The sequence below is a fragment of the Prunus mume genome, linkage group LG3 (genome assembly GCF_029339155.1).
Source record: "Prunus mume cultivar Tortuosa linkage group LG3, ASM2933915v1, whole genome shotgun sequence".
NCBI lineage: Eukaryota > Viridiplantae > Streptophyta > Magnoliopsida > Rosales > Rosaceae > Prunus > Prunus mume.
The window spans coordinates 23,825,653-23,888,984 of record NC_142700.1 but is presented as its reverse complement, the minus strand read 5'-3'; the positions used below and the strand labels follow the sequence as shown (position 1 = coordinate 23,888,984).

Below are 63,332 nucleotides of genomic sequence, written 5' to 3'. Positions count from 1 at the left end.
ATGAGTTCAAGGATCAGGCCCCAAGAGTGTTTCAAAAGGGTAGCTGAGCCTTAGGAAACACTTTGGTATTCTTCACCAATGAAACCAACAGTCGCTTACAGATCAATTCTTGGCTTGGCATGAGAAGCTTGTGGCATGGGAGCTGAGCATTCGTGAGTTTAGCATGAGAGAGAGAAGGCTTGGGTTTCCTATGAGGAACAGAGGCTTGAAGCAAAGATTTCGTGAGGATTTGCTGAGGAGAGAGAGAGAGAGGGACAAATTATGGTGGATGAACAGGTGCTTTGGGTAATTTTCCAGCAGCTTGATGAAAGCTTCGTCAAGCTCTGGAATGGCTTGTGAGGGGAGAAAATAGGAAGCAATGGAAGAACAAGGCTTGAAATCGAAGGGTTCCAGAGATGAGAGGTGATGCTTGCTCTCTCTGGATATGGTTGCTTGCCTTCGATTGGAAAGAGAGGAAGAAGATAGAAGCCTGGGTGGCTTTAGCAAATTTGCACGACAAAATGGGAAGAGATGGAAGAGTAAGGCTCGAAATTGCAGGGCTTTCAAGGATGAGAGATAATGCTTGCTCTCTGGATGTGTGTTCTGGGAGAGAGAGGAAGAAGATAGAAGAACAAAGCATGAAATTGAAGGATTCTAGAGGGGAAGCTTGCCTTCCATCGGTTTGTTCATGGTTTACTTTGCTGGGTAGAAAGTGGCTTCTTTTATAGGCGCTTGGAAGACTCAATTTTATCAAGCTACCCTCTCCCCTTTTCCTTCACTTTATTCCATTTCATCTTATTTGGTGAAACTTCCTTAGCCTGAGCATGTAGGCATGAAGCTTTTTGGAGTTTCAAGACCTTCACATAGCTGGACTTCTCCACGTGGGTGAGGAGCCACCCACTTTTGCTTCTTGTTTTCCCACCAAAGCTTGAAGATGAAAGAATGGGTAAGGGCGCTTGGTCAAAAAAGTGATCAGCACATGGTTTTGCTTGGTTTTGGTGGTTTGGCTGTGATCTGATTTTAATAGAGATGACATTGGATATTTTATAAGATGCTGGGTTGGGCTGTTTTGTTTCCAGCGGCTTGTGAGTTCCTTTGATTTCACTGATCACTGGAAGCTTTGGCTGATGTGGGATTTTTTATGGGCTATGGCTATTGGATATTTTCCTAAGATGTTTGGGCCTTTTCTTAAGGTGATGGGCTATTGGGTTTTCTTTCATGCTTACCCATATGATTGGGCTCAAGGAATGGGCTTGAGTTTTGGTGCTCCCAAGTAGCCCAAAACTTGCACTCCTTGGACCATCAATGGGCCTTGTGAATGCTCGTAACCATCCATACCACAACCCGCTCAGAAGCCCCAGGCATTCGCGTGGCTTGAGCCCACTTAAGCTTGTAGCGTGGCATGTTGCTTGAATAAGGATTTTCTGATTGCTGTTATATTGGGCCAAAAATATATTTGGGCCCAGCCTTCGATTTTTTAGGCCTTAACAATGTGCAATTTAGGGTAGGTAAATTGTGTGATGTTGGCTTCCTGTGCTGTTTGGTATCATTTTTAGGGTAGGTAAATTACGTGCATATTTAGGAGTTTGATTTCTTGCATAGGTAAATTACATGTTTTGTTTATGTGGTGTTGAGTTGGAGCCTAGCTAGGCTCCCATTTCTAGTCATATTGAATGGTCATCATTTACGGGAAGTGATTATAGTGGTCACTCCAATTACAATATAGAAAGATTTAGGCACTCTTCTTCTTTTCCACTATTCTACTTTTTGTCATGTTATTGTCAAGGGCAAGCTTTATCATTTTTTAATCTGGAAATAATATATTGAACCTTTTGTTTTGTCCCAGCTTCTTCTGATACTATGAACTTGTACATAATGCTTACAAACTGCCACATATGTCAATTTCAAAAAAGAAAAGAAAAAAATCTTGGGAGATTAGAGTAAGAAAATGAAGGCTAGTATGGAGGAGACTGTTTGTTGCAGCCGTTGTGTTGCCTCTGCACAACATCAGAAGGTCTTTGTTGTTGAACTGCGTTTGCCTATTCTCCATCTCCCAACCTATAACCTATGTACTAGACTCTATAATAATATTATTAATTGGGCTTGTTTAATATAGGTCCCTAAAAATTCTATTTCCTAGACATATACTCATCACTTTATAAATCTATTAGTAAAACCCAATTTTTAGGGTAGTTAAATTACTTGCGTATTTAGGAGTTGGATTTCTTGAGTAAGTAAATTACGCGCTTTGTTTATGTGCTGTTGGGTATTATTCTTTTCTAAGTGTTCTTACTCCTAATGGAGTTACTCCTGTTGTTTCTTTTTTTCATGCATAGTAATTTGATTGTTATGGATATTAAAGACATTTTTTTACTTGCTGTGCATATTTAGAAGTTTGTTTGTTTGTTTTTTTTTTGTACACTAAATTAGGAAGAGCAGACTACAAACCCATCAACAATTAAGAATTTGAGATTAGGTAAAAATATTTTAGAAAACCATTCATTTTTAGTTTTTGCTATAATTTTTTGGATTGTTCACCAGTGTTATTGAATTGTAGAGAATTCTGATATGAACTATGTTTTTGACACATATGGGTATGACAATAGGTGTTTTGTTTTGTAGGCAAAATGGATTTGAACATAAGAGAGTTTGGGAAAATGCAATACAGATATGGTTTTGGGCCCATTTATTTATTTATTTTTATGTTTTAAATGGTTTGAGATTAAGTATTCAAAAAGAACACCGTGAGATTATGAGGGAGACACCCTTTTGGGGTTTTTTTAGAGCTTTTGATGAAAGCTTGGTCAACGAAAACACATGCAAGAAATCATATATAGATATAATCAGAATCATTCAGTGTTTCGACGCTACGATTAGAGACTTCACACTTTGTGGTAGGCGTGAAAAATTCATTAGTTTTGATGTTGAGGAACTACTTGGTTTACCTAATGTTGGTTGTGAGATAAATATTAATAAATGAAGTTTGAAAGATAATGCAGATTTTGTTCAAAGGAACTTTGAAATCACTGAACGAGTTAGTAGGCAAAATATTGAATTTGCAATGTGCAAGTTAGTTACATGCAATGCCCAACAAAAACGTGAAGATTTTGTATGCCTTGTGTGCTTGCATTTCTGTATTACATTGTTGTTCTACAGTACTGGCAACATTTTTTCTTGGATCATAGTTTCACGTTGCCAAGATATACACACAATGCCAAAATATAATTGGGTCAATGCGACCTCGGACTTTTTGGAAAGACAATTGGTGAAGGACTGCAAAAACCCAGCATCTGTCTCTGGATGTGTTGTTGCTTTACTGGTACATATATTTAATTGATTTGGTTGTTTATAATTTTGTTATTTGTTTACATCAACCCACAATTTGCAATGATTGAATAAACATAGTTGGTTTTGCGAGAAAATGCATTTGATTGAGCCATTAAGGGATAGAGTGGATGTACCTACCAAGTTTGTTAAGTGGGATACACAACACTTGCATACAGTAATGACCAACTCAGATGTTTTTTGTGTGACACTAGTGTATGCAAATATATTAATTTGTAAAGATGAGGTATTTTCCTATTGTTTTTTGTTTTCAATAATAAGGAATTTTTGCACATATATTTGATTAATGAATTTTTATTAGGTGCTCGAAAATTTGCGTAAGACACCGGATGTTGGAAATATGAGGTACAAATTTGGTAGTGCTGCACTTAAGCATGGAACTGAGACTAATGCTTCAGATTTAAGGTCGTCATCTGTGATCACTAGTGTTGCCTCTGGAAAGGTAGCGAATGTATGTGTGCTGATATGATTGAGTCAATTGCCTTTTGAATTCTCATATGTTCTATATGTCAAGATTTACGTTTATATTTTTTGTTTTAAATTTTAGAATATTGTTGTTGAATTGGACCCTCCTAACATGTTCCAACTCATCCCCACACAAGACACTGGTTTTCATGGAGTTGTAAATGACTATGGTCATGATGATTCCCCCAAAAGACCTACAAAATCTAATTTTAATCTAGAGGGAAGGCTAAAGGAGTGTTTATTACTTTTAGAGAATAAGCGTTCAAATAATAGGTTGGTGAACAATGATATATTGACTTGGAAAACTTGGGTAGTGAAAATAAGGTAATGAAGGAAGAAATATCAAAATTGAAGGTGAAACTCGAGGAAGCACAGGTGCAAGCTGTTATGTACAATGAATTGTGTTGTAATGCTAAATTCATTGTGGCAGATGAGCACAAGCAGTATGATGGGTTGTCAAACGACCTCCAACAACTCCTTGAATTTATTAAAAAAGAGAAGAGGGTAAAGAGTAAGGAATCTACAACTGATTTGAAAACATGGGTTATAAGGCTTAAACCAAAACATAGAAAACCGAAATGCATGCCTAGGTATGTGTACGATGAGATCAAATATTAAGGGAACCAAGGAAAGCAAAGGTAGATGGCCATGGACATGTTGTTGTAAGTACTGACAGGAACATCCCTTGCAAGGAAGCAGCGAAAGTATCTATATCGATCGTGCGTATTGATGAAACAAAGGGAAACAACAATTAGGTACAACAGTTGTTGGTCATAATGATGTTGGAGGGAAAAGACAGATATTTGCTACTATTGACCCTTCTTGCATGTCTGTGTGGATTTATCTATCAAACGAAGAACAAAACATACTACATCATTTTCTTATTTACACTGATTCCGGGTGAGTAAGAGCATTGTGTTTAAATTATGCATATATATCAGGATTTTAAGTCACATATATGAGTATATTAATGCGAATGTGTAATTGTAAAGTAGGGTTCCATTGTGGCAAGGATTGTACTTGGTTGTGTATAAGGATGATTTGAAGGACCTACTTACAAAAGATGCAGTAACATGTAACGTAAGTTGTCAATTATGGGTTTAAGTTTTTTTAAAGAGAAGGTCATAATGGTTACTCATTGTAGGTTACTGATTCATTTGCGGAGATTTTACAAACTGAGAGAAGCAATGACCCAGCAGTGGGGACTAAATCGCACATGATGACAACGTTTTGGTGGGTATGTTTACAAAGATGAATCCCATGTTATCAAATCAGTTTCCCAAATGTGTTAAGGATAACTATGAATGAAGTATATACTATTATTAGTTGTAGGTAAACCACTGTTTAATACATTAATAGTAGGTAATTACACCATGTAGGTAAATTACTGCATTTGATATCATCTAGTTGAAATCAGTTTTAGTTGTATGTAACTTAATTACTTGTAGGTAAATTATAGAGTGATAGGTATTGTCACATATACCTATATATTAATATTACCTACCTGTACATATATATTAATATTAATCAACCTTAGCCACATGTATTACATATCAGAAATGAAGTATATATATAATTGTTTCATGGGCCTGAAGATTATGAGATGGTAGTTAAAAATTTCATATAGATGGAAAGCCTCATTTGAGTTTTAAATGTGGCCAATGATATGTTGGATCATTGTGGAATGTAGATGCTAATAATGATTACAATTTTTTCATGATTAATGTACAGGGCGATGAAGTTAATTATGTACCTCCTAATGCATTTTGGGTTTGTGCTTATTAGTACATTCTTCACAATTTTGTTTGATACATTAGGAGTTTATGCAAAAAGGTGATGATAAAAACATCAAACTATTCTTGCTTGACCCGTTGTTAGAAGCATTAGCTGGGTGGACTACATTTTTTTCCCAATGAGACACGCAAGTCAGTACCATTTCACATTGTTAGTGTTACACAAGGAATAAGAACAATGGTTTCACTACAACCCAAGACATTTAGTTACTAAATCATCAATTGACCCTTGTTTTGCTAATGCACAAACGTTGGTTTGTAACATTCCATGACCAAGAATCTTCAATATTTGTTACTTTAGATTTTGGTTTTAGTTGAACTAATTACTTGGTATGACTTTTTGTAGCGTGATGCTGTTACAACATTTCTTCAATTTAATAGTTGCATTGCATCAAATGTATTAAACAATAGTCATTGAATGAGACTGTCTGCAAAGGATGGAGGGAAGGCAATCCAATCGACATTAACGCATGGTGAGAAAAAAACACTACAATGGCTAAAGTCTACCGATTCTAATTATCCTTTATGGCCATCAACTACATGCCCACGACAATTGGATGAATCTTAAGTATTTATTAAATAAAATTAAGGCATGCCATTTTTCGAGTTTGCTACTATCTTTTTTATGTAGTAGGTGGAAACAAATTAGGTTTACATCATGCATGCGATTATTTACTTAGGTGCTTAACAAATTGCGATCAGTATGAAGAACCAAATCATGCGATATTTTTCCGCAAATGGATTTGATATTACCTTGTTTTCTTTTTTGGCGTTTCAGTGTTGATTGTGGGGTCATTGTGATGTACTTTATGTTGGAAAATCTGAAAAGGTCAAAACATGGTGCCTCAGTTTACAGAGAACACAATGAAGGAATGTCGTGCGAAAATCATTAGCAAATTTATTAATGACGGGAAAAGTTGGAGAGATGATTAACATATGTTGTTAGTCAAATCTGCCAATTATGTAATATTTTTTTTAAAAAAATGTGAACCAATGTCATTTTATTGTTGCAATGTGACACTAAGCTTTTATCATTTTCTTTATGAGTTTATGAGCCAAAAGCTCTCTGGCCGATTATGAAATGAAATAAATATTTTAATACTGTTTTGATTTATTGTGTATCTATTTATCATGTTTAATGCCATATCTATATGCATTTTGTGTCCTGAGAATTATCTGGTAATGTCATTTTTTTTGTACCTATTGCTGCTGTTAAAATATAATCAATATCTTATTTGATGATAACCAAAAAGATCATTGATATGTCTCATTTAGACAAAAAAAGACAAGTCTCACTCCTATATAAAAAACTCTGAAAAGACAAGTCTCACTCATATTTATTAAGTGTACCTCTTCTTTGAAGACAACTAACAATGTCCTTAAAATTGTACCTACACCTATATCCCTATTTCACTAGGTAATTTCTCTGTAATTTACCTATAATTTCGACACAATTTCACTAGGTAATTTCTTTGTAATTTACCTACAATTTAGACATGATTTCACTAGGTAATTTTTGATCTACAACATACTAGTTGTTTACCAACAACTTTTAAGATAATATATATCCCGTAGACCCTTTTCCTAGTTAATACCTAATTTACCTACAACTAGTAGGTGTGTCTGACTCTACACCAATTTCCTAGATATATAGTCATAACTATACAACTTAACTACGCTAATTTACCTACAATGAGATAATATATATACCTCATTTATAGTTATCCGTAATACATTAGGTAAATTATTCAATCTGAATGTATCTAAATATATAGGTATATGGATATGCAAGGCAAATTATTGCCATGAGTGTTAGATTGATACTAAGATAAATTCTGTTATGTTATTAGACAACACATAAACAAGTGCACCAGTAGGTGTAAAACTTAACCTGAGCGATTCATTTAAAAAAAAAAAATTGAAAACATTGACAAACTTCAAGATTATACCTCAATAAAAATGATAATCCTGATTAAAAGACAATACCATAGCAGGTGTGTAAAAAAAAGGAAACATCCTACATGTCTGTAGTAGGTGTACTGTTTGCTGGTAATTTTATTAGGCTTAAATTAATAACAAGAAAAAAGAGTTGAATGGAAGAATCATGAGCAGGACCAAGATGAAGATAGTATCAAATATAGATAGTGCATGTTGTTTTGTCGTGACGTCCTAGTTGTCCGCACCTGCTACATGTTAGTGGCATTTTCTGTTCCCCTAAAGATTTGATCCGCTTCACCCTGGGTCTTCTTGGAGGTTTCTTTGACACTGGTGGGTTCACCAAAAACTCTTCACTTGCCTCTTGTGCATGCCTATCAATATCTGGAATTGGGAAAATAGGTATGTTGTAGCATTTCTTAAAATGTTCAATCATGAAGTACTCTTCAACGTACTAAAAAGGGTTCTCGTCATTTTTAAGAATAGCAACAAGTGCATGCACATGGGAACTCTTTGATTTGCCACATCCAGCATCTACAAGTGCGGCTTTGAAGATCAACCATTATAGAGTCTTCGCCGAACCTCGAACAAAAAATAACTTGAACGACTTACATCCCAATGACGCCCTATTTCCAATGATTTCTTTAACTTTGTCTCCATTTCTGGGCAAAGGTAGTGTTCCATCCCTTAGCCACACGTCGCCTATGAGCATTCATCTCCATGATCTTGACCTTTATACTATCAAGCAACTGGTATATAGGCAAATGACAGTGATCTACAATCCAGGCATTGAAAGATTCTGCCACATTCAAACACATTTCACCATACTTCTTGCCTGGTAAATCAAAATTACATCAGAATGTGAAAAAAAGACCTACAGCGGATGGTGTATGCATCAATGTATAAGAAAAAATTATACATCAATCATTAGTCACATGCTTATGGATGGAGGTTTAGTAGTAAACATAATGCCTAAGTCCACAATGACAAAGTTAGGCATCACCATAGACGAATTGTCTCGAAGTCGTCTCATGATTCAAGGCTTCAATCAAGGGGGCAAAGAGCCATAGGCATGATCAGAATTGAGCTCATGATAGGTGATTTAAGGTCCAACACCTTATTTCATGTAATTGATGCCAAGACTTCCTACAATCTTCTCTTAGGAAGGCCGTGGGTGCATGAAAATGGGATAGTGCCTTTGACTTTACATCAATGTTTCAAATTTTACAAAGGTGGAGTGAAGAAAATCCTGGGTGATGTCAAACCATTTACCGAAGCCAAGTTTTACATGGATGAAGACATGGTATATGAAGTCATTCCCACTGAGGTCCACTCGATAGGCAAGGCCATACCAAGAAAATATGAGCAGTCAAAGTGCCTTTTCGCTGAAGAGAATGGCGATAATAAGTCAAAAAGCACCGCCTTTGAACAAATGGGATCACCACCGATAGATTCACAAAAGGTATCTATTCCTGTTCTTCGTTATGTCTCATCATCCTGAAGGAAGGAAGGCCAATCCCCATGTGGAGAAGAAGTGAAATTGAGAAAGTTAGGGGAAAGTGACATGAAGTTGTTGAAGGAGTCTACAACCATGCCTTTACCCAAGTTGGGCAATTCAGATGTGTCGAAATCTTCAGTGGATTCGTCAGACCATCACAAGATGCAACAAGACGTGAATATCTTCCAGTCAAAAGAACTAAAGAAGGTTTAGATCCTAATGCTTATAAGCTCATGTCAAAGGTAGGTTATGAGTTTGGCTTATCTTCCTCGCTGGGGAAGCTTAATCCAGATGTCACAGGAGAAAGGACACATGGCCTTAGCGAAACCCAAAAGAAGTTGAAGGAGCAAGGTTACACAATCGACGCAGCTAGAGCAGGCCTAGGTTTTACTCCTATCGCACTTGTCAAAATCTCTGCTAGGAGAAAAGAAAAAAAGGCAGAAGCTCAACACATTAGTGTCATAGCGGTTGAGGAGGAAGAAGAACCAAAGGCTATTAAGAGAGCCTCAGTGTTCGACCGTTTAGCTAAGCCTAACCAGGGGACCTCAATTTTTAGCCGCATCAAAGAATCGACATCACAACCTTCTGTGTTCGAAAGGATATTTGGACATAAGAATCAAAGGAGAATTCAATTAGCCTCACACAGATCGACACTAGAAAGACTCGGAGTCTTAAGCAAGCCGTCTGAAGAGGAAAGCCAGCGAGAGTTGGAAAATGGAGTTTATGTTGATTCGACAGAAGATAATGAAATCTGGAGCCTAATCCCGTCACGTATGAAACGTCACTCAACATTAGACGTAACTTTGGGTGACCAACTCAAAGTGAAACGACGAACAATCATATAAACTCAGAAAACTTTGAGTCAACAAAATGAAAGTGACGATGAAGAAGCAGAGATTCTAGATGTTCATCAAGAGCTTGATGAAGAGGAACCTTTCGAGGATGAGGTTCATGATGCTCCTACTGCATTAGAAGATGGGGGCCAAGCGACTGTTGATGAATTAAAAGAGCTCAACTTGGGCACAAATGAAGACCCAAGACCTATCTTCATTAGTGCACTTTTGAATCCTAGCTTAGAGGAATCATACCATCAGTTGTTACTTGAGTATAAAGATGTCTTTGCTTGGACGTATAAGGAGATGCTAGGCCTCGATCCAAAAGTTGCGGTCCATCACCCTACAGTCAAACCTAGAACATGTTCGGAGCTCCTAAGTCAAATCAAAGCCGAAGTCGACAAGTTGATCGCCATCGAATTTATTAGGGAGGTGAAATACCCGACGTGGATAGCGAACATTGTTCTGGTGAAGAAGAAAATCACTGGACAAATTTGTATTTGTGTTGGCTTTTGAGACTTAAATGATGTTTGCGCGAAGGATGACTTTCCATTGCCCATAATTGAGCTCATGGTCGATGCAACCACAGGTCACGAAGAATATGGATGGTTTACCTGGACACAATCAAATAAGAATGTTGCCAGAGAACGAAGAACTCACTGCCTTCCGCACTCCAAAAAGAATTTACTGTTACAAGGTGATTCCATTTGGCCTCAAGAATGCAGGTGTGACCTATCAATGTGCAATGCAAAAGATCTTTGGTGACATGTTTCACAAGAATGTCGAGTGCTATATTGATGACTTGATCTTCACGTCAGGTAAATTTCTTGGTTTCATCATTAAATATCAAGGCATCGAAGTAGATCAGACCAAGATTAAAGCCTTCCGAGATATGCTCGAGCCAAAAAATTTACGTGAGTTGAAAAGTTTACAAGGATGCCTCGCGTTTATTCGGCGATTCATCTCAAACTTAATAGGGAGGTGTCAACCATTTAGTCGCCTTATGAAAAAGGATGTTCAATTTGTTTGGGATAAAGCTTGTCACAATGCCTTTAAAAGCATAAAGAAGTACCTATCGAGTTCACCACTGTTAGAAGCTCCTATTCCAGGCAAATCACTCATATTGTACATTGCGGCCCAAGAAAGATCAATTGGAGCCTTTTTAGTGCAAGAGAATGAGTCACACAAAGAGCAAGCACTCTATTATCTAAGACGAACGCTAGTCCCGAATTAAACTACACACCTATAGAAAAGACGTGTCTTGCACTTGTTTTTGCTATTCAAAAGTTAAGGCACTACATGCAAGCGTTCACAGTTCATCTAATTGCATGAGTTGACCCGGTGAGGTACGTTATGTCAAAACTAGTCTTAACGGGGTGTTTGGCCAAGTGGGCATTACTTCTCAATCAATATGAAATCATCTACACTCCAGCAAAGACGGTTAAGGGGCAAGCTGTTGCAGATTTCCTAGCTGATCATCCAATTCTAGTAGACTGGGAAATTTCAGATGACTTACCTGATGAACAAGTCTTCTTTGTTGACGTTTCTCCTGCTGGGATGATGTTCTTTGACGGATCGGCTCGTAAAGATGGTGCAGGGGCTGGTGTAGTCTTCGTATGACCCGAGAGACACGTATTGCCTTATTCATTCTCTTTAAGTGAACTTAGCTCGAACAACGTTGTAGAATACCATGCTTTGATCATGGGCTTACAAATGGCTGTGGAGATGAAGATATCGAGCTTAGAAGTATATGGTGACTCCATGTTAGTGATCAACCATCTGTTGACCCACTACGAAGTTAGGAAGGATGATCCAATTCCATACCACCAAATGGCCACGAAATTACTGGAAAGGTTTGACTTCGTGACGCTAGAGCATGTGCCAAGAAAAGACAACCAAATGGCAGATGCCTTAGCCAACCTTGCCGCTATGTAGACATTGACAAAAGATGAAGCGATGAATCTTTCATTTTGCCAATGTTGGGTCGTTCCATTAACACTTGGGGCATCGAAAGAAGGAGTCAATGTTATCTCAGTATTGTCCATTGACGTTGATGACTGGAGGCAGCCTTTAATTGATTATCTTGAGCATGGAAAATTGTTAGATGATTCGAGACATCGATTAGAGGTACGGCGTCGGGCACCTCGATTCATTTATTACAAAGGGATTCTATACTGTCGTTCAGTTGAAGGCCTGTTTCTAAGATTCTTGGGCGAAGAAGATGCATCCAAAGCAATGGAGGAGTCTCACTCAGGTATTTGCGGAGCTCATCAATCAAGGCCAAAGCTACATTTCCAAATAAAAAGGATGGGCTACTATTGGCCGACTATGGTCAAGGATTGCATGGATTATGTGAAGAAATGCCAAGCATGTCAATTCCATGCCAACTTTATACATTAGCCGCCTGAGCTGCTACATCCTACAATCACTTTATGACCATTTGATGCGTGGGGTCTTGATGTGGTGGGACCAATAGCACCAAAATCTTCTGATGGTCATTCTTACATCCTGGCAGCCACCAACTACTTTTCAAAATGGGCAGAGGCCCTAAAAGAAGTAAAGAAAGAAAATGTAGTGAGCTTTATCAAAGTAAACATCATTCATCGGTATGGTGTGCCGCGTTACATCATCACAGACAATGGAAAGCCATTTTCAAACTAGTTAATGGATAAATTGTGTGAAGAGTTCAGTTTCAAGCAACGCAACTCTTCAATGTACAATGCCCCGGCCAATAGTCTCGCAGAAGCGTTCAAAAAATTTCTTTGCAACATGTTGAAGAAAGTCGTTGGAAGAACCAAGAAAGATTGGCTTGAAAGGATAAATGAAGCATTGTGGGCTTATCGGACGACGTACCGGACGCCTACTCAGGCTACACCATATTCACTCGTGTATGGCGTGGAAGCAGTCTTGCCTCTAGAAGAGGGATTGACTGATGAAGAGAATGCAAAGCTACGTCTCCAAAAGTTAGAAGTACTAAACGAAAAGAGACTCGAAGTGCAACAACGCTTAGAGTGTTATCAAGCTCGGCTTTCGAATGCTTTTAACAAGAAGTTTCGCCCTAGGTCTTTTCAAGTAGGAGATCTTGTCCTCACATTACGTAGACCTATCATCACAACACACAAAACCAAAATCAAGTTTACTTCGAAATGGGATGGGCCCTACGTAGTACAAGAAGTGTACACAAGTGGTGCTTACAAGATCGTAGCAGAGGACGGTTTAAGAGTCGGCCCTATCAATGGAAAGTTCTTGAAACGATACTACGCGTAAAATGACACCAAGCTCCTAGCCCGCATGAGCCTAAACTGCGTACGACATAAAAAAATAAAATAAAAGGCTCGTTGGATTGAAAACATGAAAGGGCAGTCCAAGCAAAAGTTAGAGCATAAGAAAGTCCGTTGAACTAAAAACTCGAAAGGGCGGTTCAAGCAAAAGTTAGGAAACGGAAAAAAATAAATCCCTTGAACTACGTGATGACTTGATCCCTTTTCACCGAGGGTACGTAGGCAGCTTGGACAAATAATTCCAAGTTCAGTCACTTCAAAATAAAAACAAAGGGTTTCCCCCATCAATTCGAGCCATTTGAAATAAATAATGAAATAAGAAAATGCTTTTATTTCATTATGAAAGATAACTAACAAATGTCAACACTTTGACAAGTTCAAGGAGAAATATAAAGAAAGCAAAGAAAGTTTACAACAACAAAATTTGCTATTCCCAAGACAAGTCCTTACAGCCCTTATTTTCTCAAAAGAAACTCATAATGTATCTAAAGTCTCGGCATCTGCAGCAGATAGCACAGGAGCTCCTTCAACAACAATCTTATCCTCTCTCAAGTGGGTAACCTCACGACAATGGTAAGAAAGCTGTACATCACTCTCTGAAAGTGATTCGTTTAGTTGATGCAGTCTCAACTCCATTGTTCTTGTTCTCTCTTCAACTCTTCCATACGCAAGTTGGCAGATTGAATAGACTTAAGTACATAAAATTGATGAGTCTCTTTAGCTTGTTGCAAAGCCAAGGCAATAGAAAGTGAAGGGTCAACTGCAGCTAAACGATCGCTCTTGGCCTCGGGAGATAGCTTTTGGGAGTAAGTAGAGTGCGCAGAATGATAGTCAACTGCGGTTACCATAAGTGCATCGGTCATAGTTCATAAAGATCATAGTAGAGTGCGCAAAATAGTGGGTACATTTCAAAAGAAAGTGTCATCAAGTGGGTATGCCGTGTCCAGATCGCAATAAAAAAGTTCGACGCTTGTCTTCTTATGCCTAAAGTTGACTTCACTGTCTTCATTGCTGCTTATATGCCCTCTCTTCAAACGGAAAGTTTGTCGACCAAAGGGAATGAAATCTTCCTGGGAATCTGCTACACTTTCTGTTTCTCCTTTATCATTAGGGACTCGAGTTGAAGGAACATCAACTGGAAGTGGTGTTGAACTCAAGGCATAGGAGTAGTAGAACTACCTTCAACTTCTGGATGAACTTGGAGCGCTCTACCACAGGTGAGTTTATCATGAGCTAAAGTTTCGTTGCCTTGAGACTTAAAAGATTTTGACTAAGAAAGCGATGACGACTTGCCTATAGTTGAAATTGTCTTTGATTTCTTCGAGTCAAAGCGATGAACCTTTGACCACCAAATAACATAATCGGATGTGACCTTAAACTCCCAGATATTGTCCTTAGTGGGTATGGTTATTGTAGATGCACTGCCAATCTTCAAGCATGATTTCCAATGTGAGTACACTGATAGCACAGTCCCATTTCGGACGTCATCTTTAAGTTCTCCTGGCACATGTTGTACATAACAAAATTGTCTACGAACTGTACGGGCTATAAGGTTGGATGGCTCGGTAGTTTTCCTGCCGTAGATAAACGAATCTCGAACGAAGGCATATAAAATACTTAAAGTCTTCTTTAGAAATATGATCTTCATCAGTCAGTTGTTTGCATTATGAAAATACTCTTGCCAGATGACTCATTTCCATTTTACCACAAGTCCGAACACACTCGAGCTGTTGAGTCTTCAAAAAATTTCGCCGAAAGTCTTCTTGAGAACCTTGCCATGATAGGAATGGACTTCTCGGAAGATGATGTAAAGTGTGTGTCGAAGTATTTGCCCAACCACCCATACACATAATGGAAAGGTAGAACAGTTGTGCAATTTCCTGGATCATCTGCACTAGAAATATTGTATAGCCCCTTGTAAATGTTGGCCAATACTGGAACTCCTAGGCCAAATGATACATCGTGTGCCATTCGACTGGCAACTTTGAAAACCCCTGGTCTGATCAAAGTGACGTCATCTTTGGGAAATACAAATTTGCAAAACTAGCAAGCAAGGAATGCAGCCAAGTATGATTTTTCCATGTCTTCATCAGTTATACCCAAATCTTCAAAAACCCTTTCCTCTTCCTCAGTGCGTTTCAGTGCCATCGAATGATACCAGATGGATCAGAGTCCTCCTTTGGCTCTTGTGACTTGTTTCGTATGATTTTCCTTAAGGGTTTTTTATACTTGAATGGCCCTCGATACCCGTACTTTATCCAAGTGGTTATTCTCACTCCAGATTTTCCTTTAGAATCTTGTAAAATATTGTGATACGCTAAGAATAAGTAGCGACAAATGTGCGGGATATAAGACACGCCTTTATGATCCTTCCTGTTGAGACTCTCAGTGGTTAGAATAACTTCATCATAAAATCAACTTGTAATAGGGAGACCGCCAATTTCATGAAGATTCCAAAGGGAAATAGACATCTCTCCTTGCTACGCATGAAGAGTATTTGTTGCAGGACACCAGTACTCACAAAAAGGCTCGAATGACTGAAGCATGTCGATCATAGCTAAATAATGAGGCAAACACTGCATTATATAGACCGGTGCTCTTAAGAACTTGAGCATTTCTACTTAGTACATCTTTAAGCCATTCCCAGTAATATTCAGTAAATGTAGATTCACCAGCCGTCGAGAGAGCAGAACTCCAATTCACTGCTCCATTATGGATTCGATCGCTAAGAAGTTCAACGCCTTTGATGAATCGGTATTCAGTATGGTGCGAGGACTTTAATGTAAAACAAAGTGGAGTGAAGGTCCCTATCTGTAGACTTGGATTTTTTGAAGCTGCTTAGTTGACAAAACACCTCTTGAGACCAAGACGGAATATGAAGAGAATTGTCCACCTCAGATACTTCCGAAGCTAGGAGGGGCGCACCTACATGCAATGTAGTACCTTCGTCCCGGTTATCACTTTCATCCTCAAGAATAGTGACGGTGCCTTTCTTGAAACACTTGAAGAAGGCCATCTTTATAAGACGAATGACATGAAACAATATTCAGTATCAGGTTGTTGACTTCATACTTTTATAAATAAAAAAAAAAAAAAAAAAAGCTTACTTATACAAGTTTGAAGAGCCGGATAAAGGTGGAATGTCTCAAGAAACAATCTTCACTTGTCTTCCACCAACGTAAAGCCTAAGCGCTTGAGGGGGTTATCACCAAAACGGAGAGATGGATCAAACCCAAGCGGTATAGGACGTCTACGTTCTTCACTCGTCCTCCACTTACGTAAAGCCTAAGCGCTTGAGCGAGTTATCACCAAGTCAGAGAGATGGATCGAACCCAAGCGATATAGGACGTCTACGGTCTTCACTCGTCCTTCCCTACGTAAAGTCTAAGCGCTTGAGCAGATTATCACCAAGTCGGAGAGATGGATCAAACCCAAGCGGTATAGGACGTCTACGTTCTTCACTCATCCTCCACTTACGTAAAGCCTAAGCGCTTGAGCAGCTTATCACCAAGTCAGAGAGATGGATCAAACCTAAGTGGTATAGGATGTCTACGTTCTTCACTTGTCCTCCACTTACGTAAAGCCTAAGCACTTGAGCGGTTATTACCAAGTCGGAGAGATGGATCTAACCCAAGCGCTATAGGACGACTATGTTCTTCACTCGTCCTCTACTTACGTAAAGCCTAAGCGCTTGAGCGGGTTATAACCAAGTTGGAGAGATGGATCAAACCCAAGCGGTATAGGACGTCCATGTTCTTCACTTTCTTTCAAAGTACCTATTGTAAATAAATAAATAAAAATATATATATATATGTATAAATATCATCATATAAAAAAAGTAAAAAAAATAAAAAAAGATTGAAAGAGTAATAGGTGTGCAGCAATAAGAAAAAGAGAGGGGTTATTTGAGTCGCTTGGACCAAATTGTGAATGGGGCAGCCCAATTTGCCCACTTCTCCAGCCAGCGCTAGTCCTAGTTTCAGCATGGTGGCCCACGCCACGCTTGGCCTGTTAGCTTCAGCATGGAGGCCCATGTCACACCAAGACCTAGCCCTTCTTCTCCTGCGCAGCTCGCGACTCACCCAAGGTCCATCGTTGCCTTGCCCCCACTCCACTTGTGGTCCGTGATCTCACCCCGCCCGCTTGCTCTAGCTCCAGACAAGGCCCAGCGCCTTCTCTTAGCGCTAGCCCACATCGCACACCAAGGTCAGCGCCTCCATGCTTCCACTTCGAGCCCAATGCATGTAGGCTCAAGCCTGTGAACCTTCCAGACCTCCAACAATGCACGCAGCTTGAACCTGCCAGCTTTTCCACCTTATTAAAAAAAAAAAAAAAAAGAAGAAGAAGAGAGAAAAATAGACAAAAACTGACGCAAGCATAGTCAATTCGTGTGCCAAGGGAATTTGCTGTTCATACCGATAGAGAATGTGCTATTCAACTAGCAAGTTTTTTGACATGCCCAAAACAGTGGATTCTTGTGGCTGCGGAAAAAAAAAATTTCAACGTTAGTTTTCTTTGTTCCGCTGGCTGCAAGCAAGCATATGCATATATACATATATATATATATATATACACACACAAGAGAATCAGACAATGAAGGAAAAGAAGCAACTCTCACCACTTTGGTTGCTGAGAATTCAGATGATGCAAACTTCAAAGTCGTAGACCTTTTTGCCGACAAGAGGATTTTTTTTGCTGTTCTATTTAGTTAATCTCAATATCCATGCATGGTGCAATTTAAAGAAGCTAAAGGCCATTAAATCTCCTGGTGGTGCTAGGGTTTCTTATTCCTAGTTTAGGAAAATATTGGATTTTGTATCTTGCTTCCCAAGATCTTACCAATTTTGATATTATTAACCTTAATAATGTCAACCAAAAAAAAAAAAAAAAAGTGTCTCGCCATCAGCTTTAACTACAATGCCATGATTGGAGTCTTGCCAACCACGTCTACAGTGCCATGAAGGGGGCATGGACATAACCAAAGGACGAATGTTGTAGGGATCTTTTTGTTCCAGCAGCCTGACGAATGGGCTTGGGCTGCCGAAAAGAGAAACATGTGAAGCTGCCCCTTGAGTCTGAGTTCAAAGATCAGACCCCAAGAATACTTCAAAAGGGTAGCGAAACCTTAGGAAACACCTTGGTTACCTTCACCAACAAAAATAACAACTTATAGGTAGATTCTTAGCTTGGCATGAGAAGCTTGTGGCTGTTGAAGAGGGAGAGAGATGGGGGTATGATGGGTGTGTTGAGTAGTTTCCGGCAGCTTGACGAAAAATCTGTCAAGCTCTAGAGTGTTTTAACATAAGAGAAAAAGGGAGGAGTTGGATGAATAGAGCTCAAAATTGCAGAGGCTTTAGGGAGGACAGATAAAGCTTGCTCCCCAAATGTGTGTTGCTTAGGATAAAGAAGAAGGAGATAGAAGGTGAGGCACTCGGGCTTGATGTTCGCAGTTAGAGAATAAGCTTGCTTGACTGCTCTGGTTGAGTTTAATGGGTAGGAGGTACCTCCTTTTATAGTCATAGGAAGCTCCTCCTTCCCAAGAAATCCTAATGGGTTCTCTCCAATTTTGCCAAGTCCCCCCTTTCATTTCTCTCCTCTCCCTTCGATCCATCCCATTTTGTGAAATTCTCCTCTGCCCAATACATAGAGACCATATTTTGGGGAATTCAGAAATCTTCTCGCAGGCATTCCAGTGGTGATTTCTTATTTTTGGCTATCATCTCTCCTCCTTTCCTCCCCTATTTTTATGGCAAGATCTAGTAAAGAAAGGAGATAGGTAACTTTGGCTGGTTTGAAGGCTGCCTTTTCTCCTGCGTGTGCCAATATCCTTTGGTTTTTCTAATGGCTTGCGTTGGGTTTGTCTTTGGCTATGTGCTGGAGTCTCCCAGTAGCCTGAGCGTAAAAACATCTCATGGTTTTCTATCGTGGTTTCATTTCAAACCACGTGCTGGAGATTTTTGGATATTTTCTAAGCTATTTGGGCCTTGCTAAAGTGATGAGTTAGCCCATTAAGAACATGGGCTAATTTCCTTAAGTGATGGGCTAATTTTCTAGGGTATTCAAGCTAATTTTCTAGGGTATTTGGGTTTTTTCCTCTCTTTTATGCTTACCTACATATTTGGGCTCAAGAAATGAGCTTGAGTTTTGGAGCTCCCAGCAGCCCAAAACTTCCATTTCTCGGCTCATCAATGGGCTTCATGAAAGCTCGTTACCATCCATACCACAACCGACTCAAGTAAGCCCCGGGCATTTGCGTGGCTTGAGCCAACTTAAGCTTGTAGCGTGGCTAAGTGTAATAATAATGATTTTTCGCTTGGCATTGCATGTCGCTTGGCGTGCTTGAATTTTGTCGCTTTGAAGAGAGACATAGTGCTTGACGGAATAATTAGCATGGGCTTGTAGAGTCAATGCCTTATATAGGCTCATTTTAATTCTTAGCGTGATAAATTGCATATTTATTTGGTATGACACGTGGTTGTGGCTCGTGAAAGCATGCATGAAGAATTTTGCGTGCTCTAAATTGGGTCTTTTCTTAATAAGGTGTCGCACTGGGCCAAGAATTTTTTTGGGCCCAACCCTAGATTTTTGGGCCTCAACAAATGTCATCTCATAAACGATTCCAACATACCCAAAAAAAAAAAGAAAAAAAAAGGGTAACTTTAAAAACTCCGCATTGGAAGCAATCCAAATTATTGGAAAGAAATGAAGAAGTAACACTTCAAGCTGCACCTCCTACATGTGACAAAGCACATATCTACAGTGCATCATGAAGTGGGGCAATTTGTAGACAAAAAAAAAATTTGGCGAATTAAATTCCACTAAATAAGAAAATAATTAGGGTTTGGTGGATTAAATTGTGGGCCCCATAATTCGTCCATGTGGCATATGAATCATCAAAATCAGATTAGTTGTCAAAAGTGACACGTGTCGACATCCGACGGAGTGCATCAAGCGGATCAAAGTGAAGACAAAATTAAGGGAAAGAATCTTCTGTGATTGACTTTGATTTAAATCAAATATTAATCAAGTCAATCAATCAAGGATAATTTGGTTAAATTGCCAAATTATTGGAATTGATTTTAAAATCAAATTAGAATTCCACAAAGGAAGGTTTTAAAGAGGGAAAGTTATTTAGGTCAAGCATCTTGCAGGAGCCTATAAATAGAAGGCCTTAAGATGAGAAAAGGGGCTTAGACAGACCAAGCATTCAGAAGAAACATAAAACTCTCTGCATTCTTCACCTCACTTTGGAAGAGCCACCAAGCACAACAAATACGTGCCGGTTCCTCCACCCTAGAAAAATCCAAACACCAAATAAACCTTGTGCTACCCGTTTGATCAAGATCAAGTCTCTACGACCCTTGTATCAAACACAAATTTTCTTTAAACACTTTGGAGATCGAATCAGAGGATTCAATATAGATATTGTAACCATAAATTTCATTAATACAATATTATTTTGTACACGTGTTCTTGTCTCTTTTGTCGCAAGATTTTCGTGTTTACAGTAATGTAATTAAACTCGTAAGTATCACCCATAATTAATCTGTGATTATTAAAATTTTCTTGTCAACAAGATTATTCCGGTGTTCAATTGTTCAACGAATTGATATGTCCTCCATGTCCATGCAGATTCACAGTCAGTAGTCAGAAGAAAAGTCAACATCGTTAATTAACCTAATGCACGGGTTTCAGGTTTTTTGGTTGTTGCCGAAGCTATAAAGGGGAGGGATGAAACTCAAACGTACAGGTACGTTGGAGGTTTGAACTCAGAATCACTTAGAAGTACATTAAAGATTTGAGCCAATCCTCCAACTTGAGTTTAACCCCAAACAATTAGCGTGTCATGACACCTTTACAAAGGCATTTTGTTCCTGTCCATTTGTCCCGAAAACCCAACTAACCAATCCACTCACACCCATAATATTTAAATTAGAAATATCAGAATACAACATCTTCTTCTTAATAATCAAATCCAACATGAACTATATTTTAGGGTTACATAACGATGCCAACCTCGAACGACCGAGCTTACTTTATTAGTTTTTCTTAACTTTGAGAAATCTTTCGGAGTACAAGTTGAATACCAAAACAACAAAAATAACATTAAATCCCAGAAAAAGAACATACAAGAAGAAAAGGGTTCATGTCCACCTTGTGCCAACCCAATATTAAAACGTGGTTGGTATCCAGTTAAATATTATAACGAACAAAAGCTTCAAAATTGTAATTAATGTTTGCGTGGAGAAGAAGAAAAAGGTTAGTAGCAAATAACATGATACAATCTGTCTCTAGTCATTCTTTATTGAGGGTCGAGTCTCACGTTCACACCCGCAGAACAAAACAGAAACTGGTACAAAACTTCACCGTTTCGTCATTGTGTAAGTTTGTGTTGCTGTGATGTCTATATATTTATCTATAGCTCTCACCTGCATGCCACTGTGAAACATGAAGCCGCATCAAATCAAACCCATCTGCATTTCTTCTTTACTCTTCTTTTTACTTCTATTCTCACATTACAGTACATCAGTCGAAGCTCAGGAAGTTGGCAAGTACAATGAGATTAATTACATACATACATATTCTTACTTTCTTCTTTTCTTTTTTGTGGAAAAGGAAAAAAAAAATAATCAATCATATGCATGTATATGTTGTGCATATTGCAGAGGATGAAAGAGAGTTTGATTATCTTCAGGGAAGCGGAAAGGGGCCGAAGCGGTGGGGAGAGATGAAGAAGGAATGGGCTGCGTGTAAAAATGGAGTCATGCAATCTCCTATTGATTTATCAAGTCAGAGAGTCAAGCTAATCCCAAACTTGGGCAAACTCAACACCACTTACAAGCCTTGTAATGCCACTGTCAAGAATAGAGGCCATGATATTTCGGTAATTTTACAATAATTTTTTTATTTCATCACGTAATATTAATGTATCTTAATTATTATTTTTGATGTGTAAGTGTGTGGGCGCACGCACAGATGGAGTGGATGGGCAACGCTGGATCAATTCAGATAAATGGGACTGAGTATTTGCTGAAACAATGTCACTGGCACTCACCTTCAGAGCATTCCATAAACGGCAGGAGGAATGCCATGGAGCTCCACATGGTTCATCTCAGTCTCGATCCCAACGTCACAAACAAGATCGCTGTAGTTGGTGTGCTCTACAAGATCGGTCGTGCCAATTCTTTCCTCTCTAAGGTACTCAAGCGGGGTCAAATTATTAACTCCACAATGTTTTGTTGCCATACTTATACTGTCAGATAAAAATCGACCTAATCAATAGTTCAGATTCATAGACCAATAGCAAAATATTTGACCTAACTCATAACTACGTATAAGATACGTGTCTTATGAAAAATACTCTATAACATTATTGATCGAATAGACTAACATATTGCAAGATTGTGAATTAATCTCTCAGTTGACGAGGGATGTAAAATCCATGACAGATCAAAAGGAAAAGAGAAACATGGGGATGATTGATCCTAGAAAGATTAAAATTGGTGGGAAAAACTATTACAGATACATGGGCTCACTCACCGTTCCTCCTTGCACTGAAGGCGTTATTTGGACCATCGATAGAATGGTAATTAATTGCTCCTCCTTAAGGGTCTCGAGTTTGGACCATATGTACATATCTTTTCATTTTAATTTGGACCATCAATAAAAATATGTGACCCTTTGCCAAACTTTAAATTGCCCATATGCAGATAAGAACAGTCTCAAGGGATCAAGTAAAGCTATTTCGATTCGCTGTGCATGATGTAAGTGATTCAACTACATCTCTACTCTTTTCTTCGTCTCCCACCACAAGAAAAAAAGAAGAAGTATATTCATACATATTGTCTCTAATCTTTGGTTATTAAATTGATTGCAGTATGCAGAGATGAATGCAAGGCCAGTACAACCACTTAACCTTCGAGAGATCCAGGTCTATGACCGAAACGCAAGGAGCACAAATAACTAGCAGAGAGTTTAACCTCAGTACTACATTTGTTATTTTTTTGAAGCAACATTCTTTGGAATTACTATTGCTTTCCCACTTGCCTAAAATGATGACGAAGAGGTGCATGTTGAGCTAGCAGAGTTAATTAATCAGCATGCAGCTTGCTTTATACTAAACTTTGCTGGGAGGCGCCCTCATTTGTATGACATATTAATTGTCATGGTTTTTCTTTCTCTTTAAGGGAATTTACCCTATTTTTTTGGGCTCTCTTTGATTTATATATAGTGTTTACCCTAAAATCGTCTTAGCCCTAGCAATAGGCTAAGAAAGTGTTGTATGAGCGTGCCACTATTAGTACTGCAACGAACCTAATTAAAATATAAATAAAAGGAAATTTGCGTCTCAAACAAACCACTACTCTGAGTGTTTACAATCCCAAAGTTTTTTTAAAAAATAATATATATATATATATATATATATAATTTTGTTGAACTTTCATATTTTTTCATAGCTGGCTCAAATTGATTCTTTTCTATGACCTGTTTTTCCGCTCACAGACCCAACGTGGCCTCTAGACCACTAAACGACATAGGTGGTTGGTTGGTTCACTGTCACAAAATAATCTACTTTGAACTTCTTTCAACGTATTGAAGCTGATCGAGCATGCTTCTCTTGACTTTTTCATATGATTCTTCAGTGCAGTGTTGGGTTCTTACTTTCTTTTTTTCTACGATGTATTACAGACTAACAAATATATTCTATCAACAAATTCCTAGTTCGGCTACCTGCCTGTCAATTAAATATCTTATTCTGCATCGGATATTTCTAATTCCGTAATTAGACCTTGTTCGGCTACCTGCTAGGCTAAACTATTAGTTAAATATGAACCAAGGGATGCGGACCTCGGATATTCTATGAATAAAATTTTGCGTGGTTCATGCTGCACTAGTAAAAAATATCAATGGGCATGGACATTGGTGTCTACAAAAGTGATTTGTATTGATAATTTTGGTTTAGGAGAAAAACTTATCTGACACGGAGGGGTAGCTCTGGGGTGGTGTAAGTGGTGCTACCGCACAGGGCCCTTGAAAAAAAAAAATTCTTTATATTATATATTTTAAAATTATAGGAATAGCGTGCTGCATATTATCACAAAAGTGTGTGTGGCAGAGCTGCCTTTGTAGCGCACATTTGTTAATAGAAGGGCCCGTGTTTGAGTCTCATTGAAGTCATTTTACCCGTTTTAATTATTATTTTTGCATTATAAAAACAATTTTTAAATAATTATAAATAAAAAACGAAAACACGTTAATTTTTTTTTTTTAAATAATTATAAATGAAATACAAAAACACCTTTAAAAAGGAAAACATCAAACTAAGCTAACCAACATTATATATATCTTCCCTATTCTTCTTCAGAAAGAATAAAAAAATGCTTTCTCCTCCAAAAAAGTACTTTCTTCCATTGTAAAAAAAAAAAAAAAACACACAAACTTCAAGGCTTTTTCTTTCTTTTAAATTCTGATTTTCTGGTAAGTAATCATTATCATTCATCAATCTCTCTTTGGTTCATTTTTTCAATCCTTTGACAATTTTTGTCACAAGAAAGATAAAACAGACTAGCTCTGATTTCAATTGGAAGTGAACTTTTAGAAAAACTTGATTATGTACATTTGATTGATGATTTCTCTTCTAAAAAGTCAAGATCAATTTTCAAACATCAAGTATTGTACTATTTGTTTTTTTTTTTCCTTTTGGGGAAAAAACTCTTGTAATAGTTTTAATTCTTCAAATAAAGATTACAAATACACAGTGAATGATTTTTGGATAGTAAGGTATGTTTTTGTCATTACATGTTTATTGATGATGACTTTTAGGGCTCGTGTGGTACGTCAGACTATACTGACTAATTTCTGTCGGATAATATTAATATGTTTTGGAGAGTACTGACTGTTTATGCATAATATTATAAGGCGTTTGGTGTTGTTTTAGATAAATAGCCTGACTAAGTTATACTGTGTTTGGTGTTGTTCTGGATAACATCATATCAAACTTTTAAATTTTATTTTTTTAAATTCTTTGATAATTTAATGAAAATTTAAATTCATACAGAAAGGGAGTAATTTAGTGGGAAGTTAAAAGGGCTTTTAATTTAATCTCTCTTTGGTTTATTTTTTAAATCATTTGACAATTTTTGTCACAAGAAAGATTAAACAAACTAGCTCTGATTTCAATTGGAAGTGAATTTCTAGAAAAACTTGATTATGAACATTTGATTGATGATTTCTCTTCTAAAAAGTCAAAATCAATTTTCAAACATTAAGTATTGTACTAGTTTTTTTTTTTTGGGTGCTTTAGTTTTAAAACACAATATAGTTTACTAATTTGGAATATAGAATTTCATCTAATTAGCATAAGGCCAAAGGCCAAATGTAGTACCTAATTTTACAAAAGTATCATTAAAAAATATCAAAATTACACACAATGCCACTCCTTCTAAGGCAAGCATACTATGCCACATGTCCATATCTAGCCACCACCCCGGCCAGCCACCACCGCCCACCACTGTTGGCAAGCCACCACCGCTGGCCACCACCATCGCCAATCGCCTCGCCAACACCGCCGCCAATCACCGCCACCGCCTCCACTGCCTGTAGGGGACCAACTCCGTTGCCCTTTATTCACCTTTAAAAGGTAAAAATAAAAGATTTTGTCTCATTAAAGGAACTCGAACCTTGACCCTCAAAGGAGGAAGGCTCACTCACAAACCACTACACCAAACTTGATTGTGTAATATTTATTCAGTTATACAATATTTATATAAATAACCAATGGGTTTTTATTAAAAAAAAAAAAAATCATTTTGTTGAGGCCCAAAAATCCAGGGTTGGGCATAGATAAATTCTCGGCCCAACGCAATGTTTTATTAAGAAAAAGACCCGATTCGGAGCATGCGGAATTCGTCATGCACGCTTTTACGAGCCACGACCACGTGCCATGCCAAATAAATATACAATTCATCACTCTAAAAATTAAAATGAGCCTATAAAAGGCATTGGCTCTACAAGCGCATGCTAATTATTTCGTCAAACACTACGTCTTTTTTCAAAGACTATAAAATTCAAGCTGTCATTTCGGGTATTCGATTGGTATTTCTTTCTTTGGCTGCTCTGTCATTCTACAATTGCGCTGAGCAGCCTTAGATAGTCCTTCATGCGCTCTGTCCTTAGATGGGGCCGAGCCGGGCTCATGGTGTGATGTTCCACTCACAAAAACGCTTAGTCGGGTTGATTCTGGCTGCTCGAGTTACTTCCACCACTTTCACATTTGCACTTGCAACACAAAGACTACCCCAAATGAGATGATTGCCTTTGGCCTTTGATTAGCTTCTCTTGTGACTCTTCCGCCTCACTGGAGCTAGCTTTGTTAGTTTGCCTCTCTTCTCTCGCCTAATTTAAGTTGACCATGTTGACTTGAGGTGGGGAAAAGGATCTGTTGTAACTAAGGGAGGTTTTTCAGCAAGTTTTAAGCTTGCTGTTGTTATTCCTTCCTATATGACGTCTCTAAAAATAACACAACTATTAGTGGAGTTGTTCCGAGAGTTGTGCCACCTGCAATACTGTCTACCCTAGAGTTCTTCTGGCTTGGGCAACCTATGGGGTGTCTCTATTACCTTCTGTAGTAGCATCTCGTCGAACAAAGCAGCAACCTTGGTTAGATCGAAGGAATAGACCTTGTTATGGGTTGGTTTGTTTGGAACAAACCTTCCTGTGAATGGTGGCGGCTTCTGGTCCTTTGATGGCTTTGTAAGTGCCTTGCAGCTGATAGGATGTGTCAATTTTGCCATTTCTGCCACTGTAATTTCTCTTTCCTCCGAGCCTTCCGTGTCTTCTTCTGATTCTACCTCAACCAAATAGACCGAAGAAGAATGGGATTTGTAGTATGTGCCTTCAGAAGAGTTCATCTTATGTTGCTCTTCTCTGAGCAGCTTCTCATATTTAGATGCCTTGTCTACCAGGTATGCCAGGTCTCCAAACAGCATCTCGTCAAACCTTGTTCTCATAGAGATTTTAAGGGTGGTTTGAGCCATCTGGATGAAGTGTCTTTCTTCCATAGGGATCCGGCATTTCATCTTGAACTTTCTGAATCTAGTTATGAAGTCTTGAGCAAGCTCATCTTCATTCTGTTTGAGGGCAGCAAGATCACTAATGGTAACTTCTGGCTGGATCCTGAAATAGTAGTCATGGAAAACATTTTCTATTTGCTCCTGTGTTTAAATGTAATTAGGTAGACTGGTGTACTGTGAAGGCTTGTCCAGAGAAAGAATTCCCAAAAAGCCTTAGCTTTAACAGAGGGTTATTTTACAGAGAATCTGCCTATATGCTCAACTGATGAAGCGTGGGGATCTTGTCAGTTGAACAAGGTGAAGTTTGGCACCTTGAAACCCAGGGATAAAGGTATTTGATCAATGTAAGCCGGATATGGCTTTCTATAGATGGGCCTTTCCTCTTCTCGCTTCAGCTCCATCATCTCCTGTGTTTAAATGTAATTAGTGGTAGACTGTGTACTGTGAAGGCTTGTCTAGAGAGAGAATTCCTAAAAAGCCTTAGCTTTAACAGTTGGTTATTTTCTATGGCTATGCACTGGACAGAGAACCTGCCTATATGTTCAACTCGATGAAGCGTGGGGATCTTCTCAGTTGAACAAGGTGAAGTTTGGCACCTTGAAACCCGGGGATAGAGGTATTTGATCAATGTAAACCGGATATGGCTTTCTGTAGATGGGCCTTTCCCCTCTTCTGGCTTCAAGCTCCATCATCTCCCTGATCATTCTCTGTAGTGCCCCTATGTCATTCAAGGCATTGACAGGGTGCGGATTTCACCCATGTTCTTGCTGGATGTGGTCAATTCTGTGCTTCATTCTGAATGGTCCTGGGCAGAACTTCCTCCATGTGTTCTTCTTCTTCTTCAAAATCTGGATGATTCCTCCAGTTTGCCCCCAATCCTGGTGGAGGACCGTAAGGGAGGTCTAGTTGTTGGACTACAACATCTGGGTTTGGAATCTTGGCCATAACAGCCCCACGGTCCTTCCCTGAATCTGCTTGTTGACTTGCCATTGCGTCATGGCTGTTAGGTTGTTCAGAGTATCCTAGCTTCTCTGTGTTGTGGCCTCCTATCGAACACAGCCTCAGATCGATTCAACCTCCCTGGAGCCACCCCGAATGTCTACTCTGCATCGCCATGGGCGCATCGTTCGCATCACTTTCTTCCGACTCAGTCATTCCTTGAGAACTGCTTAGAGTTGCTTGATCTCTTTCCATTGCGTAGCGTGGGTTCTGGCTAGAACTTCTAATATTCATATACTTTAGAAAATTTCTTTAGGATTATGTATACTGAGAAGTGCCACCGGGCGTGCCAAATTGTTCACCCGTTTTATGTTTGCTCCTGTAATGGAAGGGTAAAGTTCCCTATTGCCTTGAAAACCATTGACTGGTCAACAAGTCAACTTTCTTTAATGTGCGAGTGTGCCACTGCCAGTAATAAAAATTCTAGCAGATTTCTTAAAAATAGATAACTTGCGCCCCAAGTTACTGATTTCTAAACAAGCGATTGTAAATTTGGGTGAGGAATATCTCTCAAGTAAGTTCTTTTCTTGCCTCAGACTAGTGAGGACTTCACAATTTTTCAGAGTACAAAACTGGCAGTTCTTGCCGAATAAATGATAAGATAGTAAACTGTTTCTAAGCATGTGCTGGACCGAACTATTAACAACTTCAACTGCTAAGCTTCAGCTGTAAATCGATACCAACATTCGAGTTTGGCATAGCCCTAATCTATTTCAAGCCTGTAAGGCTTTTTGAACGGGCACTGCGGCCTCTTCATCTGAAAGGGCGTATGGTGGACTTGAGGATTACCGAGCCGAATCGCACTGTGGTACCTATTCGCTGATCGGGACTCTCCATAAATTTGTTGAGGTTTTTATATTTGTAAAAACCTGCAGACTCGCTTGTTTTGGCTTTTGTTGAACCAAATTTGTAACGAGAGAAAACTCGTTTTGAGTGACTTATTTCTCTTAAGTCTGAACTGGAAGTTCTAATTTATATCTGGCTTCTTCTGTGGCTCGAATGAGCTTTTGGTTACTTCAATTTGTTTGAAGATTCTCAGAGATCAAGTGATCATTTTGAGTTTTTGTCTTTGGTTGATTTTTTGGTTGTTTGATTTTTTGATTGTCGAGTGTCCTTTGCTCTGTTCATCCACTCTTATATTTATAGGGAATGCTGGAGTAGTGTTTCTAGAAATGGGCCACAGATTTCCTGAAAAAGATCTTTTGTTTTTTTAATGCAAAGAAATAAGGTTTTTATCAATTCTGGCAGATGAGCCTTCCATAATCAGTTGCTAAGGCATCACTTCCCTGTATTTTCTAAAAGAAAACCTAACCCTTCTTCTTCAATTCTAACTGCTTTTGTAAGATCTCAAACTGTGATGGTTAGTTTGATTTTCTATCTGAGCAACTCCCTGCCTTCTACTTATCCTTTTAGAAAATATAGCCTGCTTATCCCTTGAAAATGATGTTCACGAATTTTCAATACGAAAAGGATTTTGATCTTCTCCTCTGTCTGTGATGATCGGGAAATCTTCCTGTAAGAGTGCCTTTACTAACCCCCCCTGTCAAATTCCTTTGTGACTAGTTAAAATTGTTTACTTTTTCAAAGTCTTTAGGTAGTCACGTGGGCTTCCTTGGGAACAGTTTCCTCGAAAAGTCTGCCAAATTGTTCCTGGGCTTTTTGAGAGAAATGGTAGGTTTTGTAGACTGGTCCCAATTCACTCTTCTTCTTTCATTGATCTGCTTAATTTGTAACTGCCATTTTAATTTGGCGTTTCTTTACAATTCTGTCTTTTTCAAAAGACGTGGGTTTCGCGTGGATTGTGCTTTTTCTTGATCTGGTAATTGAAGCCCATTTTTCTGTTTTATGGCCTTTCCTTGCGAAGATGGGCTGATGCTTTTAAATTTCTTTTGGCCCAAACACATTTGATACACCGTCAGAATATCACATACCACAATCTAATTCTCTCTTTTTCTACTTTTATATATATTCTCTACTTTCTATCAGTATTTTTGGGCAATGGTTATGTGACTTCGAGACACATCTGTCTGTGAACGTGCTCATAGCGGATCTTGAGGTTGTGTATTAGGGTCATATTTTGGAGTCTTGTAGACCGACAGTACCTGCATGTAAGGAGGCTACAAAGGCTTTAGGACAACGTCTTTGGCGTGCTTCACAGTATTAAGCAAACCTTCTTACTTATAATTTATTTTACTTTTACTTACCTATCAATTGGTTTTCTTCAGTTTCATTGTATCTTAAAAGCTTTCCATTTTGTTTATTTGTTTATTTGTCACTTATTGGGTCTGACCAATTTTTGTGTCAATTTGATTTTGGTTTGACCAATTTTATCTTTAATGGGTGTATTGATTTTGTCACTTAATATTTTGATAATATTATACATATTTATGTTGCAAAAACAAGCAGAAATGTTTATGAGATTTTATTGCCTTGTTCTTGTTTTAAAATTAATTTTGAAGCAATCCAACAACTATAAAAGCATTAGTTAGTTGGCTGATACAACTGTTTTGGAACCAACCTCAATTTATTGAGAATTAGATCTTTTTACATTTATGGAGAAATTAAATTTGACAATTCTATTTTGTGCATATATGCCTATATATATTTTCAAAATTTCATTACTTATTTATGTTGTATTTAATTTCCCAGATTTTGTGTGGAAATTATTTTGTATATTTTGACTGTAACGTTTCAGTTTTGAGTAATTGGTTTTATAATTTCTGTTGAGTACTACTATTTCCACCTTTTTGTCCTATTTCCCCACCCACCTTATCTTTAAAATTTTAAAGACAAATTTACCCCTTGTAAAATGACTTCTGAGACTCCCTTCTCCCTCATCCCGACAAAACCCCAACCGCCCGACCACCCCACCACACATCTGAACCCCAACGCCTCTCTCCTTCTTTTTTCTCTTCCCCTCTCTCTCTTCAACAGCCAAGAAAGACCCACCCCTACTATCTGTCTTATCTTCCTCACGCACCCATCCACCCTCCCCCCTCCTCCTTTTTTCTCCTTATTTCTCTCTTCCCTCCTCTTGATAGCCACCCCTATGAATGAATTGATTCTTTATTTTTCTTTCGTTTGTTATTTGATATGGTTTTAGGTTGAATAACTCAAAGGGTTATTGGGTTTTGGATTGGCAGGGGGTTGAAGGCTAGCATGCTTTCAATGAAAGCAAGGGCACATAATGTAGGGACTTGGGACTAAAGGGTGTCTTTCAGGATTTTTTTGGAATTGTGATTGAAGAAGAAGAATAGGAAGAGGTTGCTGGGTTCGTTTGGGTTATTTTATTTTTATTTTTTCCTTGATTTCTAGGTTTTGATTGAATTAATAATGAAAGGGTATTTTAGGAATAAAGGTGGGTAGAAAAATAGGATTGTGTTTTTTTCAAATTTATATGGTGGGTGGGAAAATAAGACAAGTGGGTGGAAATAGTAGCACTCTTTCTATTGTAGAAGCTTTCCACTAGTATTTAAATGGGACAATTAATAGAGTTTTTATTATTGCTTTTAAACTGAAGGTTGAATCCAAAACGAATTAGTGCTGCAATTCAATTTTGTCTAAAGCTTCATATTGATTGCTTCAATTGTTCTAATTTCATTTCACATTGTTGGGCACTACACATATTTGATTTCCAAACTATTCTTAATTGTTGCTTTATGCAATTTAATTGAAAATTTTGGTGCAATACCATAAAATTTGTTGTCACAAGCATTTTTCGTTGGCTATGCAAATAGGTAAACACTTGATTGCTACAGCAAGTTAATTTCTCTAACGGTGGCTATGAAGATCAAGATATTTCCTTAACTATGTGGGTAATTGTTGGAATGTTTTTGGGTATTTCAAAATACAAAATTAATTTGAATACTTATTTTATGTTGAATTTAATTTTCCAGATTTTGAGTGGTTTGATTACCTCTTTAAAACTGAAGTTATGTTGTACATTTATCATAAAAGTTTTGATATCTCTTTTACTCGGATTTACCATATTTTGTTTTAATTAGCGCTCAAATGCTTACGTTATTTTCATTTTTAATTATTAATATTTTTATTTTAAAAGGTCTGGACCAATTTGTGGAAGTTGAATTTTCCTAAACGGGAACTTTAATGCTGTAATTTTATTTGTTACTAAAACATGTTGTGTCCATGTGAAATTTGTTGTGTCCATGTGAAATTCCTTGACAAACATGTTGTGTCCATGTGAAATTTGTTTTCATTATAAAATTTTATTATGAGACTAACTTGTCTTCAATTTTGATATGAAAATGTGTGCAACTAATGATGATCTTGGTATAGAATTTTGGTGGAGACTTCTTATTGTTTTAAAAGGTCATATTGAGAATCGAGAAGATACAATGACAACTTGGATATGCAATCATGATTTCAGCCATTTGGAGTGCACAAAAGGGAGTAAGAGTATCCTGAAATACTTAGTGTTTATAGTTAAATTTATTTCATGAATTAAGCGTTGCATTGTTTGTTCATAGCTTCATCAGGTGCAGCCAAATTTCATAGACTATTGCAAGCTCATATTTGAGTACCAATATTTGAGAGGTATTCTTAATTGTGTGAATTTATATATAGTGGGAGTTCCGTTATACTTTAATGTATACAAATGCATATGTAATTTCCAATTATATTGAGGTGAAATCCAGTAATCATTTGTGTGCAAGATTTTGTAGGAAATATTTCTAATAAAATGCAAGTCTAGAGCATGCTAAAATGGAGAACAAAGACATGACCCACATTATATATGTCTTGTGAAGGCTAGTCCTGATATGCATGCCTCGTGGCAGAGGCTATTAATACAAAATGTCAAAGGGGATGTGCTTAAGCCCATAAGGGAGTCACTTAGGGAGGTAACCAACTTCTGTGATTGGCGATCCCTTGAAGGAAGTTCAATGTGATAGAAACAATCCATACTACATGACTCATACACTCATAAAACTATGGAGATATCCTTGAGATATTCTTCTGCTCATCCCTAGGGCAAAAGTGTTATTTTATGTGGCGTTAGGAAGGGATTTATCCTTGAATGAGTTTCAAAGTTGGCAAACTCCTACAAGGTGCAGGTCACATGTACTCTTGGAGAACTCACCTAAGTGAGAGACGTCGTTAGGCCGTGATGGTGAGATTTGGGCTATTCTCTAGTAACTCTCATGAGAATCAAGATTAGTGCATGGCCATAAATAGCGCTACCCCCATCCAAGTCTCCACTAATAATATGTGTGGGATATGTTGAAGTTTGGTCAAAGGTGCTGAGTTCAATACTTTGTACACTTAGGTTCCTCAAATGGAGACTATCATCACTAAGTGAAGGTTCAAGCCCGGAAGGCACCTACACCTATTACATAGTATTATATATTGCCCATATATAAATATATATTTTCACTTTTTTTTTTTTTTTTGTCATGGTAAAATTTTGAAAACCTCGTGGGGTATTGTTGGAATTGTAAAAAAGGTTTTAAAAATTTAACTATTTTATTTATTTAATTATTTTGGCTGTTTTATTTTATTTATTGTGAGGGTTATACATATTTAATTTTCATGTATTATTTCTATATTGAATGCCTTAATGTTCTGGTTTAATGTGGTGAAGGTTACATGTTCTTGGATGCCTATAAAAGGCCACTCCTCCTTCACATTTGAGACACCATCAGAATATCACATACCACAATATGATTCTCTCCTTTTCTACTTTAATATATATTCTCTACTTTCTATTAGTATTTTTGGGCAATGGTTATGTGACTTCGAGACATATCCGTCTATGAACGTGCTCATAGCAGATCTTGAACTTGTGTATTAGGGTTCTATATTGGAGTATTGTAGACCGTCAGTACCTACACGTACAGAGGCTACAAAGGCTTTAGGACATCGTCTTTAATGTGCTTCACAGTACCAAGCTCACCTTCTTACTTATAATTTATTTTACTTTTACTTACCTATCAATTGGTCTTCTTCAGTTTCATTGTACCTTAAAAGATTTTCATTTTATTTATATGTTATTTATAATACAAAAAATTTTGTATTTGACTTTACAGAAAAAGGAAAACTATATTTTTTTTATAACAGAACCTTAATACAAAAATATTGAAGCTAGACATCGTTGTCGACGACACAATCACCTTCGATTTTTCATACAACTACGTCCTGAGATTGACATGCTTGTAACAAAATATGCTCCATATAGTCATACAATGCTTTGAACTTTCTTCAACTTATGGTCGCTTAATGACTTTTTTATATGGGCAACGAAACTGTTTTATAGTCTCATCTAGGGGTGGCATTTTAGACTGAAAAACCGCAAAAACCAACCGACATTATACCGCATTGGAACCGCAATAGCTAAAAACCGACCGAAAATTGGGGTTTTAGAAACCGAACCGCAATTGCGGTTGTGGTTGCGGTATATGATTTTGGCAACTCGCGGTTACCACAAACCGCAAATATATATTTTTTTTAAATTGCAGTTTAGTTGTTAGATGTTGTTTTTTAATTTGGTTGAGTTTAATCTATTATTAATATACTTTTATGTTGTTGCTTTTGTGTTGTGTTGTGTTATAGATGGAGTCAAGCTACTCTAACACACCTAATCCCTCAAACACAAACTGATACACCCGAAACACAACCTCCACTCCAACTCATAAAGAAGGGCTTCTTCTTATAATAAAATCCACTCACCACCACCTACACTTGAGTTCTCCTTTTGGTTTGTAACTTTAATTAACTTTGAATTGGATTTTTCTTTAGGTTGTGAATGCTTGAGAAGTTGAGGTTGTGAATTTATTTCTTTAGGTTGTAAATATATGCTTGAAAAGTTGAGGTTGTGAATTTATATTTTTTAATTAAAGTATGCTTGAACTCAAAAAGCTTCAAAAGAAGCATCAAACCTAGGCTTAAAAGTGTGGAAGATAGAATTTTTATGACCCAAAAAGACCACAGTTAAAGATATGTAATTGTCTAATTTAGGCACAAAATATTCAAATCGGTTTAAACTGTTAATTCACAGTAACCGAACCACAAAAATCGGTCGGTTTGCGATTTCAAAAATCACCTTACCGCAAATATTTGGTCGGTTTGCGATTCGGAAAAAAATTCGCGGTTACTGAACCGCCACCACCCCTAGATTTTTATTTTTTTTTGGGTCAAAACCACCCCTAGATTATATATAGCAAGCGTAGTGCTTGTGTTTGAAGCTGATGAAGTGAGGGCGGGTGGTGCAGGACCCAACGGGTGTTTTAATTTGATTATATTTTCTTGTCATGTGGCCGACCAATCATTTTCTAGGCATTTCAATAGTATTCATAGAAATGGGACATATGTAAAGGAAATAAATTATTCTCCACTATTTTCCACTTGGAGCGATTATGTTCACGAATGTATGAGATAGTACTGCACAGTGTGCACCATCCAATCATATCTGCCACAGTGTTGAGATGAGACAGAACTAAACAAAGAAATGGGTCCATTTCATGAGTTCTGGTTCCAGCGAGTTGAAGAATGTGCGTTGGATGAGGAAAAAGCTTACATACTGTGTACATAGAAAATAGATATGGGCCCGATACAACTTACATAATGTGCGTTTTTTTTTCTTAGGAGATGGATACATACTAAGCTGAAGGATGTGCGTTTATTTTTTCTTTTTAAGACGCTATCATAAATATGCACTCGTTACATGTAAGATTTTTTGTGATGCTATAATATTGTGCGATTCTAATGGACCAGTGTAGAGTTGAGTTGGACTTCAATATTGAGAATCTTTATTTTTCTTGAGAGGTGATTGCACATGTATTGTGGTCGGATTGCTTTTCTTTCTTATCAAAGTGATTGCACGGATAATGTGGTTAGATTGTGTTATGTTTTCCTATTTAAATCGGTGCACTAGACACTAAGTCATATCAGGTTCGATAAGAGTTTAAATTAAGTTGTACCTTAAGGCCCAAAACCTAGTGAAATAAGGAAGGGTTTTGAGGCCTATTAAGGGGTCCTATTTTATTTCCATTTATGCATGAACCAATTAAGTGGGCTTGGAAGATAAGTCAAGTTGGCCCTCGGTGATGAGTAGAGACTACTTGACCTAGCCCTATATAAGCTAAAGGCCCTGCTCTCATCAGACACGTTCTCTAAACCTATTCTCTAATAAAGAGAGAGCTGAAACAAATTCTGAGAGAGATCAGAAGTCTTGAGCTGTTCCTATTCTTGCTAGGATTGTTGCTGCAACAGATTGGATGAATTCAAAAGCTGTGTACTCAATGAAGATGGCTCCATGTATGTCTTTATGTCTTTATACGTGTTACCGTTTGTGTGAAAGATCTTGTTTGTGTATTAAGGAAATCTAACAGTTGGTATTAGAGCCTAGTTGTTCGCACATATCTGTAATCGTTGTTCAAGCATGTCTATCACGATTTCATATTTGTTTATGCCATGCTCAGTTATTTTGGTTATGTTTAATTTTTTGAAAATGGTTTAAACATGTTTCTGAAAATATCAAGAATCTGGAAAAGCATGTTTTGATTTGGTTTTCATATTTTCAAAAACTTTAAACACGTGTTTGACCTAGCAGATCACCTTAAAACCCTAAAAATGCCATATGTCACAGTTGTCCTATGAGTTATGTTAATTAGGTCATTCCCTATTCAGAAAGGTATTTTGGGTCAAAAACGGACACTAAGAACCCCTAAAACACTGTTCATGACAAAAACACTGTTTACGCAAAAACACTATTCACTGCAATTTTAGGGTTTTCCTTCTTGAACTGTGTTTTGTTTGGTCATTTTTCTGAGCCAGATAGATGTTTGTCTTTGTTCTGAGAATCAACAAACTTTTCATAACAAAACCAAACCTAAATACTCAAACCCTAAAGAAATAACCAAAAATTGCATCATACCTAAATTGCTTGATAAGTTTCTTTAACAAATAGAATCTGCCATGTAATTTATTTGTGATGGCACAAGATAACATGTAATTTGTGTAAGCTATAAGTAATCTCTTGCCACAAAGGTGTGATACTTAATTAAGGACGCTTGCATATATTATTTTGTTAGTTTTGTGAATAAAGTAAAACTGTTTCCTCTTAACTAATTGAGAATCGGTTTCTAGGAAAGTAAATATGCTTTTGTTTGCAAATCCTTGCAGCTTTAAACACTCCCTCAATCAATTTCACGCAAATTGAAAGATTCACTAGATCAAACTTCAATTTATGGACGTTTGATTTTAAAGTTATTGTCGGAATGAATGAGATCACTTATGATCTCACTCATGGCTATATTTAATTCAAGTTAGCCTTTTCGCTTATGTGTCTTGTAGTATAACTCCTAGAGCTTAGGGAAAAGGAAAAACATATGGCATTCAATAGGTGTTACTCGTGCCAACTTGTCACGAATGGCATTCTAGTAAAGAATATAGTGGTGTTAATTAAGAAGCGGCACAAAGATGAGCTGAAGCGAAAAAGGGTTAAGGCGCACTGAAATCGCCAACCACATAGAGGACCCATAAGGATATACACAGCTACAAAGGACAGTCTCAGAAGTCTTAGGATCGCTATGAAGCTCGGTGTATGCGCTTGTGGGAGAAGACGAAACATCAATAAGCTACTTCAATACAAGAATCTCCTAGTGTAGCCTGTGAAACCATCGCCCCAACTTGAATCACTTGTTGAGATTTTTTATGCCACCACTAATAGGGAGATAGTGGAACTTGACCCATTCCCTGCTAAGGAGAACAACACTTTCATGGCGGCGGCAACACGTTGTGACGATGAGGTTTATATAGCTACCTGTTGTTTTAATCAAATTTATTAGAGTAGTTGATTTTAAGTTGGATTCAAGATTTATTTTAGAGTTGGATGATGTAGTTTTCAGTACCTTAAATAAAGAGAAATTCAATTTCTATTTCAAGATTATTAAGATTTGGTTTTATTTTGGATTCAATAAAGATGTTTTTTGTATCTCAGAATTCAAAGACAATAAAGATGGATCACATTGTCTCAATTATAATAAAGATTGTGAAATTTTAATGGCTGAATCAAGTAAGAAAAGGGATTAGAAGTGAAGGAATACCCACTAGGTTATGGCACAGGCGTTTAGGGTACATTTCAAAAGAAAGAATGAAAATTCTAGTTAAGAAACAAATCTTGCCATCATTGACTTTCAGTGATGACAAAATTTGTATTGAGTGTGTCAAAGGAAAACTCACTAAGACTAAGAAGAAAGGTGCAACTCGCTGTAGTGATCCTTTTAGAGATCATCCACACAGTTTTTTGTGGACCTTTCCCTCATCAAACAATTTATGGAAATCATTTTTTTCATCACCTTTATAGATGACCATTCTCGTTTTGGTTATCTGTATCTCATAGCAGAAAAAGTCTCAAGCTCTTGAAATGTTTAAGATTTTCCAAACTGAAGCAGAAAGGCAGCTTGAGGAAAGGATCAAAATTGTGAGGTCAGACAGAGGGGGTGAATACATTTTGATGAAGGAGGACGAAGTTCTGGATTTTTTGCTAGGTATCTACAAGATAATGGAATAGTTGCTCAGTACACAATGCCATGAATTTCGCAACATAATGGGGTGGCTGAGAAAAGAGATCGAACCTTGAAGGACGTGGTTCTTAGCAAGATTTGATTTGCCTACGATTTTGAGAGAGGCGATCAAAACAACAAACTAAGAGTGCCTAGTAACTCCATACCTAAGACACCTTTCGAAATTTGGACTACCAAAAAACCTAGCCTAAGACATCTTCATGTATAGGGTTGCAAGGCTGAAGCTAGAATCTATAACCCTCAAGAGAAGAAGCTTGATCCTAAAACGATAAGTTGTCATTTTATAGGTTATCCGACAAGGTCAAAGGGTTGTCCAAATTATGGTACCCGAATTATTGAGACTGGTTGTGCAAAGTTTATAGAGCATGAGGAGAATGCCACTGGGAAAGAAGATTTTATATTTGAAGAAGAAGGTGATGTAGCTGTGATTGAGAATGCTGAACAAGATGTTACACCCTCAATTCCTTTAAGTGAAACTGTATTGGAAAATTCTCAATTTGAAGAACCAGTTGAACCACAAGAACAAGCTGTTGAGAATCCTGAGCTGGATGATCCATAAGAACCTGTACAACTGAGGAGATCTGAGAGACCAAGAAGATCCACAACAAATTCAAATTATGTATATTACATTGGAGATAAGGCTGATCCAACAAGTTTTAGAGAAGCAATGGAAAGTCAAAATGCAGACAAATGGAAGGAAGCAATGTTGAATGAACTTGAGAGCATGAATAATAATCAAGTATGGGAATTAGTTGAACTCCACAAGAGCCAGAAATTGGTATGCTCGAAATGGGTATTCAAAACAAAGAAAAATAAGGATGAAAGAATCGAAAGGTTTAAGGCTAGATTGGTAGTCAAAGGATTTACCCAAAGGGAGGGAATTGATTATATTGAGACGTTTTCTCTAGTTTCCACCAAAGATTTCATTATGGTTTTGGTGGGCCATTATGACCTACTTTTTACATCAAATGGATGTAAAAATTACTTCCATGAATAAAGAACTTGAAGTGGAAAATTTTATGAGGCAACCTAAAGAGTTTGCAAATGAGGGAAAAGAATATATGGTTTGCAAACTTGGCAAGACAATTTATGGACTGAAGCAAGCAAGCAGGAGGTGGTATTTCAAATTTCACCAAACTATTTCCTCTTATGGTTTTGAAGAGAACATAGCTGACCAGTGCATTTATCTGAAGAAATGTGGGAGTCGATTTATTTTTCTGGTGCTGTATGTCGATGACATACTTTTGGATACAAATGACCACAATTTACTGAAGGACACCAAGGAGCTACTTTCAAATAATTTTGAGATGAAGGATTTGGGAGAAGCTGGGCATTGAGATTTAGAAAGGCCGAGCTCGAGGCATTCTAGGCCCATCAAAGAAGACATACATTGAGAGGGTACTCAAGTGTTTTGACATGAGTATGTGTTATGGACAGAAAGTTTCGTTAGCTAAAGGAGATTTAAAGAAGGAGCATTGCCCCTAGAATAAAGAAGAAGAAGATGAGATGAGGAACAAGCCATACGCATCTCTAGTTGGAAGCATTATGTATGCACAAGGCCAGACCTAGCCTTGTGCATTAGCAAGATGGGGAGATTTCAGTCAAATCTGGGAATGCAACATTGGATAGCTAGAAAGAAGGTTCTGAGGTACCTACAAAGAACAAAGGCTTATATGTTGATTTACATACACACGTTTCGAGTTCAACCATGTTTTCAGAATACATAGCTTGCTATGAAGCCACTTCTCATGCAGTATGGCTAAGGAATTTATTAAAGACATTAAGGTGGTGGACTCGATTTCTAGACCAATACAGATATATAATGACAACACTACGGCTATTTTTCACTACATGAACAACAAGATGTCGTCTGAACTTCAGCATATTGACAAAAAGTATTTAATAGTGAGGGAGAAGGTAGCAGACAAACTAGTCAGGGTTGATCATATTCGAACTCAAGATATGATTGCAGATCCATTCACAAATTTTTTGCCTTCAGAAGCTTTTCTGAGACATGTTGAGAGCATGGGACTTTTTCCTAGCTTTGATGTTGCAATCTAGTGGGAGTCTTGTTCCCATTCTGATATTTTTACTAGTTTGTTTGGTTTGTTTATTTTGATGTTTTTTTGGATTGAGGGATTTGCATTTAAGGATGCCAATTTGGTTGACAGTTTTATTTATTATTGAATAAATTCTACCATTTTGACTATTTAGCTGTTTAAACTTATTATGCAACTTTGTTTATGCATGTGAGTTTATGGTCTCTTTTGAGATACTATTGTTTTAATAACATTGCGGATTGACTCTTGCTAAGTCGTAAAGGGGTACTTGTACTGAAATGCATAAAGATTCACATTAAGGATCAGTACATATTAAGGTTCGTGGTGTAGGTGCTTCATGTGTTTTGAGATTGCATCATGTGATTATAGATGGCCTATTTTAATAAAGAGAGCAGTGCTTGTCTATAGTTTGTTTTGTTTAATCACTTTTCACGGTAGCTTGAGGGGAAGGACTTAATTGTTTTAAACTCATGGCCAATAAAGATTATCAAACCTTTCGAAATACAGAAGCTTAGTGTTCTAGTGCTTGATCTAGAGGGAGAATGTTACGTTTTCCTATTTAGATCGGTGCACTAGATACTAAGTCATATCAGGTTTGATAAGAGTTTAAATTAAGTTGTACCTTGAGGCCCAAAACCTAGTGAAATAAGGAAGGGTTTGAGGCCTATTTTTATTTCCATTTATGTGTGAACCGATTAAGTGGGCTTGGAAGATAAGTCAAGTTGGCACTCGGTGATGAGTAGAAACGACTTGACCTAGCCCTATATAAGCTAAAGGCCCTGCTCTCATCAGACACGTTCTCTAAACCTATTCTCATCATAAAGAGATAGCTGAAACAGATTCTGAGAGAGAGCAAAAGCCTTGAGCTATTCCTGTTCTTGCTAGGATTGCTGCTGCAACGGATTGGATGAATTCAGAAGCTGTGTACTCAAGGAAGATGGCTCCAAGTATGTCTTCATGTCTTTATACGTGTTACAGTTTGTGTGAAAGATCTTGTTTGTGTATTAAGGAAATCTAACAGATTGTCTCACCAAAAAATTTCAATTAACTAGTGCTGGACCACGATTAATGATAAGTTTGCTCCAGCAAAGCTGATCATGTTTGGCTCGTGATTTTAATTAATTGAGCTTTATGCTAATTGCTAGGTGGCAGGTGGTTAAGAAACCTTCAATCATTTATCCTGTGATGATGAGTTTGATTCTTTTTTGGTTGATTACGAGAATTTTATAACCTATCCCATGAACAATCATCTCTTCAATGTGCAAAGATCACTCGCAGGATCGAACTGCTCTGTATGCTGATAGCTAGTCGCTTTGCTTAGAAAACAATTAACAAGGGCTGTAATGGAATCATAGGATTGTTTTTATTCATGCATATTTTAATTAAATTTGTCAATGCATTTGTAATAGACTATAGTATAGTTATCTGTAATTGCAATGACATTTTTGGATAATGATAAATAATGTTTCACGTCTCTGTTGAATTTCATCACCGCCCAGTTTCATAATTTCTTCGTGTGATGCGCATTGTTCATGCTTTTAAAATGCATTATTGAGTAGGGATGGCATTTTAGACCGAAAAGCCGCAAAAACCAACCGATAATTTACCGCAATAGAACCGCAATCGTGGGAAACCAAACCGCATTTGCGGTATGAAGAACCGAACTACATTTGTGGTTGCAGTTGCAGTATTTGATTTTTAAAACTAGTGGTTACCACAAACCACGACTATATTTATAAAATTAAAAAAATTACATTTTGTAGATAGCATTGGTGCTCAAACAACACAACGGGGTCCTTCAAATCCACTCACCACCACTAACACTTGAGTTTGTAACTTTAAATTGTAACATTGGTGCATTGCATTTTCCTTTTAGTTTGTAACTTTAATTAACTTTGAATTGGATTTTTCCTTTGGGTTGTAACTTTAATTCATTTTGCATTGCATTTTCCTTTTGGTTTGTAACTTTAAAGGATTTGGAATTGGAATACTTGAGAAGTTGAGGTTGTAAATGCTTGAGAAGTTTAACTTTAATTTGAATGCTTGGAATTGTAACTTTAATTTTCTTTAGGTTGTGAATGCTTGAGAAGTTGAGGAGGTTGTGAATTTATATATGCTTGAGAAGTTGAGATTGTGAATTTATATTTTTGGGTTAAAGTATGCTTGAAATAAAAAGGCTTCAAAAGAAGCATCAAAATTAGGCCTAAAATATGGAAGATTGGATTTTTATGACATAAAAATAACTTGCGGTTTTAAACCGCTAATTCATGGTAATCGACCGCTAATTCACGGCAATGCGGTAAACCGCAAAAAGCGGTCTGTTTGCGATTTCAAAAATCACCATACTGCAAATAGTCGGTCGGTTTGCAGTTTGGGCAAAAATTAGCGGTTATCGAACCGCAACCACCCTTATTATTGAGTACTCCTACTGTATATAGCACTGACAAAAGGTGATGACAAATTTGACCAAATCTTCTTTAGCTTCATCATGAGTTTGTTGCCTTCAGCATAGCAAATTACACAAAGAAAATTAGATTTTCTGCCATACGACGACGACATATGACATTAACAGCACAGATCGTATAGCCGACAAATCCTAGAAAATAAGAAACAAACACACAAGGACTTCCAATTTTTATCCCATGTCACAAATGCGATATTAATTTGTTGTGCCTGTGGGGACGTGTGATTAGTACACTTTGTAAACAAGGAAGCTGACTTGTGTTAAATTCAACTAGAGCGAGTTGTTGCATTCCATAGTCAATGGGGCTTAGCCTAGTGAAAAATGACATTGATTTACAGATTAGTGGCTTTAAGTTCAAACCTCCATCTTTGTGACACCGTCGTAGTATGTGCGAGTTTGGAGATTATCGCTTAGCTTGTACTCCCAAAAAAATGAGAGTAGTTTTTATTTTTTATTTTTGGGCTAAATAATGAAGGTCTTTAATCCAAAGCTGTTTAAGTTGGTACAAGGCCCAAGTAGTTGATTGGACTTTGGACCATAATTTAATAAGTCCTTTTCATGGGGCCTTTACTATCACAAATTGGAATTGGGTCAGCGTGAAGTTTCAACGTCAGATATCCAATGGCGTTGCGCTAAGTGTCCCCATATATTCACAAATCAACTGGGATAAAAACCAAAGTGAATTACCAAACCTTTGCTGCCATTGACTCCAAATAATTAGCCCCTTTGGACTTCGGGTGCCCGTTGCAGGAAAAATATTAAAATTGAATAGTCATCAGTCCAATTTGATTGCCATTTGTCCAGGAAAGAATAGAAGGAGGCTTCAATTGTCAATTTTGTATGACCAATGTTTTATTTCCACCTATACATGTAATACATGTGGTCATGTCATGTTAAGTTTTTAATTTTTATTCATTTATAGCGACGTCATAATTAAAATCACATAGTACATGAATGGGCATATTGGGATTTGACATCTACGTTGGTTGGTACCAGTATTGTAGGTGGGTTTTAAAGACATCAACGAACGATCATGATCAATCTGATTATTCTTCAGAGACTAATCAAATGAAACTGTTGCAACCTCCTAAAACCACAACTGCGTTGAAAATTCAACAGAATTAATAAAATAAAACAAAGAAGATTGAGATCATAGATGATGTAGCAAATGAGAAATTTCCATATGGCTGTGTTTTCAGGACTTTCACAAGAATCAAAGAAAGGACAGGTTGACAGGCTGACAGTGTTCTTCCCCACATGATATCATGCACATGTGTTTCAACGTATATATAATTTGATGACAACTTGCACAAAGTACTACTATAAAAGGAGCATGAAACCTATCATTTTTCACACCTTGTGCTAGCAACAGTGCTTACCAAGTAGAGAGAAAAAAATATTCCATAAACATCCCAGTTCTTGTGAAATGGGTTCCCTAACATTGCCTAAGCTCCCTACCATCAATTTCTCCGTTGAAGACTTGAAGCCTGGATCAGCTTCTTGGCTGTCCACCGCCAAACAAGTCCGGTTTGCGCTTGAAGAATACGGCTCTTTTGTGGCACAATATGAGCAAATTTCTGCGAAACTTTTAAACAACATGTTTGGCCAAGCCAAAGATTTGTTTGAGGTTCCCAAAGAAAACAAAGTCAAGAACGTTGGTGAGGAACCCTATCGTGGGCATATGGGTCCAAACCCCGGCATGCCACTCTATGAAAGCTTGTGCATCGATAATGTGACATCCCCACAAGAAACCCAAAAGTTTAAAAATCTCATGTGGCCCGAAGGAAAAAGCAACTTCTGGTAATTTCATTTATATATAAAAATATTTTATATTATCAATAGCTTTTCTAATTATTTGCAGGGTTCATATTTTGATTTGAATTCACAATATGACAATATAAGCATTTTTTTGGCGACATAAGTTTACCGAAAGAAGATGACTCGATTAATTTCTTAATTTGTTATTTGTTGTACATACTTCCATCTTATTTTTTCTTGTTTTGGCGCATGCAGTGAAACCACAGATTCATTTGGTCAGTTATTGGCAAATTTGGAACGCACAGTTGAGCAACTGCTATTCGAAAGCTATGGGATTGGAAAGCAGTACGAGTCGGTTGGTAGTTCCAACGGTCACCTTCTTAGATTCATCAGATATACAGTACCAGAGGACAAGGATGCCACCGTAAGGTTTCCGAGCCACACAGACATAAACTTCACCACCATTGTCGTTCAGCATGATGTCGCTGGCTTGGAGGTTAGAACAAAGGAAGGAGATTGGATTAATGTTGAGTGCAAACCCTCACAAGTACAGTTCGTATTCATGGCTGGTGATGGATTGCAGGTGGGTGCCATACACCAACCAATAAATTAATACTTAATTTTTTATTTTAAAAATATTGGTTTTGTTATATAAAAGCATTAGTTTGATGTGAAAGTTTGAACTTGGTGTTTGATTAGGTGTGGAGCAATGACAGAGTGAAAGCTTGCCATCACCGAGTGAAGCATTGCGGAAACAAAACAAGATACTCAATTGGACTGTTTACTTTCAACAACGGGATTTTCCAAGTGCCAGAAGAATTAGTGGACGAAAGCCACCCACTCCTCTACAACCCATTTGATAGCCGTGCCTTTATTCGAAAATATGCTACTACTCCTGAGCTGAAGAAGGAACCCTCTCCTATCAAGGCCTTCGCCGGTGTCAAAGCTTAATAAGCCATAATAAATGTGTATTTGGTTGCTTGGAATCTGTCTTAATTTCCTTGGCTTCCGGGAACTGTGTGTCAGGTCGTGCTGTTACTTCTATTGACTGGTATATTTTTATGGGATTGAATGCGATGCTAATATATTCTAATGTATTGACTACATCTATTTTTATGGGTACGTCCCTCAAATAATATATATATATATATATATATATTATTCTCTCATCAAGATATCTGCATATTATTATTGTGTGAATGTCATTGTAAACGGGGAGGAAATTATAGAGGGCTAATAGAAAATAGGGCTTGTCCAATATAGACCCCTACATTTTCTATTTCCTAGACATATACTCATCACTCTATAAATCTATGTGTAAAACCCAATTTCAAATTTAAATGACCAATAGGATATAAGAGGTCGTAGTATTTCTATGTTTTTACATTGTTGCCACTAAACTTCATATTTTATTTATAATTTTATTTCAAGCATTTCATTAACTGCCATAATTGTAATTAATATACTCCCTATTAATAGCATATCAATCACCCCATTTCTTTTAGTTGTCATTTCCTCTCACATCTCGCCCACTAAAATTGCAAACAAAAAAATCTGTAAATTACATATCCAATAATGTACCTATGAAAAATATAATATAAATATATACATATAAAATATAGGTATATTATTTACCAAAAACAAAAAAAAAAACAAAGTCAGTTATTTTGTAATTGCGTATATTTTTCATAATTAAAAATAGGTACACAATAATTTATATAAAATATAGGTACATTATTTACTAATAGGTAAATTATTTTACAATATACCTGTAAATGTGTATAGGTACATTATTTGGAGAGGAAAAATAGGTACATTATTAGAGGAAAAAATAGGTACGTTATTTGGAGAGAGAAAATAGGTTCATTTAAAAAATTTGCTTTTAATAAAACAAATAATAGGTACTTTATTCAGAGAAAAAAGGCTATATTATTTATAAAAAAAATAGGTACATTAATTAGATAAATAATAGTCACTTTATTCGTAGTAGGTATATTATTCAAATGGTAGGTACATTGGATGGCATATAATACCTAAATCCTAATTGTAAGTACATTAAAATTAATGTAGGTATATTGGATGTCGTATAATGTAGGTATATTGGAATAGATAATTATGTACACTTTTCATACTAAGTAAATTATATTTTTCATAAAATAAACAAGTAATAGGTACATTATTTTTTCAACATAACCAGTATGTACAGTTTTATTCATAAACAATTATAAAGTGGATTATTAGTCATTTATAATTTATAAAAAGAAAATAACATAAACATTTTATTAAACAAACCGATTACCCAAATTTGAATTTATTGTTAAATTTTTTTAAAAATGTTTCAAAATTAATTCTTACATCCATTACAACCATTTGGAGATCTTTCCAAATTCAACATCTGTCATTATATACAATCCAATTAAAAACTATTTCCATATTGATTCCTACATTAATATACAAAATGCAATAATTGCTTAGTTGGGGGTATTTTTGGAATCGAAAAAGTACAATAAATCAGATTTTATGCTTAATTAGGTAACTTATTGAGTTAGATCCTAGTCATGGGTTTTTACTTATACAAATTGGGTATTATTTATAGGAACAAAAAGTGAAGGGTTTTAGGTACTACAAATTGAATTTAAAGGGTGTAAGCCAAATTTACTATAGAAAATACATGGTGTCCGATAATAACGTCCGGATGTCCGCATATGAGAATTTTTGTATATATCTATGACAGAGACTTGAAGACCAATAATATTATTTATTTTTTAAATTGAAGGACATCAATAAATAAATAAATAAATTGCTCTACACGCGTGCCCTTCTTAAATAAGCACATTGAGTTTGTTATATACAACCAAATTTGCAGTACTTTAATGAGAAAGGTGTTTGATTAAATTAAGTAGGTGTGGAGCAATGACAGAGTGAAAGCTTGCCATCACCGAGTGAAGCATTGCGGAAACAAAACAAGATACTCAATTGGACTGTTTACTTTCAACAACGGGATTTTCCAAGTGCCAGAAGAATTAGTGGACGAAAGCCACCCACTCCTCTACAACCCATTTGATAGCCGTGCCTTTATTCGAAAATATGCTACTATTCCTGAGCTGAAGAAGGAACCCTCTCCTATCAAGGCCTTCGCTGGTGTCAAAGCTTAATTTGCATAATTATGGTTATTGATTTTATTTTTATTTTTTTTAGAGCAAGCTATATATTTCATTCAACTCAACAGCAAAACAACAATGTTGCAACAATGTTCTTCTATATATGTATTTAAACAGAAAATTTAAATGTTCTTCTACTTCTTCAACAACAATTGTATGAATAAGGCTGGAATGGCCACACTCTAGGTCAAGAACTGACTAATCAGTGTCTAATTTCACCAATTTTGCTGTTGCAAGGTCCTTGGAATAATAAAGACAATAGTCACCTGGCACCAGTCACCCAAATTAATTGTATCACCACCAATCATTACTTCCACAAACTTACCACCACGACAAACCATCAACGTGAACAAAAAGTATCATCATCTACAGCAATCAATATTGAAAATATGTGGGCCTGGGACCCGACGGGAATTTTTGCCATCTGTAGGCGGGGATTGGGGAGGGGGCGGGGGTGGGTTCGTCAATGAAGTAGGTGGTTTTTGGGGATTTTGTTTTCCTAAAGTTATTTTAAAAATATCTTTCATTTTATTTTTAAGAGTAAAATTAAATGGTGAATCCAGTGGTCAAAAAATTGAATTTACAATCCCGATCCTTTAATTACAATCAACTAATAAAAATCAAAGTCGTAAATTAAACATGCTAACTTGCATTAATAGCCATCACTTCAAATCCAAACTTGACAAAACAACAAATCTGATTGTAAGAGGAGCTGGTAGCAGGAACGGACCTAGGATTTTAAATTTGACTAGACTAAATTTAATTTACATATAAACATACTAAAATAAATATAAAACAGTATGATATAATTTCATTGATAACAACAAATAATAATACATCTAATCAAGGGGGAACATAAACAATTTCTTCTACTCTTTTTTTTTTTTTTCCACTGGCTGTGCATTCTTTTTTTTCTCTTTTTTTTTTTTTGGTGGGGCTACGTTTGCTATTAGCCATCACTTGAAATCCAAATGCGTTTGTCGTGTCTGTTAAGACGTCTTATCATCCATATTTTTGGTTACAGATGGATGGCATTTGAATAAGCACTCTTCTTATCCTCTTTACCCCAAAGTAGCCATACCCTCATAAACTTGCCAAGAGATTAAATGTACCAGCATGCCACTATTAGCTGTGGAAAAGGGGCTAATGTACTAAATAAATTTATAATGGATTGTGAGTTAAGAAACTAATTTCTAATCAAACTACTGTACATCGAGTGGGAAACAAACTCGATATTAGTTTCTTCGAGTTGCATCGGGTTTTGGTTTAGCCAGTGCGATACTATGGTGCTATGGCTCTCTTCGAGTTGCCTGATAGAATGTGGAGTAGTGGTCATGCTTTTTAGTTTGTTTAAGTCTACACTACTACAAAATAACCCTTGCGCGACGAAAAATTATTCGTCGCTCAAAGACACTTTGCGCGACAAAACTCAAAACTTCGTCGCTAAAAACCTTGCGTGACCAACTTTTGTGCGACGAAAAATAATTCGCTCAAAGTAACTTTGCGACGAAAATAAAACAGTTCATCGAGCGACTTTGCGCGAAAACAATTCGTCACTCAAAGCTACTTTGAGCGACGAAACAATTAATTTCGTCGCGCAAAGTCCTTATAAAAATAAATAAATAAAATAAATTATTTTTTAAAATCTTTGTTAGAAAAATATATTATTGTTGTTTCGATTGGGTTTTTATTAGAAAATATATTTTTTAAATTGACGATCGAATTAGTTGATTGTATTCATATAGGGTCAAAGAGTGTAGCTATAAAAAATCATCAAAATCGGAGTTAAAATAACCGTTAAATCGTGATTTTTCATTTATAACCGTCGAAAAGTTTTGTCCCATTACTTGATCTCTGAATGTTTATTTTTTCTGATTTTTGGCGTATATGATCTCGAAGTATAAACAAACAAGTTTGACGGTTGGATTGTTCAAACTAGTTTTGTAGAATGCGTATGCCATCAAAACAATATATTCACTAACAATTAAGAGTTTATTTATACTTTTGCTAAATATAATATAAGATTTTGTGGTATCCACTAGTGTAAATATTTTAAATTGAAGATCAAATTCAGTCATTGTATTCATATAGGGTAAAGGAGTGTAGCGGTAAAAAATCATCAAAATCGGAGTTAAAATAACCGTTGAATCATGATTTTTCATTTATAACCGTCGAAAAGTTTTGTCCCGTTAGTTGATATATGAATGTTTATTTTTTGCGATTTTTGGCGTATATGATCTCGAAGTATAAAAAAACAGTTTGACGGTTGGATCGTTCAAACTAGTTTCGTAGAATGCGTATGCCATCAAAACAATATATTCACTAACAATTAAGAGTTTATTTATACTTTTATTAAATATAACATAAGATTTTGTGGTATCCACTAGTGTAAATATTTTAAATTGAAGATCAAATTCAGTCATTGTATTCATATAGGTAAAGGAGTGTAGCGGTAAAAAATCATCAAAATCGGAGTTAAAATAACCGTTGAATCATGATTTTTCATTTATAACCGTCGAAAAGTTTTGTCCCGTTAGTTGATATATGAATGTTTATTTTTTGCGATTTTTGGCGTATATGATCTTGAAGTATAAAAAAAACAGTTTGACGGTTGGATCGTTCAAACTAGTTTCGTAGAATGCGTATGCCATCAAAACAATATATTCACTAACAATTAAGAGTTTATTTATACTTTTATTAAATATAACATAAGATTTTGTGGTATCCACTAGTGTAAATATTTTAAATTGAAGATCAAATTCAGTCATTGTATTCATATAGGGTAAAGGAGTGTAGCGGTAAAAAATCATCAAAATCGGAGTTAAAATAACCGTTGAATCAAGATTTTTCATTTATGACCGTCGAAAAGTTTTGTCCCGTTACTTGATCTCTGAATGTTTATTTTTTGCGATTTTTGGCGTATATGATCTCGAAGTATAAACAAATAAGTTTGACGGTTGGATCGTTGAAACTAGTTTTGTAGAATGCGTATGCCATCAAAACAATATATTCACTAACAATTAAGAGTTTATTTATACTTTTGCTAAATATAATATAAGATTTTGTGGTATCCACTAGTGTAAATATTTTAAATTGAAGATCAAATTCAGTCATTGTATTCATATAGGGTAAAGGAGTGTAGCGGTAAAAATCATCAAAATCGAGTTAAAATAACCGTTGAATCATGATTTTTCATTTATAACCGTCGAAAAGTTTTGTCCCGTTAGTTGATATATGAATGTTTATTTTTTGCGATTTTTGGCGTATATGATCTCGAAGTATAAAAAAAACAGTTTGACGGTTGGATCGTTCAAACTAGTTTCGTAGAATGCGTATGCCATCAAAACAATATATTCACTAACAATTAAGAGTTTATTTATACTTTTATTAAATATAACATAAGATTTTGTGGTATCCACTAGTGTAAATATTTTAAATTGAAGATCAAATTCAGTCATTGTATTCATATAGGGTAAAGGAGTGTAGCGGTAAAAAATCATCAAAATCGGAGTTAAAATAACCGTTGAATCATGATTTTTCATTTATAACCGTCGAAAAGTTTTGTCCCGTTAGTTGATATATGAATGTTTATTTTTTGCGATTTTTGGCGTATATGATCTTGAAGTATAAAAAAAACAGTTTGACGGTTGGATCGTTCAAACTAGTTTCGTAGAATGCGTATGCCATCAAAACAATATATTCACTAACAATTAAGAGTTTATTTATACTTTTATTAAATATAACATAAGATTTTGTGGTATCCACTAGTGTAAATATTTTAAATTGAAGATCAAATTCAGTCATTGTATTCATATAGGGTAAAGGAGTGTAGCGGTAAAAAATCATCAAAATCGGAGTTAAAATAACCGTTGAATCAAGATTTTTCATTTATGACCGTCGAAAAGTTTTGTCCCGTTACTTGATCTCTGAATGTTTATTTTTTGCGATTTTTGGCGTATATGATCTCGAAGTATAAACAAATAAGTTTGACGGTTGGATCGTTGAAACTAGTTTTGTTGAATGTGTATGCCATCAAAACAATATATTCACTAACAATTAAGAGTTTATTTATACTTTTGTTAAATATAACATAAGATTTTGTGGTATCCACTAGTGCAAATATTTTAAATTGACGATCGAATTAGTTCATTGTATTCATATAGGGTCAAGGAATGTAGTTGTAAAAAATCATCAAAATCGGAGTTAAAATAACCGTTAAATCGTGATTTTTCATTAAGAACCGTTGAAATTTTTTGTCCCGTTACTAGGTCTCCGAATGTTTGTTTTTTACGATTTTTGGGGTATACGATCTTGAAGTATATACAAACAAGTCTGACGGTTGGATCGTTGAATGGTGTGTGTGTGTATATATATATATATTTATTTACTTATTAAGTAGCTTTAAATTTATTTATTTTGTACGTATAACACTTAAGAAATTGGTATATACATTTATTAAGTAGCTTTAACCTTATTTATATTTTAAATAGTAAAAAAAATAATTTTATTATTCATAACAATTATTTTTATAAATATCGTGCTACAAACCAATTTTTCGTCTCTCAAAAGTTTTGCGACCAACAATTCGTCGCAAAACTCTAAAAATTTGGGCGGTACTAAAAATGGGACGCGGGATGAAAAAAAAAATTTAGACTTTGCGCGACCAATATATATTTTCGTCACAAAAAATTTTGGCGGGTACCAAAAATGGGACGCGGAATTTTTTATATAATTTTTTAGACTTTGCGACCAATATGTATTTTTCCTCGCGCAAAAATTTCAAAATTTGGGCGGGTACCAAAAATGGGACGCGGATTTTTTTGATTTTGCGAGACCAATATACTAATATTCGTCGCGCAAAGTTTTTGCGACCAACAATGTCGTTCGTCGCGCAAAGTGATACGGTTTTTAAAATGAAAATAACTCCTCCACCATTTTCTCATTGTCTCTCTCTACTCTTTCCTCTCCTCTCTCTTTTCCTCTCCCCAAATCCCACCATTTCTCTCACACTCACTCCTCTCACTTAATCTCTCATCATCTCTCTCTTCACTATCTCTCACTCTCACTCACTCTCTCATCTCTCTTTTCACTATCTCTCACTCTCACTCACTCTCTCATCTCTCTATCACTATCTTCTCTAATTTTCTCACACTCATTTCTCTCTCTCATTCTCACTCACTCTCAATCTTGCCAAAAGGTAGATTCTCTCCAAATTTTAATTTTTTTCATTAATATGTGTTTTTGGAGTTAGTTTTGAGTTTGTGTGGGGTTTGGGGTTGAGTAAAGGGGAGGGATTGGAGTTTGGGTTGGATTTGTGGTATAACAATTTTAGGGGAGATTATCCCTTTTTTTTTATTGTACTTTGTTAATTTATGTGTACATTTTGAATATTATATATATATTTATTGGATAATTTGATCACTATTTTTCATATGTAATTTTATTTTGAATATGTCAATTTAAATTAAAGTAATTAAATTTAAAAAGTAAACATTTGAATAAATTAATATAATTAAATTAATATCAATTTAAATTAAAGTAACAAAAAAAATCATACAATTAAATTAAATTTAAAATTTAAAAATTTGAAATAATTAATTAAATTAAATTAATATTAAAGAAATAATAAAACAAAAAGTCAAAAACCAAAATATTTCGTTGTGCAAAACTCTAAAAATTTGGGCGGGTACCAAAAATGGGACGTGGGAATTTTTTTAAAATTTTTCGTCGCAAAACTCTAAAAATTTGGTGGTACCAAAAATGAGACGCGGATTTTTTTATAAATTTTTCGTCAAGCAATGTTTTACGCGACCAATATTTTTCGTCACAAGAAAGTCGCTTTGCGCGACCAATATTTTCGTCGCGCAAAGTTACTTTTGCGCGACCAATATTTTCGTCGCAAAGTGACTTTGCGCGACCAATATGTTTCGTCGCAGAAAGTCACTTTGAGCAACCAATATTTTTTCGTCACGCAAAGTCTTTCTTCACGATCTTTGCGCGACGGAATTCTCTTCGTCGTGCAAAGTGAAAAATGTAGTAGTGCTAATAATTTTCAGAAACTCTTTAGGAGTTTGTTGTGGTTTGTCTTATCTTTAGGTTATTTTATTTCTATTTAGCTTTGGTTTTCAATACGAATTTGTCGTTTGTAACGTTGCGCAACATATCTGTGCTGCAGGTTTGGGTACATGTGCTCCTAGTTGCTTAATTGGAGATTTAGTCATCTTTAGATCAATTCAACATGTTGTGTTTTGGTCACTGAAGAAGATTTACCCATATTTGGCACATCGTTACTTTGTACTTTCGTTTGTTTATTAATAAAAAAAACTATCGCTTATTCCAAAAAAAAAAAAATTAATAAAAAAATGTGGTGCTATTTATAGGCTTCTAGGACCACCGCTAAATTAATAGGATTGGAAAAACCAAAAGAATGAACGGGTACAAATTATAAGAAATGAAAAGTGTCGACACACCATAATTTCTCACTAAAATAATAATAATAATAATAATGCAATTAATATTAAAATCAACCAACACTATACACTCTTAACAACTTGACATTCATGGCCTGTTTCTGTTTATCGTTACTATCCGTTTCAGTTTACTGGATTTCTAACAAAACCAGTGCACTCTCTTGGTTGCCACGTTTTGTGGCTTAACATCTCTCTCTCCTTCTGTCTTTCATGCTACTTTACCATAAGTTTCTAACTGAAAATGGCTTCATTCAGTTATACCACCTTACACAAGGACGGTAAATGGCTAGATTAACAGGCTGTCCTTACTATCATCCAATCATGTTTCGCCACCTCTTAAAATAATTTTGAACTTCTTCCAGTTAGAGACATATATAATTTAAGAAATTCTGAAAATTATTACCAAGCATTTTTTTTAGCTGCATTCGTCTCAACCTCTCCTTCCAGGATTTCATGGGTCACAGGGAGGAGGTAAGGCCCAAGAACTTCAAGTTTTGAATAGATATTTGATATTAATCCTCTTCGTTTCGATGTTCTTGATGCATGAATTGTTTTCCTCCATGTTGAAGAGAGAGATTATTTTCCTCTCGTTCAATGTTCATGCATTCTTCTTTAAATTACGCTTTGTTCTGATTGCTTTTTATTTTTTATTTTTTATTTTAAATTTTAGTTTAAAATAAAAAAGAATTATCTTTCCTGTTTTTATTTGCCTACGCAGATTAATGAGATTCTGTTTCTTCATATTTTCTCAATTTTATTATTGAACTTTATGAAGAACAAGAATTTATTATTTCAAAACCCGGAAATTATTTTCCTCTTGTTCAATCTAATCGAAATCGAAGCTCTATTTGATTTTGATTCGGACATTCTTCTCCTAGCAAAACCCGGAAAATTAATATGTAAACTTGTTTAAAATTTTGCTAAGAAATCTTTCAAAAGTGAAAAAACCTTTCAAGAGTTTTGGCTAAGTAATTTTCTCATCACTTGGTATTCCATTATTGTGATTTAGTTCTTATATCTTGTTCGTTCTCATTTTTCTTCTTTCGTTTTTACAAAGCTGTGTTTTACTGGTTGGTGTTTCATGGTAAAATGAATTCAAGCTTGTTACCCTTCTCTCATTTGTACTTGGGATTAAACAAAAGGCTACTATAAAAAAAATATATATGAGTAAGTGAAACCACAAAGTACGAGAACGAAGCTCCTTTGTGCTTCCAATCCTGTTTGTATGATATTTTACTTGTAAGCAGACAAAACAAAGCAGCACCAACGTATGTATGTCGTGTCCTTAGAACATATCTTATTTGGTCTGTTAATTGCTAACCAATACAAGCTCAAGATGTCATCCCCAGCATGATAATATCTTACTTATCTGTGTACTGGATTACTATTCTATACGTGCGTATGTACAACAGTCGTTTCCGGATGGCAATGTGTGAATGTGAACGAAATGTAGTTTTCGACATCAAAGCGTTCCGAGATGTATATTGAACACTAGGTTTTCTGCATTTTGCAGAAAAATGTTCGGAGGTCTGTTCCTCAGTTCGGAGGATGGGATCAAAATGGCCCAGATCCTACAAACTACACCGTGGTGTTCACCGAAGCTCGTGCTAACAGGAAGCAAAACAAGACAGACTTGACTGAGTTCAAGCGCAACAGCCTGGGGAATGAACAGGAATTCTTGGCTGCTCATTCTCAACATGGTCATCATCAACAAGACGATTCTGTTATGGTAAGATATTACTTTTCCTGTCCTTACTTCTGCAACGTTATTGTCATCTTTTTGCTAATTAAGTAACATAGGTTAAGAACCCATTTGGGAGTCCTTTTGTAGGAAGCATTTCTGCTCATAAACGCGTTTTCAAAAAGTGCCTCAATTAAAAAATGCCAAAATTTTTATTCAAGATCAAATGCTTCATGGAAAAGCACTAGAAAGTGATTCCTGAACAAGCACATGTTATGTATATGCTTCTCCAGAAATCGCTCTTTTAAAACAAAACCAAAAGGAAAAATAAGATGAAAGCACAATTCTACCATATAAGCTTTCTTTCTAATTGTATTCAAATTTCTTTTCATGCAGAGGAAAAAGACGATTCTGACCTACATAAATTGCTGTATTAGGCCTTGATTTCCTAAGAATGGGAGTAATTTATCCATTCCTGTCCTTCGTAATCTATTATCGACATGTAATCTTATAGACAAGACTCGTTCATCAATCTTTGAGTGAGCAATATACATTCTATTTTAGCCTATACTGTTGGATTTGTTTGTACTCATTCATTGTGAACAAAGTAAAATAGATAAGAAAGAATAGAAACCATATCATACAATGACGGGATAATTTCCTAAGCTTCTTTTAAGGACTCAAATCATGATTGACGCTCTGTGCACTCAAACAATTCCAGATGTGATGGTGGAGGGCATCTTTCATGACATTACTGGGCTTGTAAAGGATTTCTGCAGTGTCTCTTTTTCTGATGTACCGCGATGTTGTAATATGGCAGCTCATGACGTCGCTGATTTTGCAGCAAAAGTTGGTGGCGCTTGTGTTTGGCATGGGTGGCCACCGTTTTGGCTTTCTCCAACATTAGCAACTGATGTAAACTTACCCTTATGTTAAATGCAAGACACCTTTCGTTTGACGGAAAAAAAATAATTTTTATATAGTGCAGGTGTGAGTTGGGCATGTTGGCCAGGGGCCGGGAACTCACCCCCTTAGACCTAAGTTGTATAGTGCAAATTAAAATAAAAAACTGAAATTAAGGTCTCTTTTGAGATTGCTTTTTTTAGGCAAAAATCCACTTCACTTTAAAGTTCAGAAGTTTAAGATGTTTGGTAAAAATAAAATATCTCGATTATTTTAAAAGCAGTGGTCTTTTGACAAAGAACTTTTAAAAGCAGGTTATTTTGAAAAGCTGCTTTCAAAAGAAGCAAAGATAAGCCTATAATAAATTTTTTAAATTCCCAAAATACCCTCATTCATTTTTAAAAATGACACCACCTCCACCACCACATCCAACTCTACCACCTCCACCACCACCACCACCACCACATCATCCTCTGCCACCATTACCACCACCACCTCCTCCTTCACCACTAACGCCACCTCCACCTCCTCCACAATCGCCACCACCACCACAACAACCACCACCTCCATCTTCATCACCACAACTACCACCTTCACCATCTCCACCACCACCACCACCACAACCACCTCCTCATCCTCCTCCTCCACCTCCACCTCCACCTCCACAACCTCCATCCCCACAACCACCTCCTCCACAACCACCACCTCCACCTTCATCACCACAACTACCACCTTCACCATCTCCACCACCACCGCCACCACCACCTCTACCTCAACCTCAACAACTTCCATCCCCACCACCACCACCACCACAACCTTCACCACCACCTCTTTCACCACCATCTTCACCTCCATCTCTTTCACCACCTCCGCTACCACCACATAATTAGCACATTCCACTTTCAACATCATATCTATTTAAGTCATTATTAACAATTACAACATTTTTACATTAAAATTTACCGAATTGATACTACTTTTTGTACTAACAGCACTTTAAAAGAATTATTTACCAAACATAAAGCTGCTTTATTTTACAGTTAATTATTTTCAAAGTACAGCAAAAGCAACTTCTTTTTTTTTTTTTTTTTTAAGTGACAACAATCCCAAATTAGCCCTAAATTGCACACAAGATTTGTTATGTGTAAAATCTTCCCGGGAAAAACCACGAGACCCGGACCAATAAGAATCAATACACTGGTTAGAAAGCAATATATAAGAGACTATTTCTACTTATCTCACTAGACTCGAGGAGGCACCCAAACCCTACGCTCCTTTTCTACTACTTCAACCACGCAAACTTCATGAACTATCATCTCTTCCAAAACCAGCACAGAACTCTATGAGTTTGTCAATCGCCTTGAAGCGTGAACTCACCTAGACTTGTCTTATTGAGAAGGCACATGTCACAACCTAGAAGGATGATGGATGTGACAGCTTCAGTAGATTTCACATGGAACAATCTACTGAACTTGAATGATATGCACCATGAACTACTCAAAGATGTGTGCAGAAAAACCTAGAAGTTCATGGAAGAAAAATCACTCAAAAAGCTATGGATGCACAAACTCTTTTTTCGTGCATGCACAAAGGGAAAGACTCAGAAAAATAGGTTTTGTACTATAAAGCCCAGACTTAAATCCAATCCAATGTACATTTAGAAATATGCATTAATTTAAGAATGAACATGTAGACATGCATAATGCATCTAAATAACTACTGAATATGAAAGAGCCTCTAAGTCTTACTTACCTTTCCTAAGGATAAGTGATGACTTAGAAACCTCTATGTAGCTTTGACTTCAACTTCGAGCTTTAACCTTCAAACCTTGAATTCCTGAACTTTGGCTGCTTATTTGTTCTTAGCCTGCTGAATCATCAGTGGATTGAAGACTTTCAGTATCCATGTTGTCAATTTGAGAGTTCAGTGCCTAAGTTGCTCAATATGTGGAACATCATCTCATCTCGTTCATTTACAGAATCTTCCCTTAAAATCCCTTCCTCATTATGTAAAATTGACCTCAACCAGGCTTTGATCCCAAAACTGATAAAGAGCAAAGAGGAATAGTATGCAGAAAGGCTCCTCTTTGTTTAAATTAGGTATTCCCATTGCTGTAAGACTGTTAAGTGAGATCCATATGGATTTTATGAAACGAGAAGCGAAAATTGTAAAAAAAGGATATAAACCACTAGCAAGCATCACAGCAATAGGGTTCTAGGAATCACTCCTAGAGGCCTTGCAACACACCTAAGATTAGGTTGCACCACAAAAACCTAGAGAGAAGCAAAACTGCTGCACCTTTATTCAATTGTCCAAAATCTTTGCGGAACGATTACAACAATGTAACTTAAGAGAAACCCTAGTTAAAAAAAGTTGTGAAATGGCCATAACATTTTGTTTTCGATAAAAAACGAAAGGTACATTAGAATGTACAGCACAGGGGACAAGATGTACCCAAGACTTCAGCCAACTAAACAATCAACAAACCGAAGCCAACGGAAACAAAACTAATTAGCAACAGCCTCCCAAAAGGACCAGTCCTCAAAAATCTAAAGAAACTGAAGCCCACAAGGATGCCCAGAAGCAAACTCTCCATAATCTTCATTGCTGCTGCGTACAATATGTCATCTATCTCAAGTATTTAAACCTTTTGTTCAATTCTAAAATCTCTACTTAAGTGTTTGTAACTGACTCTCTTCCTCTCATCTCCTTCAAGACCTCCCACCACCGTTAGACATGATTTGATTCAAGGCCTCATAAAAAAATAAATAACAAATTGATATCAAAGGCCAAATAACAGCTGTAAACACGAATGTGGTGGCAGCAGTGTAACAAGGTTCAAGTAGTCATGGAAAATAAGTCTTTCTCAATCATACGTTACGGATTCAAAGAATAAACAATAACAAGAACAGAAATATAATTCAGTTTCTTTGCAGGCAGACAATGTTTACCAAGAAAACTTCATCTTCTTCTTTTCTTAAGAAATACCCCTAACTTAAATAACGTCAAAGACTCCAGTAGCAATTATCAATTGAACTTGACGAGGCCCTAACAAAATCCAAAGTACGCTCATCATCTAATGTATTCCAAATTCAGGATCCGATATTCGAACTCTCTTTGCTACAGCTCTGATAAACTTTTAAGGCTGCTTCCTCTTATATTCCTCATTGTGAAGATTTGAGGTCCTTCAAAGGAGGTCTTCTCTATGTTCCTGGAAGTTTGTTCTTTTAGGGCTTCAACTTCCATGGTAAGGGCTTTGCCCAAATATAATTAAGGCCCAACTAGACAACCCATATCAACAAAAATGCTCAGGGCCCTCTCTTTTCCAATCCAATTCCTCCACCACCACAAAACCCAGTTAGATTCAGTCATGATATACTGTTTAGTTATTGGAAGAACCCAAGTACTCTCTTTCGGATCCAGCAGACTTTTGGACATGAAAGAATACCAATGATAGCTAAAGATGCATTCGCTTGATGGATCAAAAAAATGGGAAAGATGCAGTAGGCTAATGATGGGGCTGTTGGTTAAACTCCATATTATGAAACAATGCTAAGAAATGTAGGCAGTGCCATAACATGAGACTAATATATGTTTCTGAGATCGTTTTACATCCTAGCCAGCACAAGTTGCATAGGAAACATTACCTTTTGGAAGTATGATGAGAGAGAGAGAGAGAAAGTGGGAGGGGGAGCGGTGAGCGTAAGACATGTGCCCAGGTTTTTTAATATTGAAGCAAAGGAATTCTGAGTCAAGGTTGATGACCTCTCCTATGGAGGGTCAATCTTGATTACAGAGAAGATTAGAGCGCGTGTGTTCCATGTTTCTCTTGACCTTCGATGTGTGAACTGGCTGGTCAGAGAGTTGCAGGCACTTTTGGAAAATAAAGAATAGAGATTTTTCCGACAATCCAAGGGAGATTCTTATCAAGTGTGGGTGGAAAAGCTTAATAATGGAAAGGGCCTTCACATGCGTCTGATGAAGTGCGTACATGGCGTAGTTAGGTCAGTGGTTGTTCCTCAGGGTCGAAACAACTTTGGATGGGCCTTAATGAAAGAAAACTTAGAGGTCATATTGACAGGGAGAATCAACTCGAACAAGATCATCCCATCGGCTGAAACTGATTGTACTGTATCGTGTGGTAGAGGTAGAGAGGTGGGCAAAACTTACAAGGAGGTGGTAGAAAGTGAGAATGGGCCAGCAAGGACGGCTACTGAGAACAACACCACGGTTGGGAAATCAAACTGGAGTTGGGTGGTGGCCTGTGAGAGGCAAGTTCTACATCAATCTTGGAATGTATAAAGTCGGCCCTAACAAGCTGGTTAGATAAAGATGTTGAGCTATTTCCATATCAGGCTGGCTTGGGGTCTCCGGTATCCCTATGTACTGGTGGAGAAAAGACTTCTTTGAACGTATAGGGAATGAATGTATGTGGGGGGCTGATTGAATTGGACCGGAGGACGGAGAGCTTCAAGTATCTGTTCGAAGCAAGAATCAAAACCAGGAAAAATCACGTCGGATTTCTTCCCGAGATTGTGATTATCATTGAAGGTTTAGAGAGCTATTTTGTGAAGATCATACCTATATCTCCTGCAATTAGGCCAACCAACTCCCGACTCCCTTCGCCTAAATTGGCAGGTGGCCAGAAACCGAACGACAGTGACGGTTCAATACGGCTTGTCAATTCAAAGGAGACTCTCGCACCCCACGTGAGGGGGGGAATGGGGCAACCACATCGAGAAGCGGAACTTCGAAGGTACCGAGAAGGATCACTGTAGTTTGGCAGCTAAAACGTTGGAATGCGGAAGTGGGATCTGTGGGATCGACAGATTATCAGGGTCGCAAGCTCCACAGCTGGTGCCAACTACAGAAATTCGTCAATTCCCAGAAGATCTCATCAGGAAGTCAACCACGATGGTGGTTTAAAAACCCTTTGCATGGGCTATTAATGCAGGCCCAAAAATTGGGCCTGTTTCGGAAACTATTTCTTAGCCCAATCCTGTAATTCATCCCTTATCTAATTCTGGGGCCTGGAGGTATTTGGGACCCAATACCTAACTTCCAGGGGATTGGAAGTTGGGCTGGACCTGCTCAACATGAAATCAGATTTAGATCCAAGTTTAGTTCTTTAAATGGAAGGAGGACTCTTATCTAGAAGACGATGCATCTCCTTCACTCAGGATGTGCGACCCAGACACGGAGGGGAGTTTGCTACTGTGGCTGAAGCAAGGCTGGGGGATGAATCTTGCGACTCTGTAGATGGTAGATCAATTGTTTCAGTTGGATAGAGGAGGATGATCTTCCATTTGAGGTGGAGGAGAAAATTGATGTAATTGAATGCGGCGACGAGTCCGTCGCTGGAATTCTGAACGGGCAGACTGAAGGGGTAGTCTTGAAGGGTCATGGTGGGCTAGAGGATATAATTTTTGGGGGAGGCAACGACGACGGCAACGATAAGATGCCAGGTATGGAAGAGGCGACGAAGTCATGCCTTTGAATTCACAAGATATTGAAGGGGATGACGTTGGGGGGATGGCGGGGCAGACGACTAAAGAAACAGAATTAGTGAGTTACAACAGAAGAAAGAGGCTGGGTGAGGAGAAACATTCCTGGATTTTGGCCAAGTTGAACCTCACGATGGTTCCCATTAGGAAACAGTTATCACTTGGGTGTCTTTCGAGATCTAGCCGATCAAATGGTGAATCTAGCAGGAAGGGGAAACGGAGTTTGACTAGGGTCGAACCAGAAGTGGATAATGTGCAGTCTAATTTGCTTAAGAGGGAGGCTAAGTTTAGTCAATGAAGATGTATCTTGGAATGTGAGAGGTCTCGGGAGCAAGAGGAAAAGGGTGGTGGTGAAGGAGCAGTTGTTACGTGTAAATCCAGATATTGTTATTTTGCAGGAGACTAAGAAAGAAGTTTTTGATAGAAGACTTGCAGCTGGTGTTTGGGGGTCTAGATTCAAAGAGTGGGTGTACGCCCCTTCAAGGGGTAGGTCTGGCGGGATTATGGTGATGTGGAATTCTCAAACTATCTCCATTTCGGACTGTGAAATTGGGGAATTCTCTGTCTCTATAAGAATTTTGGATGCTTCT

At 36.8% G+C, this 63,332-nt stretch overlaps 3 protein-coding genes, 1 long non-coding RNA gene and 2 pseudogenes across 5 annotated transcripts in view; all 6 read left to right on the top strand.

Moving 5' to 3' along the window:
* Positions 1-8,589: 8,589 nt before the first annotated feature.
* LOC148919167 (uncharacterized) lies at positions 8,590-11,783 on the top strand (annotated as a pseudogene).
* A 729-nt stretch (positions 11,784-12,512) lies between these two features.
* Positions 12,513-13,115, top strand: LOC148919166 (uncharacterized). Its single transcript, XM_089048799.1, has one exon. The coding sequence runs from the start codon at positions 12,513-12,515 to the stop codon at positions 13,113-13,115; it is 603 nt and encodes a 200-aa protein (XP_088904925.1).
* An 8,411-nt stretch (positions 13,116-21,526) lies between these two features.
* On the top strand, positions 21,527-23,257 carry LOC103326808 (alpha carbonic anhydrase 7-like; annotated as a pseudogene). The gene is made up of 6 exons (XR_016125297.1): positions 21,527-21,677; positions 21,796-22,013; positions 22,106-22,327; positions 22,551-22,715; positions 22,840-22,893; positions 23,007-23,257. The product of XR_016125297.1 is annotated as an alpha carbonic anhydrase 7-like (transcript).
* Positions 23,258-44,608: 21,351 nt separating this feature from the next.
* On the top strand, positions 44,609-46,127 carry LOC103326807 (deoxypodophyllotoxin synthase-like). The gene is made up of 3 exons (XM_008229051.3): positions 44,609-45,065; positions 45,279-45,606; positions 45,723-46,127. Exons 1-3 carry the CDS (start codon positions 44,692-44,694, stop codon positions 45,972-45,974), a joined length of 954 nt encoding a protein of 317 aa, XP_008227273.2. The 5' UTR covers positions 44,609-44,691; the 3' UTR covers positions 45,975-46,127.
* Positions 46,128-55,078: 8,951 nt separating this feature from the next.
* LOC148919165 (uncharacterized) lies at positions 55,079-56,903 on the top strand. Its single transcript, XR_016125475.1, has 3 exons — positions 55,079-55,125; positions 56,168-56,383; positions 56,732-56,903. It is a non-coding gene; the product is annotated as an uncharacterized LOC148919165 (long non-coding RNA).
* A 5,952-nt stretch (positions 56,904-62,855) lies between these two features.
* Positions 62,856-63,332, top strand: part of LOC148919164 (uncharacterized) — a 2,388-nt gene continuing 1,911 nt past the window's right edge. Inside the window, exon 1 of the mRNA XM_089048216.1 lies at positions 62,856-63,332. This exon is cut by the window's right edge and continues 1,911 nt beyond it. Coding sequence (XP_088904342.1) covers positions 62,994-63,332 — 339 coding nt within the window. The 5' untranslated portion in view covers positions 62,856-62,993.

Bases quoted from the DNA above. Each gene is read 5' to 3' on its own strand.
- LOC148919166 (XM_089048799.1), top strand. From the start codon at position 12,513: ATGGATAAATTGTGTGAAGAGTTCAGTTTCAAGCAACGCAACTCTTCA.
- LOC103326807 (XM_008229051.3), top strand. From the start codon at position 44,692: ATGGGTTCCCTAACATTGCCTAAGCTCCCTACCATCAATTTCTCCGTT. The intron at 45,066-45,278 runs GTAATTTCATTT...TGGCGCATGCAG, and splicing joins GAAGGAAAAAGCAACTTCTG to TGAAACCACAGATTCATTTG. The intron at 45,607-45,722 runs GTGGGTGCCATA...GTGTTTGATTAG, and splicing joins TGGCTGGTGATGGATTGCAG to GTGTGGAGCAATGACAGAGT.